A 59,184-nucleotide genomic window follows, 5' to 3' on the forward strand; every position below is an offset into this window, starting at 1 on the left:
GCCCAGCAACATCCGCTCGGCTGGGGCATGATTCACGCCTGCCCGGGGACGTGAGAAACGTGACGCTGACTCAGAGGCCGGGATGCTCTGGGAATACAGGGAGGGGGTCTCGCCGCCGGCCCTTCCCGGGGGGCACCTCGCTGCGCCCCTCCTGGCGGAGCCGCGGCGGCCCCGGGGCTGCCCGGCTGGGGAGGCACCGGGGTGGCCGGGGCCGTCGGCCTCGCGTGTGAGGCCGCCCCGGCCGCTTTGCTGACAGCAGTGAGGAAACCGCAGGCTGTGACCGCATAGCGGATCCGCGGGCGCTTCCTGCCATGCCCGTGGGGGAGGCGGCGAGGGTGCCCAGAGCCCCCCCCCCCCCGCCCCCCTTGCTGGCGCAGCCGCCGCACCGGTGCCCCGTCCCCCAGCACCGCGGCGCGGGCCCCGGCTGCGGCTCGGGGTGCCCCCGTGACCGTCCTGGCGAGGCCGGGGGCCGCGGGGTGCCCGGCGCGGGGAGCGGGGCCGGGGCAGCCCCGGCTGGGGTCCAAGGTGGCGTGGGGCCAGAGCTGAACCGAAACCCGGCGGCCCCGGGAATCGAGAGCGGCGAGGGGAAGCTGCGGCCGGGAGCGCTGCGGTCGCAGGCATGACAGGAAGGGCTCGGTCACTGGGTTTGCCCGCTGTCCCGATAGGCACCAAGAGCGCAGCCTGGATTTGCCATTACCCTGGCCCCGGTGGCCCCCGCGGTGCTAGCCGGGCAGGGCGGTGCCCGCGGCGCCGGGTGGCACCCCGGCCCTGCTCCCTGGCGTGTCACATCCGGGGCACTGGTGCTGGCATCGCCGCGCGGCCCCGGCAGGAAGCACGCCTGGGTTGGGTGGCATGAGACGGGCGGCGCGCCTGGGGGTTTTGGGGTGCTGGCTGAGGCTGGGCCAGCTCTGCACCCTCCCTGCCAGCCCCTCCTGGCCTGGACGGTCCCCCCTGCATTTCCGTGGTCCCCATGGGGCAGGATGGGGATGCCGCGTGTCCCTTCCCAGGGCTGGCAGGTGGTGCTGGGGATGGCTGCTGGAGACGCGAATCGCGGTGCGTTGCCCCGCTGCAAGCCCTCCTGCTCGGCAGTCAGCGCTGGCCGTGCCGGGCGCGGGGGAGCTGGATGCGACCCTGCCCCGCGAGCGCGGGCAGTGGGGTGGGCTTTGTGCCCTGGTCTTGGGCCTTTTTGGCTCGAGGGGCTGGGGGACCCCAGCAATGTGTCCTGCCCCGCTGCGCGGGGGCTGCCGGCAGACCCTGGGCATGGGAATCGTCTGTCCGTGCGTCCGTCCGCTCCCTGGGGCCGCCCCCAGCCTGGTCGGGAGGTTCCTCGTGGCTGGGATTTGGCCCGAGCTCCATGGCCTTGTTTTCTGCGGGGCTGGAATGAGGCTCTGGATTCCAGGAAGTACCGATTCCCGGCCAGCTCCTGCCGGGGAACTGGAGGAAAAGGCGCCTGCCCGGCCGGGCTGGGGAGGGCGAGGGGGCTCTTCACCGCGCGGGGCTCCCCGCCGCCGGCTGTGCGGCCCCATCCCCACCTTCCCGCTGCCCCCCCAGGGCTTGCCTGGAGCGGGGTCCCTCCGGGACTGCTGCCTGGAGCCCTGAGCGTGGGGAGCGGAGCGCGGTGGTCCAGGGGGATCAGCCGGGCTCTTCCCTCGCCTCTGGTGGTGGGCAGCAGCAGCGAGCCGGAGGGCCTGTGCCCCCTCGCTGGCACGGCGTGCCGGTGAGAGGAGACGACGCAGGACCTCGTGGCCAGCCCCGTGCCGCGGCCCCGCGGCCGGCCGGGCACCGGGAGGGTCTGAGCACGCCGCAAAGGAGCTGCGGCTGCTTTTGGGGTGCAGCGTGGCCGGGCTGGGGCCGAGCTGGGGGGCCAGCCCCTGCCCGAAGCTAAGCAGGCTCTGCCTCGGCCAGCGCACGGATGGGGACCCTCTTTGGGGCCGCGGAGCAGGGCTGCGTCGGGTCTCGGGAGCCCTCCTGGCCGCCCGCGGCGGCGCGCAGAGGCCGGGACGGTCCTGCAGCCGCCTGCCCCCGTCCCCTCTGGGTGAGGGGGCTCGCGGCGGTCGGGCCGCCCCTGGCAGGCGGCGCTGGCGCTGTTCTCTCCCAGGCCCGCGGTGCGCTGGGGGGGCGTGAGCAGGGTTGAGTAATTGGGCCCCGCCGGAGCCTGGCGCCGTGCCTGGCAAGCACTTGGCACCGGCGAACATAAACAGTTCTTCCCGCGCCTCGCTCCCCTCCGCTCCCCCCGGCCGGCCCGGCTCCGGGGGGGCCCGCGGGCAGGCCCCGCGCCGGGCGCTGCCGGGGTGCAGGGTGGCGGGGGGGGGGGGTCTCGTGGCTGCTGCGCCGCCCCCGGGGAACCCACGGGTGCTGCCCAGGGGCACGGCCCCGCGCGAAGGCCGTCTCCTCCCGGCGGCGCCAGGCTGGGCTCGCCGGGGGGGGGCTGCACCCAGGGGCCGGCGCAGGCCCGGCGCGGCGGCACCCCAGGGCAGGGGGTGTCCCGTGCCCCGCGGCAGGGTGACCCACGCGGGGCTGCGGACGGGACCCCGGCATCGCCTGCCCTGGGCACCCACGCCGGCGGGCAGCCGGAGCGCGGGCGCCGGGCACCGCCGGGGCCGGGAGGAGCGCGGGGCGCCCTGCCGGCGGGTGCACCCTGCCCGGGGTGGCCGGGAGCACCCCGGCCCGGCCCCGGGGGGCAGGCGAGGAGCGGGCAGGGCCGTGCCCGTCCCGGCCCCTCCCCAGCGCCTCGCCGGGCGGCCCAGCCTTGTTCCTCTGGATCCTTTTCCGCCTCCGCGGGGCCGGGAGCCAGCGCTCTCGGCAAATAAACATCCCCCGCCGGGCCTCGCGCCAGCGCTTAAATAAACAGCCAGCCCGGGATTGTGAAAGCCCCGTGCCCCCCTTCCCACCGGCGGCCCCCCGCCCTCGCCGGCGGCCCGGCTTGGCGCGGGGTCCGTGCCCGGCGCGGGAGCCGCCGCCGGCAGCGCGGCGCGGGGCGAGCGCCGGCCCCTGCGCTGGGCCGGGTGGCTCGAGGCTGGGCAGAGCCGGCGGGGCGGTGGGGAGAGGGGCTGGGTGAGCCCCGGCCCCCGGGGCCGCGGCCAGGCACGAGGCTGAGCCCCCTCGCGCTCGGTGCACGTGTGGCCGGGCAGCGCGTGAGCCGCTGCCCCCGCGTCCTCGGGGAGCTGGGCCGGAGCGAAGCCGCTGTCCTCGGTGGACGCCGGAGCGCGGCGGCTCCCTCGCGGCGCCCCGGGGCCGGGGGCGCGCGGGGACCCTGCCCCGGGGGTGCCCCTCCGCCGCCCCGGCCCGCTAAGCCGGGCATTAGAGACCTGCCGCCCCGGCTCTCGGCGTCGTTAACCCGGCGGGCAGCGCGGGGCCGGCCCCGCACGGCTGCCTCCTCCCGGCGCCTGGGGAAACTGAGGCACGGCCGCGGCGGGCGGGAGCGGGGTCGGGGTGTGGGGGGGGGGAGCCGGGCGCCCCAGCCCCGCCGCCGCCGCTAACGCCTCTCTCTGCTCCCTCCGCAGCCGTCGCCGGAGCCGCTGCCGCCTCCTCGGCCCCCGGACGCGCCGCGGACCGCCGGCGGGCAGCGGTGAGGCCGTGGTGAGCGCGCCGGGCCGGCCGGCGGCCCCATGCCCTGCCGGGCCGCGGCGCCCCGCACGTGAGGCCGCCGCCGCGCCGGAGCCGCCCGCCATGGCCAGCAACAGCAGCTCCTGCCCCACGCCCGCAGGGGGGCACCTCAACGGCTACCCCGTGCCCCACTACGCCTTCTTCTTCCCCCACATGATCGGGGGGCTCTCGCCGCCCAGCACCCTGGCCGGCATCCCGCACCAGCTGCCCGTCAGCGGATACAGCACGCCCTCGCCCGCCAGTGAGTACCGCCGCGCTCCGGGACGCCCGCGGGGACCCGGCCGGCCACCGCTTCCCCCCCGCCCTGCCCCGCGCCGGGGGCCGCCGGGCCGGGGGGCGTCCCCCCCCCCGCCGCTTCGCCCGCCCTGAGCTTTATAAATAGCTGCAATAACAGGAAACAAAAGGGCCGAAAGGATAAGCAAACCCCTCGCGGCACGAAGGGCCCCGGGTCCGCCGCGGTCCTGCCCCGGCGCGGGGGCGAGCGCTGGGGAGCCGCCGGGACCCTTCCCCCCCCCCCCCATCCGTGGGGAAACTGAGGCACGGTGGTGGCCACCGGGGGGGTTGATCGCCGCAGCCTGGCCCCGTTCGTTAAGGGCGGTGTTTGTACCCCGGCTGCTAACGGCGCGGGAAGCGGCCCCGGCTCTTTGTTCGCCCCCCCCCCCCCGGTGCGGCGGCGGCCCCGGCCCCGGCCGCCTGCGGGGGAAGCGATAACCGCAATCATCGCGTCTGCTCCTGATTCAATTTGCCCCTGACAGGCTCGTCCATCACGGGGGCCGGGGACCGGCCGCGGCGCGGGAGCGGCTGGAGCCGGGGAGGGGGCCGCGCCTGGATCCCCCCTCGCAGCCCTCGGCCCGCCGCCTGCCTCAGTTTCCCCGGCGCTGGCTCCGGAGGGGGCGGCCGGCCGGCAGCGCCGCCGGCGGGGAGGGAAGCGGGCTTGGCGGCGGCACTGCCCCGCGCGCCTGTGCCCCCCCACCCCAGGGTGCCGTGGGGTGCCGGGGCGGGGGGCAGCCCCCTTCCCGGGCGCCCCGGGGCGCGCGCCGCCGGGGAGGCCCCCGTGGGTCGGGGTGCGGCGGGGCCCGGCCCCTGCCCGGGGGGGCCGGTGCAGGCCTGGGCAGGGCCGGCCTGGGGCGCTGTCCCCCGCCGGAGCCGCCCCGACGGCACTGGGACCTAGTGGGACCAGTTCAGCCACTGGGTGGCGGTGGGTGGGGCCCCTCCCCCGCGCTTGCTCGGGGGCCATTCCCGTTGCACGGCATTGTGGGAACGGGGGGGGTGCGCTCACCCCCCCCCCCCCGCTCCCCGGCACTGGGGACGGTGTGGGGGGCATCGCCGGGGTGTCGGGCAGGCCTGGAGGTGCCCCAGCGCCCGGACGCCTCGGCTCCCTGCTGGCACGGTGCCTCGTGCCTCAGTTTCCCTTTGGCCTTACTGCGGGCAGGGCGGGGGGTGTCACCTGTGGGGTGCAGCGGGATTTCGGGGAAGGCCGTGTCTGGGGGATGCCGCGTCTGGGGAAATGCAGAGTCCCGGGATGCCGCGTGTCCGGATGGGCCGGGGTCCCGCGGGATGCTGTTCCGGGAGTCCGCAGGGTCCCGGGGGAGCTGCAGGATCTGGGGGGCCGCGCAGAGCCCTCGCGCTCGGCCCCGGCACGCCGGGCAGGGGCCGGCGTCCCCCTCGGTGCGGCGCTGGCCCGGGAGCGACGTCCCCGCGGAAGGGAAGTGCTGCGGGGTCAGCGTCCGAGCTGGGAGGGAGCCCAGGCGTCCGGGGAAGGGCCGCCGACCCCGGGGCCGGGGCTGGGAGAGCGCGGAGGAGCCCCGCGCGGGCGGCCCCCTCCTCGCCGCGCCGCGCACCTCCCGTCCCAGCGCGGCTGCCGGCCCGCCCTCGCCAGATGTGCTGCAGCTGCGCGGCGGCGGCGCCCCGGCCGGGCCGGGCCGGGCCGGCGGCGCATCCGGAGCCGCCGGGAACGTTCCAAGGCGTTTGGGCTGCCGGCGCCGTATCCGGCCCCCTGGGAAGCCGGGGCGGCCGTCTCGCTCCCCGCGGGCCCCGCGCGCCCCCCTCCGCCTGCCCCGCGCTCCTGCTGGGGGGCACCGGGGGGCCGGAGCCCGGCCCGTCCTGGGCACCGCGGGCCGGGGAGCCCCCGCCGGCCCGAGCGCTGCGGTTCCCTGGCGCGGGGTGGGGACGGGCGCCCGGCTGCAGCCCCGCGCCGGGCACGAAGGGGCCCAGGCGTGCTGCACCGGCTGCGGCGGTGGGGGCGGGTGCCCCCTCCGGGCTGGCGGTCCCGCGTGCCTGCGGGCTGCGTTGGCGCTCGCATGCGTGGCGGGGCGCGTCGCAGCCGGTGCGGGGCGCGCGAGCCTGCCCAGCGCCGCTTGTGAGCGCGCGAACCCCGCGTTGTGTGCAGAGCTGGCTGCGCGGGTGCCCGCGTCCATGCGCGCGCAGCCGGCGCTGCCGGTGTCTCCACGCGCCTGTGCGCGTGCCCTGCCTCCGGGGCAGCGCCGGCTGTGCGTTCAGGCGTGTGCACGTGTGCGAGCGTGCTCGGCGCATTCGGTGCGGCACTGGCTGGGTGTGCATGTGTGTGCACGTGTGTGAGCGTGCTCAGTGTGTTCAGTACAGCACTGGCTGCGTGTGCGCGCGTGCACGTGCGTGTGCTCGGTGCCTCGGGTGCCGCGCCGGCTGCGTGTGCGCGCGTGCACGTGCGTGTGCTCGGTGCATTTGGTGACGCGCCGGCTGCGTGTGCGCACGTGCACGTGCGTGTGCTCGGTGCATTTGGTGCCGCGCCGGCTGCATGTGCGCACGTGCATGTGGGTGTGCTCGGTGCCTCGGGTGCAACGCCGGCTGCGTGTGCGCGCGTGCACGTGCGTGTGCTCGGTGCCTCGGGTGCAACGCCGGCTGCGTGTGCGCGCGTGCACGTGCGTGTGCTCGGTGCCTCGGGTGCCGCGCCGGCTGCGTGTGCGTGCGTGCACGTGTGTGTGCTTGGTGCCTCGGGTGCCGCGCCGGCTGCGTGTGCGCGTGTGCACGTGTGTGTGCTCGGTGCATTTGGTGCCGCGCCAGCTGCGTGTGCGTGCCCGTGCGTGTGCTCGGTGCCTCGGGTGCTGCGCCGGCTGCGTGTGCGTGCGTGCACGTGCGTGTGCTCGGTGCCTCGGGTGCCGCGCCGGCTGCGTGTGCGCGCGTGCACGTGCGTGTGCTCGGTGCATTTGGTGCCGCGCCGGCTGCGTGTGCGCGCGTGCACGTGCGTGTGCTCGGTGCATTTGGTGCCGCGCCGGCTGCGTGTGCGCGCGTGCACGTGCGTGTGCTCGGTGCCTCGGGTGCCGCGCCGGCTGCGTGTGCGCGCGTGCACGTGCGTGTGCTCGGTGCATTTGGTGCCGCGCCAGCTGCGTGTGCGCGCGTGCACGTGCGTGTGCTCGGTGCCTCGGGTGCCGCGCCGGCTGCGTGTGCGCGCGTGCACGTGCGTGTGCTCGGTGCCTCGGGTGCCGCGCCGGCTGCGTGTGCGCGCGTGCACATGCGTGTGCTCGGTGCTCGGGTGCCGCGCCGGCTGCCTGCGTGTCTGCGCGTGTGCCTGCGCGCTGCGCCCGCCGCGCAGCTGCTGTTCCCGGCTGCGTGCGTGCATGTGCTGTTGCCCGTGACCGTGCCACGGTCCCCGTCGCCATGGGGCGGGGGTCTCGAGGCCGGGGGCTGGCAGGGCTCGTCCCCGCCTTGGCCGCCTGTCCCGGGCCCCCGCTGCAGCCCCGGCGCGGCCCCCTCCCCTGCTCCGCGCGGCGGCCGCGCCGCGGGGCTGCCGGATACCGCCAGCGGCGCCGGGCCCATCCCGTCACTCTACCCGCTGGCTCCGGTTTCCTCCGCGCCACCGCCGCTCCCCAGCAGCGCCCCGGAATTAATTAATTTTTAAAAATTAACGAGCCCAAGCGCGGCGGCTGCGGGCGTGCAGCGCGGCCCGCCGCGGCGGAGGGCTCCCGCGGGCGTCGCGGCCGGGCCGGGGCAGAGGCGCCCGCGCTGCGCGGGGTGCGCGGGCCCTCGAGGAGGGCGGGCGGCGGGTGCCGGGAGCCCGGGCTCGCTGCCAGCGTGGCTGCGGGTGGCATCGCGCCGGGGGCCCGGGCGGGCGCCCCCCTCGCCCGCTTCCTTTTGCCTCCTGCCTTCAGGTTTTCTTTTTCTTTCTTTTTTTTTTTTTTTAAACTCTTATGTTTCTTCCTGTTGCCGCCGGAGCGCGGCGGCTGCATGCGTGCGTGCATGTGTGCGTGCATGTGTGCGTGCATGCGTGCGCGCCGGGCCCCGCGCCGCCCCGCGTCCCCCTCCGCCGCCGCCGCCGCCGCATTCTTTCCAGCGCTAGTAAATGAGTCAAAGCAGACATTTGTCATGTTCGCTGCAGGAAGTTGGAGGAGCGCTGGGCTTTTGTTCAGAAACCTGCTGGCTAAGCAAAGCCTTTGACTTTCTATTATTATTTAAACAGGCGCTGCTGATCTTTCTCTCTTGCACGGACACACACACATGCCTCCAGGCTTTTTTCTTATTCTCTCTCTTTTTTTTTCCTTCCCCTTTCCCCCTCTTTCTTTTCCGAGGGGCGGGCAGCAGCGTTGAGATAAAAGCCGATCAGCCCTAGCTGTTCACTTTGGGGCCGGGGCAGGGGAGGGCTGCGCGCGGCGGCGTGCGCGCCGCGGACCTGGGCACTGAGCGCGTCGGTGCGCGCGGCCCCCGCGCGCCGCAGCCGACTGCGGGGGGGTGTGTGTGCATGCATGTGTGTGCGTGCGTGTGCACACGCGGTGCAGCCAGAGGTGGGCGCCCAGGCTGTCCTTAGCGTGCACGTGTGTGTGTGCGTGCACATGTGTGTGCATGTGGTGCCGCCAGAGGCAGGTACCTGGGCTGCCCTCAGTGTGTGCACGTGAGTGTGTGTGCATGCACACGTGTGAACACGCAGTGCTTCCAGAGGCGGGCACCCAGGCTGCCCTCAGCATGTGTGCACACGTGTGTGTGTGCATGCACACATGTGCACACGCGATGCAGCTGGAGGTGGGTGCCCAGGCTGCTCTCAGCGTGTGTGTGTGTGTGTGCATGCACACGTGTGCACACGCGATGCAGCTGGAGGTGGGTGCCCAGGCTGCTCTCAGCATGTGTGTGTGTGTGTGCATGCACACGTGTGCACACGTGATGCAGCTGGAGGTGGGTGCCCAGGCTGCTCTCAGCGTGTGTGTGTTTGTGTGCATGCACACGTGTGCACACGCGATGCAGCTGGAGGTGGGTGCCCAGGCTGCTCTCAGCATGTGTGTGTGTGCATGCACACGTGTGCACACGCGATGCAGCTGGAGGTGGGTGCCCAGGCTGCTCTCAGCGTGTGTGTGTGTGTGTGTGCATGCACACGTGTGCACACGCGATGCAGCTGGAGGTGGGTGCCCAGGCTGCTCTCAGCGTGTGTGTGTTTGTGTGCATGCACACGTGTGCACACGCGATGCAGCTGGAGGCAGGTATCTGGGCTGCCCTCAGCGTGTGCATGCACGTGTGTGTGCATGCACACGTGGTGCAGCCGGCCGTGGGCGCCCGGGCTGCTCTCGGCGTGCGCACGCGTGGCGCGACGTGCATGCACACACGCATGCACGCGCACGTTTGCTCCTGCACCGTCCCTGCTCTCGGCGTGCGGCCCGGCGGAGCAGCCGTGTGCGCAGGGGAGCGCGTCTGCTGGGCTGCGGTGGCGTGCACACGCGTGCGCCCCTCCTGCCCCACGTGCGCGGCCCGACCGGGGCCGAGCTTCGAACGGGGCCCCCGTCCCGGAGGAGCCTGGTTTCTCTCACTGGCGTCCCGACAGCCCCCGGCGCTGGCCCCCCTCCCCGCCGGCCTGCCGCGCGCGCGAGGGGCTGCAGCGGGAGCCCGGTGCTCGGGGACAGCTCGGTGGCCGTCTCGCGGGGCCCTCCCCGCGCTGCTGCTCGGGGCGCTCCGTCGTTCCGCAGCCGGGGGGTGCGGGCGCCGTGGGGCACGGGGGCGCCCAGCGCCAGGGCTGGGGGCTGTGAAAGCACCCTTGCAGCCGGCCGCGACGACACGGTGCCGGGGAGCTCGGCAACGGCCGGGCGCTGCGTCTCGCTGCCGGGAGCAGGCGTCGAGCGGGGCCGGGGCCAGCCCGGCCTGCGGGCTGCAGCGCGGGGCTCGGCAGCGCCAGGACTCCTGGGCCCCCGCTGCAGCGGCGCCCGGCTCAGGTGGGGCAAAGAGGGTCAGGGACGGGGAGCGCGGACCCGCCGGGGCGGCTGCAGCGGAGGGACCCGCGCTCCAGCTAGCGAACGGCGGGGGAAAACGCGCTGCAATGAGGTTCCCGGCGCCTCGGGGGAAGCGGCACGTCTCCGGGTGCGTTGGGCGCCACTGGCTCTGCCTTACGTCGCGGTGGCAGCGTCCTGCGCGCCTGCTCGGGCCCGGGGTGCTGCGGGGTCCCGGCCCGCAGGGGGGCTCCAGCCTCGCGGCGCTGGCCGGGCCCGGGGCCGCGGTGGGTCCGTCCCTGCCCCAGGCTCCCGAGCGGACGGTAGGGCTGGGTTGGCGGCGCTGCGCGGGGCGCTGCTGCTCCGTACGGGCTCATCCTGCCCTGCGGCGCTGTCACCGCTTGTGCAGGCCTGGGGAGGGCCGTGGGCCCGCCGGGCCGGGGCCGGTGCAGCAGCAGAGCGGGGTAAACGTGCAGCCCCTGTGCATGTGCACGCATGTGTGCAGCAGGAGCACGTGCTCGTGCACATGCATGCAGCAGGGACAAGTGTGCATACACCTACCCACCGCAGCAGGGGCGTGTGTGCGCACACACATATGTGCAGCACATATATGAGCACATGTGCACACGTGGGCAGTGAGGACATGCGCCCACAGATGCAGCCGCGTGCTGCGGGTGCACATAAACGTGTGCATGCATGCACATGCACAGCGGTCAGTGGTCACACATGCATGCACTTGTGTGCAGCGGGAGCGTGTACACGTGTGTACACGTGCACCCCCCCATGCACCCGAGTGCTGTGGCAACGCACACACAGGCACGTGCAACCACGCACCCGCGTGCAGCGGGGAACACGTGCACGTATGCACGCACGCGCACGTACATACATGTGTGTGCACATATGTGTGTGTGCACACGCATGCCGCCGGGCGCGCAGGCCCCGCCGGGGGGGCGGCCGGGGGTCAGGGCGAGGTGAGCCCTTCCTAGCCGGGTTCACCCGCAGTTCACCCGCATCCCATTAGGCAAATGAGCCGCGGCCCGAGCAGCCCCCCGGCCCCGGCCCCGGCCCCGGCCCGCGCCGCACCGAGCCGGGCAACGCGCCCGCCGCGCAGCGCCGCGCTCCCCCTGCGCCCCCCGGTCTCCCTGTGCCCCCCTGCGCCCCTCAGTCCCCTTGTGCCCCCCGGGTCCCCCTGATTTCCCCTGCGCCCCTCTGGTCCCCCTGCACCCCTCGGTCCCCCTGCACCCCTCGGTCCCCCTGCGCCCCCCGGGTCCCCCTGCACTCCCTGATTTCCCCTGCGCCCCCCGGTTCCCCTGCGCCCCCCCGGTTCCCCCTGCGCCTCCCGGGTCCCCCTGCGCCCCCCGGTTCCCCCTGCGCCCCCCCCGGTTCCCCCTGCGCCTCCCGGTTCCCCCTGCGCCCCCCGGGTCCCCTGCGCCCCCCGGTTCTCCCTGCGCCCCCCTGCGCCCCCCGGTTCCCCTACGCCCCCCGGTTCTCCCTGCGCCCCCCTGCGCCCCCCGGTTCCCCTGCGCCCCCCGGTTCTCCCTGCGCCCCCCTGCGCCCCCCGGTTCCCCTGCGCCCCCCGGTTCTCCCTGCGCCCCCCTGCGCCCCCCGGTTCTCCCTGCGCCCCCCGGGTCCCCCTGCGCCCCCCGGTTCTCCCTGCGCCCCCCTGCGCGCTCCGGGTTCCCCTGCGCCCCCCTGCGCCCCCCGGTTCTCCCTGCGCCCCCCGGGTCCCCCTGCGCCCCCCGGTTCTCCCTGTGCCCCCCTGCGCGCTCCGGGTCCCCCTGCGCGCTGCGCTGCCGCGGCCGGTCGCGGCGGAGCCGGGGAGGAGGAGGAGGAGGAGGAGGAGGCGGCGGCGGCGGGGGGGAGGAAGGGGCGGCCCCGCGGCGCGCAGCGGGTTAAGGTTGCTGGGAGGCGACTCGTGTCAGGAGGGACCGGGGCTGCCGGAGCCGCCGCGCTGCAGAGCCGCCGGGGCTGCGCCTTCCTCGCCCTCCTCCTCCTCCTCCTCCCCCCTCCCTTCCTCCTCCTCCCGCTGCTGCTGCTGCTGCTGCAGGAGCCCCGGAGCCGGCGGGGCCCGCAGCCCCCCCCCCCCCCCCCCGGCGGGGCCATGGCAGCGCGGCGCGGGGGGGGGCGCTGAGGCGGGCGCGGGGCCCCCCCGGGCGGCCGGCAGCATGTTCGAGGCGGTGGAGGTGGCCGGGCCCGGGCTGCCCCCCAGCCCCTTCCTCGCCATGGATTTCTACGGGCCGGGCCGGGGCTGCCTGCTGCCGGCCAAGGGCCCCCCCGCGGCCGCCGGGCCCCCCCGCGCCGCGCACTGGAGCAGCGCCGCCCGCTGTAGGTACCGCGCCCGCCCCCGGCCCCGGCCCCGGCCCCGGCCCCGGCCGGGCAGCGGTTCCGCCCGCTCCTGCCCGGATCCGGCGGCGGGGCCGGGGGCGGGCTGGGGGCTGGGCAGGGCACTGGGGGCACTGGGCAGGGCACTGGGTGCAATGGACTGGGTGCACTGGGCAGGGCACTGGGTGCTGGGCACTGGGGGCACTGGGCAGGGCACTGGGTGCTGTGCAGTGCACTGGGGGCTGTGCACTGGGGGCTGTGCACGGTGCAATGCACTGGGTGCACTGGGCTAGGCACTGGGGGCTGGGCAGGGCACTGGGTGTTGGGCACTGGGTGCTGGGCTGGGCACTGGGTGCTGTGCAATGGACCGGGTGTTGTGCACTGGGTGCTGGGCTGGGCACTGGGTGCAATGCACTGGGTGCACTGGGCTAGGCACTGGGTGCTGGGCAGGGCACTGGGCGCTGGATACTGTGCAGGGCATTGGGTGCAAGGCACTGGGTGTTGTGCACTGGGTGCTGGGCTGGGCACTGGGTGCTAGGCAATGGACTGGGTGCTGGGCAGGGCACTAGGTGCTGGGTACTGTGCAGGGCTCTGGATACAAGGCACTGGGTGCTGGGCTGGGTTTTGGGTGCTGTGCAGTGCGCTAGGTGCTGTGCACTGTGTGCTGGGCTGGGCACTAGGCACTGGGTGCTGTGCAAGTCACTGGGTGCTGGGCAATGAGCGCAGAGCAATGCAGTGGGTGCCGTGCGCTGGGCTGGGCACAGTTGTGAGTGCGGAGCACTGGGTGCTGTGCACTGGGTGCTGGGCTGAGCACTGGTTTGGATGCTGGGCAGTGTGCTGGGTGCTGAGCACTGGGTGCTGGGCTGTGCACTGCCCTGGGTGCTGTATTGGGTGCTGGGCAATGCACTGTGCGCAGCGCACTGGGTGCTGGGCTGAGCACTGGGTGCTGGGCTGTGCACTGGCCTGGGTGCTGTATTGGGTGCTGGGCAATGCACTGTGCGCAGCGCACTGGGTGCTGGGCTGAGCACTGGGTGCTGGGCTGTGCACTGCCCTGGGTGCTGTATTGGGTGCTGGGCAATGCACTGTGCGCAGCGCACTGGGTGCTGGGCTGAGCACTGGGTGCTGGGCTGAGCACTGGCCTGGGTGCTGGGCCGTGCGCCGGGTGCTGAGCGCCGGGTGCTGAGCGCCGGGCTTCGCCTGCCCGCCCCGGCTGCGCCGTGCGCAGATGCCGCCGGCTGGGCTATAAACAACCCTTGGCCTAGTTAAGCGAGCGGCTGGGCCCGGCGAGGCGGGGGCGCCCGGCCGCGCTGCGCCCCCTCTCCGCGCGCGGGGGGGCCGCGGGCAGCCCCGGCCGCCGGGAATTTCGCTCCCTCCTGATAAGCGCCGACAAAATCCAATTAGCCGAGGAGCGCGCGGCGCCTGCCGGGAGCGCGCGGGGCCGCCGACGTCCCCCGTGCAGGGCTGCCCCGGGCCGGCTGCCGCCGGGGCCCCCGCCGCCACCGCCAACACCGGCGCGACCCCCCCCCCGCCACCCGCCGCCACCCCGTCCCGCTCCCTGCGCCGGGGGCGAAAGTCCTGCCGCGGGCGGCCGCCGGCGGGACCTTGGCCCCGGGGTGCAGCTGGGCGCGCGGCCGGCGGCGGCCGCTGCCTTTGTCTGCGGCTGGGGGCCCCGGCGGCGGCTCGCGCCCACCCGCCCGCGGGGGCGCCGCTGCCTTTGCAGCCCCGGGCGCAGCGCGGGGCGACGGCGCTGCCGGGGCACCCGCCGGGCCCCGGAGCTCCCTGCGCTGCGCCCGGGGGCACCGCGCGGCTCCCTGGCTGCACCCCCCCCCCCGCCACCGCCGCTGCCGCGGCCTCGCCGAGAGCGGGGAAAGGTGCCGGGCGCTGCGGGGACCCCCGGCGCCGGCCCGAGCGCTGCTCTGCCTCGGTTTCCCCCAAGGCGGCACCCGGCCTGCTGGCACTGCCTGGGGCACCGGGGCCGGCGGCAGCGCCGCTCCCTGCACGGCCCCGGGCACGTGTCCGCGCCGCCGCCTGGGAAACTGAGGCAGGAGGGAGCGGGCGGGCTGGGGGTGGCGGTGCCCGGGGGGGGGCTCAGGGCTCCGCGGCGCGGCGGACCCCCCCGGGAGCGCGGCCCAGCCTGCCGGCGGTCCCCCGGCGCGGTGCAGCCTCCCGGGGATGCCGCCCCGCCGGAGCATCCCGGGAAGCCCGCGCGCGAGGCGCCCGGACGCCTGGGTCCCCGGCCGGTCTCTGGGCGGGTGGCGGGGCCGGGTCGGTGCCCGGCGGCCCCCGGGCCGTTCCCACGCCGGGGCGGGGGCGCCGGGGCCCCGGGCGCGGGTCGGGGCGGCTCCGGCTGCGTTTCCTGCGGCTGCGGCAGGAAGCGGCGAGCCGCGGCCGGCGGCGGCCGGGAGGGAGGGCTTCGCCGCCGCGGGCCGCGCTCGCCCGGGGCCGCCCGGCCGCCGCGCAGCATCTGGTTTGCAGCTGGCCTCGGCTTCCTCTCTCGCTTGCGCCGGGGTTGGGGGGGAGCCGGACGCCTGGGTCCCCTCCTGGTTCAGGGAGGAGGAAGGGTTTGGGGGAGGGAGTGGGCGCCCGGACGCCTGGGTCCCTGGTCCTTGGTGTCCTCAGCCGGCCCCTCTCGCCCGCCGCGCACCCGGCGGGGCACCGATCCTGCCCCGGCTGCTTGCGTTCCCCTGGCGCTGGCACGGGTCGGGGAGGGGGGGCGCCCAGGCCTGACGCCACCATGAGGGGCACCCTCCGCTCGGGGCCTGCTGGCCCTGCCCCGTGGTCCTGGGCCCGGTCCTCTCGCCCCGCGGCCACCTGCTCTCCATCGGCGCCCCTTCGCCGCGAGCCGAGGGGGCCCGGCCGCCCCGCGCAGGGGATTCCCGCGCGGCGGAGCGGCGCCAGGCGCGGGGACGCCGGCCGGGGCCCCCGCCTCCCCCCTCTCCCCGCGCGGCGCGTCGAAACCGTGTCAGATCTGCGCGTTGCGAGTGCGGCTCTCCACGAGGAAGTTCTTAAATTATATAAAAGAGGCGATAAATTATAGACGACGTTCGCTCAGTCACTTTAATGGATCCGCTCCCTCAAGTGCAAGCGGTGATTTATTCAGTGTGCCGCCCGGGGAAGCGTTCGGCGGCGCGGCGGGGGCGGCCCCGGCCCCCAGCGCCTTGTCCCCGCTGCTCGGGGGCCGCGGTCCGGGGCGGGCAGGGGCCCAGGCGTCCTGCGCGGGGTGCGGCGGCTCCGGCCAGCGGGGCGCCGCGCGGGGCCGGGGCCGCTGCGCCCTGCGCGGCGGGGGGGGGGGGGGGGCGCCCCGTCCCGCTGCCGGGGTGCAACGGTGCCGTGCGCCCTGGGCGTCCGCCCGCGGGGTGCAGCCCCCCCCCCCCCGGGGCCCCCGGCGTGGCCGGTGCCCCCCAAGAGAGGGGCCGCCCCGGCGCGCTCTGACCGCCGAGCCGGCAGCCCGGCGCGGGGGCGCGCGGCCGGCGAACAGATCCGCCTTTGTTGGCGCCGGCGCCTTCCCTTTTGTGCGGGGAGGCCGGGTCGGGCCGGGCGCCCCGGCTCGCCCCCGCGGCCCGGACCCGGCTTTGGGGCGGCTCTTTCTGCGGCGTCCCCCCCCCCCGGTCCGTCCCCGCGCCCGTCCCTTCGGCAGCGCCGTGACCTTCAGCGGGACGGGCCGGGGGCAGGCGGCGGGATGGGGACCCAGGCGTCCGGGCTCCCACCCCCAGCTCGCTCTCGTCCGCGAGGCCCCTCTCCCCCCCCGCCACCCCCCCCGGAGCTGGGGAGCGGGCCCAGGCGTCCTGGCTTCCCCCGCACCCCTGAGCCTTTAACTCCCTCCACCCCGCTGCCTTCCCTAAGCCGGGCGAGGGCCCAGGCGTCCGGGCCGCGGCCCCCTCCCTCCCGCTTGGCTGCAGCCTTAATCCATCACGAGGGGCGGCCGGGCCGCCTGCCCCTCTCGTTAGGCCTCTTCCTGCACCGAGCTTCGCTCGGGCCTCGGCCCCGGCGCGGGTGCAGCCCGCGGGGCCCCTGCGCGGGCCCGGGGCCGGCGGCCTCCGGCGCGGCGCGGCGCGTTCACCCCGCGCGGGGCCAGGCCTTTAATATCCTGTTTGACTGGTTTACTTGGCTCCGACTTAAGAAAAACATTCGGCAAACATCCTGCGGAGCTGGGGCGCGCGCTTAACCCCTGCCTGGCCGCGGGGCCCCGGCCGTGGGGCAGGGGGTGCTTCCCGCGGGGTTTTGGGGTGCGACGGGCGCCTTCCCGCGCCTTGGATCGGGGCGCGCGGCGGGCGAAGCCGGCGGCGTACGTGGGCCGGCACGTGCGAGCGAGTGTGCAGCGCCGGGCCGCGAGGCTGCGCCGCACCGGGCCCGCAGGCACCATCGAAGCCGCGCGGGGGGCTCCGGGGAGGTGCTTTTTCTTTTTTTTTTTTTTTTGGGGCTGACTAAATTCCACGTCTTCTCGCCGTGGCCTGGAAATGTCAAGTTGCATCTTTGCAGCTTGTGTCCTCTCCCCGCCGGCCCCGGGGCGGCCGTTCCCGCGCGGGGCCGGAGACCGGCGCCGGTTGGGGAAGGCCGGGGGGGGGGGGGACAGACGCCTGCAGGCGGGGGTCCCCGCGACCTCAGCCCCCTGTCCGCTGCCTCCCCGCAGCCGTCGAGACGCAGAGCACCAGCTCGGAGGAGATCGTGCCCAGCCCGCCCTCGCCGCCGCCGCTGCCGCGCATCTACAAGCCCTGCTTCGTGTGCCAGGACAAGTCCTCGGGCTACCACTACGGGGTGAGCGCCTGCGAGGGCTGCAAGGTGAGTGCCACCGCCGTCCCGTCCCCTCGCGCCCCGCCGCGGCGCCCCCGCGCCGCCGGCGCTGACGGCCCCCCGCCGCCCCCAGGGCTTCTTCCGCCGCAGCATCCAGAAGAACATGGTCTACACGTGCCACCGGGACAAGAACTGCATCATCAACAAGGTGACGCGCAACCGCTGCCAGTACTGCCGGCTCCAGAAGTGCTTCGAAGTCGGCATGTCCAAGGAGTGTGAGTGCACGGGCGCGGGCACGGGGGCGGCCGAGCCGGGCGGCGGGGAGCACCCGCCGGTTGTGTCACCGCCCGGCCGTCGCCAAGGCGACGCGTGATGGATGATGTCAGAGATAAATGATGCTGACGGAGGCCTCCCGGCGTCTGCGTGCCAGTTGTCATGGTGCCCGGCTGCAACCCCCCCCCTCCGGCGCGCGGCGGGCGGCATCGCTGGGGGCCGGATTAATAATGGGGGGGGGGCACAGCTGTCTCACCCACCCCCCCGCCGCGCTCGCCCCCCCTCCCCCAGCACAGGGGGCCCAGGAGTCCGGCCCCATCTGTTTGCTCCTGCGACGCTGCACCCCCCCCAGGTGGTGGGTTGGGGCCCCGGAGCGGAGCAGCCCGCGGCGGGGGGGCTCCCGCTCGCCCCGGGGGTCCCTTCTCCCGGCGCGGCAGATGGAGCCGGGCGGCGCGGGCTCCGGGGCTGGGACCGGGTGCCGGCGGGGCTCAGGCCGGGATGGGCGACACGTCCCCCGAGCACTGACCCTGCCCTGTCCCCTCCTCCCCTACAGCTGTCCGAAATGACCGGAATAAGAAGAAAAAGGACGCGCCCAAGCCCGAGTGCTCGGAGAGCTACATCATCACGCCCGAGGTGGAGGAGCTCGTCGAGAAGGTGCGCAAGGCCCACCAGGAGACCTTCCCCGCCCTCTGCCAGCTCGGCAAATACACTACGGTGAGTGCCCGCGCCGCGGGGTCGGGCAGGGGGCCGGCGCGTGCCCCGGCTCCCCCTCACCCCCGCCGCGCTCCCGCAGAATAACAGCTCGGAGCAGCGGGTCTCCCTCGACATCGACCTCTGGGACAAGTTCAGCGAGTTGTCCACCAAGTGCATCATCAAGACGGTGGAGTTTGCCAAGCAGCTCCCCGGCTTCACCACGCTCACCATCGCCGACCAGATCACCCTCCTCAAAGCCGCCTGCCTCGACATCCTGGTGAGAGCGGGGCCGGCGCGCGCCAGGGCGGGGGGCCGGGGCCGCCGGGTGCCCTGGCGCTGAGACCCCCCCCCCGGCCTCGCTCCCACCCCCAGATCCTGCGGATCTGCACGCGCTACACCCCGGAGCAGGACACCATGACCTTCTCGGACGGGCTGACGCTGAACCGCACGCAGATGCACAACGCCGGCTTCGGGCCCCTCACCGACCTCGTCTTCGCCTTCGCCAACCAGCTGCTCCCGCTGGAGATGGACGACGCCGAGACGGGGCTGCTCAGTGCCATCTGCCTCATCTGCGGAGGTGGGTGCCCGAACCCCCCTCCTAAAGGCCGCCCTGGAGAGACCCCCCCCCCCCCCACCATAACAAGCCAGCTCCCTCTGAGCTTGTCCGTCTGTCCTGCCCCCACCGGCTTTTATCTGACCCAGAAGGTCCCTCAGCTCCGGGGCAGCCGGCCTGGCCTGCCCCCCTCGGTGCGGGGAGGGGGGGGAGCGTGCGGTGCGTCACCCCCGTAACCGCTGCCCCCCAGACCGCCAGGACCTGGAGCAGCCCGACAAGGTGGACAAGCTGCAGGAGCCGTTGCTGGAGGCGCTGAAGATCTACGTGAGGAAGAGGAGGCCCAACAAGCCCCACATGTTCCCCAAGATGCTCATGAAGATCACGGATCTCCGCAGCATCAGCGCCAAGGGTGAGCTGGGGAGGGGGCTGGCAGGGCATCCCACTGGGGGGGGGGCTGTGGACCATCACGGGGTGGTGGTGGTGGGGGGGGTTGTCCTGGCCCTGCTGACGCCGTCCCTCCCCGCAGGCGCCGAGCGGGTGATTACGCTGAAGATGGAGATCCCCGGCTCGATGCCGCCGCTCATCCAGGAGATGCTGGAGAACTCGGAGGGCATGGACACGCTGGGCGGGCAGCCGGGCGGCTCCCGCGGGGGCAGCCTGGCGCCGCCCCCGGGCAGCTGCAGCCCCAGCCTCTCGCCCAGCTCCAACCGCAGCAGCCCGGCCACCCACTCGCCGTGACCCAGGACGCCTCCGCGGCCCCCCCCCCCCCCCCGCCCCGGCCTCAACCCCCCCCAAAACACCTCACTGCCGGGACCCCCGCGGCCGTGGGCCCCCCCCCCCCAACCGCAGGCGGCTGCGTCGGTGCAGCGGGGACGGCCGGGCGCCGCCAGCCTCCCCGGGGAGGGGGGAGACCCGGCCCCCCCCCCGGCACGGGACGCCGAGCTGGGGCAAGTGGGGGGGGGGTCCGGCCTGCAGCCCCCCCCCCTGCACCTTGCAGCCCCCCCCACCCCGCCCGGGATGGCGGGGGGGGGCCAATGAAGTGCTTTGGTTGAGTTACATTTCAGCGGCGCGCGGGGCGCCCCGGGGCTCGGCTGCGGGTTTTTCTCCCCCCCCCCCCCCCCGGATTCGGGGCCGGCGGCGGGGGCGGCCCCGGCCCCACCAGCACCAGCACAAAAACGGGGCCGCAGAGCCCCCCCCCCCCGCCCCACGTCCTGTCCGTCCGGCCCCGCGGGGAGCGCCCAGCCAGCCCCCCCACGCCGAGCAAGCAGAGTCATTTAAAAGAGAAAGAAAGCAAAGTATATATATATAAATATCTATAAATATCTATAAATACGTTTTAAAACCTTTGTAAAAGTTTGGAGGGGTTTTTAGGCCTGTGCAGGTGGAGGGGGCACGGCGGGCGCTGCCGGGGGCGGGAGGGCCGGGGGGGGGGGGGGCACACGATTTATTATTATTAAATTTTTTTTTTGTTGTTGTTGTTGAGATTTTAGTGGTTTTAGAGTCTCGGGGGCGCCGGGCGGGCTCCTGCCGCGGCCCCCCCGGCCGGCGCGGGGCAGGGGCAGCGGGGCCGGCGGCGGGCGCCCGGCGGGCAGCGGGGGCCGGCCGGCGCGGGGAGGACGCGGGGACGGGACTGGGGAGGGGGGGGGGGAACTGGCTCCAGAATAAAGTTTATTTATTCTAGTGCCCGGCTCGTTCTTGCTGCTGGGGACCCCGGGGGGGGGGGCAGGGGCTGTGGTTGGGGCTGTGGGCACCCCGGCGCCTGGGGGGGGGGGGGCCTGCTGCACCCCGGGACCCCCCCCCCCAACCTGCCCTCCCCTGCTATAGCTGCTCTCCAGCACCAGGCCCCCACCACCACCCCCAAAATTTGGGCTAGGGCAGAGCCCTTTGCCCCCCCCCCCCAGCACCCCCCCCTTCACCCCAACCCTGGACACGTCTCACAGCTCCTATGTGGCCCTGGCCTGCAGAGACCTGATGCGCTCGTGACACCCCAGCCGGGGCGCTGCTCGGCTCCGGGGCGTCCCTGGCGGCGAGGGTCCAGGCCGGGGTGGGGGGCAGCCGAGGGTGAGCGGCGGTGGCGGCGCGGCGCAGGGACGGGACCTGTTTGTTTTCCTTGTGTCTGTTTTTTCCCAGCAGCTGCAGGGTGAGTCCCGTCCGCCGCCCACAACAGGAACCGGGGGCACCAGGGCCCCGAGCGGCCGGGGCTCCCGCTGGCCCTGGCGGTCCCGGGGCCGTGGGCACCTCCCGAAGGGGCCCTGCACCCTGCCAGCACCCGGGATGGGCAGAGCAGGGGCAGGACAGACACCCAAGGGTGACATCAGTTGGGGGGGGGGGGCCGCAATAGCTCCCGGCACTGCACCCCCCCCCCCCCCGGCTGAGAACGGCCACACGTCGTGTCAGCGATGGCAGGCTCCCCCAGCTAGACGGTGAGGTTGGCTCGCGGCGGGGCGCCCGGCTCCTCGGCCTCCCGCCGGCGGCCCTTGCGCAGGAGGTGGGCCAGCTCGGCCAGGCTGAGCAGCGCCGACACCAGCCCCACGGCGAAGTAGAAGAGGATGAAGACGGTCTTCTCGGTGGGCCGGGACACGAAGCAGTCGACGCGGTGCGGGCAGGGCCGCCGGCGGCACACGAAGAGCGGCTGCACCCTGAAGCCGTAGAGCAGCCCCTGGCCGGCCAGGAAGGCCAGCTCGGCGGCCACGCGGGCCACCACGCTGCCCACGTAGCATGCCTGGACGGGGCGGGCGCCGCGGCCCGGCTTGGCCGCCTGGTGCACGGCGTAGATGACGAAGAGGGCGGCGGGGGCCGAGAGCACCACGACGTGGAAGACGAGGAAGCGGTAGTGGGAGATGGGGAAGGCGGCGTCGTAGCAGACGGGCTTGCAGCCGGGCTGCTGCGTGTTGCACACGAACTCCTCCTGCTCGTCCTCGAAGACGTCGCTGCCCACCGTGGCCAGCACCAGGATGCGGAAGAGCAGCATCACCACCAGCCAGAAGCGCCCCACCATGGGCGAGTGCTCCTGCACCGCGTCCAGCAGCGAGCTCAGGAAGCCCCACTCGCCCATGGCCCGCCGCCACCAGCCCAGCCCACTCGTGTCACGAATGTTCCCAGGCCTCTGCCAGGCTCCCGGAGACAGGGGTGCCCCCCGCTCCCCGAGTCCCTTGGGTGGCGGGTCTGCTCCCGGTACCTGGGGCCGGCGTGCTGTCCCACGCCGTGGTGTCCCAGCCCGGCTGGCTCCGGCTGTCCGGTGCCTGGTCCAGCCGGGATGACGGTGGCCGCAGCCCCGCCTGGAGTCCTTTTAAAGAGACAGAGCGGCCCCGAGCCCCGCCGCAGGGGCGCCCGCAGGGAAGGGCTCCGCTCGGTCCTCAAGGACAAACGCCGGGGCTGGTGACGCCTGGGATGTGGCCTGGCCCAGGGACCATCATTCCCCCCACCGCCAGCCCCAAACCAGCAGAAATGCCCCCAGCCCTGCTTTGGGGAGGGGTGCTGCTGCTGCTGGAGTCGGGGCTGTGCACAGAGGGGTGCTCAGCTTGCACTGCCCCCCCCCCCCAAAAAAAAAAAAACCTCCACAGGCCCTTGCCAGGGGTGTCAGGACCACACGAGGGGTCTGGGATGCAGCCGCACACCGGCCTGACTTGTGCCTCAGTTTCCCCTTCTTGTCACAGTGTGGGGTTAGTGGTTGCGGTGTTTCAGCCTTGGGACAGCGCCCCCCCCCCCCCCCCCCCCCCCCGGTTGCCCCAGTGGCCATGCATTTCCCGTGGCTCAGCATGCTGGAGCCCTCAGCATCCCCGACCCCACAGATCCTGGTGAGTTTATGATGGAGAACAAATCCCAGTGCAGCCCCAGTTAACGTGTGTGCACGTGCGTGCACGCACACAGACATTCGCACGCACGCACGCAGGTCTGTATGTACCCAGTCGGGGCGATGCCGGGGTTGCCGGAGCAGCTACCAGGCCAGCCCGGAGCAGCCCGCGCCGCGCGGCCCCGGCCTCGCCATTGACAGATGAGTCTCGGGCGCGTTTGCAGCAAGGAGCGCCGTAAATAGCACAGCCCCTCGGCGGGGCCGCGCCGGAGACGCTCTCCAGAGCCCCGCAGTGGAAAATCTGACAGCGCTTTCCACACTTGACCGGGTGCCAGCAAGCACCTCGGTGGCACCGATAGCGCCCGGTGCCCGCGCGCGGCTGGCTGGCTCCCCGGGAGCGGGGGAGCCCCCGGGGCGGGGGGGTCACCACCTGCTCTTGGGTGCAATAAATCACCCACCCGGGACACTGGGGAAAGGCTGGGGCCGAGCGCCCAAGCCAGCCGGGGTCACGGGCTCCGCGCGGCCCCCGGCATCGCTCCGGGCCCCGCAGCGGGCGCTCGCTTTCGGCGGGGGCACGGGGTGGGGGGGGGGGGCTGGCATTTCCCCGCGCTGTGAGAGCAGCTGCTATCTCCGCCGGCCCCCGCCGCGGCGGGACGCCGGCCGCTGCTCTCCGCCGGCCCGCTATCTCCTGCTCACTTCTGACATGACATTTACAGTAACCACGCGAGGAGCCGGGCTGCATCGCTGCACGCCCGCGGCGGAGCCCGCCGCCTGCTACAGAAGCCCCCCGCTCCGCCCAGCCCCGAGGCGCTTTAGCGCAAATATAGCGCTCGTGAGTAGCACTGTTCAGCCGAGGACCTCTGGGCACACCCGAAGCCTCGCGGCGCTCCCCTACAGCAGCTCCCGTTGCACGTTAGAAGCCGAACTTGCAGCACGCGCTGCTCCGCGGTTACGTGGCCAGACCAACTGCCCCCCACCATCTCCCAGCCCCGCCACACAGGCGTTTGCAAGAAACGTTCACTTGGAAGCCTTTGTCGTGGAGCAAAGGCAGTGGTCAAGCCTGTGGTTTTGCAAAACCACGGCGTCGGCAGCGAGGGATTAGCAGGAAGCAGCCCGGGCAGTGCCTGAGCCCGCTGGAGGTGCAGCCTGCTACGAGCTGCTCTCGCAGAGCCCAGGTCAGAGGCAGCAGCTTAAAAAGCTGGAGGGCAGCGAGGGCCCAACTGCTCTCACCAAGCAGCTGCTGTTGGCATCCGCCAACCTGAGCTGCCGCTTGGGGCCCACTGGTGGCATTTTGCGTGATGTTGCAGGTGAGTGTAAGCAGCTCACTGCCAGCTGAGCACAGGGCCTGCATCAAACCCAGGCTCCCACTGCAGAGCCGAGAAACACCAGCTTCCCAGCTGCTGCCTAGCCCCAGCCGCAGCGCTGCAAGGTGGGAGCGGATGAGACGCTCGAGTGAGCGCATCATGCCAGCAACCCCTGCCTGAGCTGGTCAGGGTCCTGCTGGGGGCAGCAGCGAAAGGCACACGCTACTAGGCCCTTTCCTGAGCACTGCAGACAGATTGTGCCTCCTAACCCCCCCCCCCCTTTTTTTGTTAGTCAGACACGGTTATTAAATACACCTCCTAGGTAGACATGACATGGTATATACTAACCCCATGCTTGCTCTTTGCCGACAGCTAAGCACAGACCACAGCTTGTGTACTAACTCATCATTCACGCTGTGGCCTCAATCATTTCCATGACAATGCCAATGGCAAACTGGATAATTCCAGTGCAGGAAATAAACTAGGAAGTAATTAGTGTGTTTATACAATTGCAACTCCTATGAAAAACACAAAGCAATGACCCACTTAGACCACAGTCTTGGCAGCAGAGGATGGAAGCTGATGGCCTCTTCCTCCTGAGAAAGTCAGTTTCAAGCACTCGCCATTAGCAAAGGCAACTACAGAGCTCTGGAGATTCCACCACAAGTGAAAAATGCAGGGAACAAGCTGATAACGACAAGCCTTTTTAAAGTGCAGCCACCACCATTAATGAACAAAACTTGTGTAAAAAAACATTTTAATATTTCATAATAAAAGGACAGAAGCTCAGGGCAACAGAAGAAAAAACACAAAAAATATTTACATAGAAAGTCAAGAAACAAAACTCAGTGCCATAGAAATGGCTCTATGAAAAGCAAAACACTCAACAGATAAATACTCCAGTGAAGTACTTCTGAAGGGAAGAGGAAGATTTTCTTCTCTGCTTTCTGCTGAGGAACATGAGTGCTGTAACTCTGCCATGCTCTGTGAGACACCTGTGACCACCAGCTTCTAGCTATTACACTGAGCAGTTCAACCACATAACAGCGCTGAGAAGTGACCAACAGGTCTCACAGGAAACAGCACTCTTCATGCAACTCAGCGTGTAGAAGGGGAAGTCACTCTTTGTCCCCAAGAACAAACATGTTCTGAGTTTGAAGTATGAACTGGCACGAGGAGCTGCAAGCTCCAAGCTGCTGAGCAGCCATTCTGTGGAACAGCGTTTTCTAGTGCCAAGTATGGCAGCAGAGGAGCCCAACACAGGAGAACCTGCTGCTTTCCAATACGCGCATTGGAATAATCAACCTGCTTTGTTTAGAGTTCCCACAGATCAAAGTTCCTTTTTGTCTCCTTTGCTAGGACAAGGAATCTGTCCAGCCTGACGCTGGAGTCCTCTCCTCACTGACAGCCAGTTTCACTCAGATGGCACCTCAGGCACTAGATTCAGAAACGTCCATTTAGTTCTTTAATGGTACAAAGTATTTTGTCAGTCACAAGCACCTCTTACCTGAGGATGACCTCTGGGCTGAACTAGCTGAACATGGGGTTTCTTGGCAGTAAGACAGAAGATAAAACTGCCAACACTGAATGCAGCGTGCAGACAAGTCTGCACAAACCTTCTTTACTAGATCCGATTTTAAAAACCAAAGGCTAAAACTCAACATGGCAGAAATTGAGCAACAGGGGCTTGCACAGACATAGAAGTCTGTGAAAGAGTAGAGGAAAAAAAACCACTAGCATGGAGTTTTATATGCCTTGCATCTCACATGTCAAATCTCTGTGGTTGTGCAGTTTTAAAAAGTTTATCTAAAGAGGAGGGGATTGATATGAGAAGGTATTTTATAGGATTTGATATGTATAAAAGTCTGCTTTGATATTAAAACAACCATAAAGAGTCAAAAGGAGTACCAAGACCTCCAGCGAGCTAATGGATAAGAGTGAAGCTCATCAGCACTAGCTGGGCACATTATTGCTCCATTGTTCACAAGAAAGGGGGAAGGGTATTCTTGTTTAAACAAATTTAAATTATTTAAAACCAAAGAAAATTAGAGCTGTATTCACTTGTATCAAATGTTTCTGGACAAGCTTAATTCAGTAAAAAGTTTTTCTGATCTGAGGTGTAATTCTTTGGTGAGAGCCTCCCAAGAGCTCTGCCCAAAGCAAGTTTATAGATCAGTTCGGATCAGCGGTTTAAAATCTTTAAAATTCAAAATATGTCATCCTCATCAGACTCCTCCAAGTAGTGCATAGGTTTTTTGAGACGTCCAGGCCTTGTTCGGGGTGCAGCCACTGTGAGACTGTCCACATTAGTGGTTAAATCAATAGAATAGCTGTCATCATCCAGCTTGGGTTTCTAGAGGGAAAGCACAGTCAAGAAATGAATACTGAATGTGAGCATAAACAGGCAACATTCAACATAAAACTCACCTCTGTATCACTGCTAAGGCTGCTGTTCACACACCTACAACATGGGACAAGTACACGTGCCCCACCTCCCTCTCATCCACCTTTCCTATATCCAACAACAAAGACAGCTGTTATACAGGAGATTCTACCTCTGTCACTTTTTTCCCTACAGAAATAACCCATAACACACACTACAGTCCGTTCCCTCCCCACCCCCCGCCAAAGGTTTTGCGTCCCCCAAAACTAATACGGCAAAACCACGAATGCTTGGCTATAACGTGTGGCAGAGTACAAACCTTAGCTGCAACTGATTTGGAAGGCTTTGAGCCAAAATCTGAATCCGAATCTGAAAAGCTTGGCTGCTGTTTGGTAACTTTCCGCCCCTTGGTCGGGCCAGGCTTCTTGGGAACCCCTGTTTCAGCACTAGAATCTAAGGATCCCTCCTTCGAAGCTGTCTTGCTGGATTTTGGTGCAGCTTTCTTCTTGGCTAGAATATCCATGATGGATGGCTGGTTATCTGAAATAGAACTCTGCATTTAAACCTGTGCTTTGCTACCTCTTCTCATTCACACTTCTTACTTTCAACACAAACATGACTCTGCAGCATACTGTGAAGTCACCACATAGATCATCTCATTTTGAAGCACAAATTTCTAGAGACATAGCTATTTACCAAGATTAATAGAAACGAATTCATCTGCTTAGTTCTGCTACGTGAAGATCAAATTAAAATATACTCTAAGCAATTTACAATTTCAGATTGGAAAGTTCTGAAATCTCAAGGTCATGTAACCAGTCTTATACCTTCAAAACTTCAGCATACAGACTAAATTTACCATCTATACTAAACAATTTAATCTTTGAATTCTCTCTTACCTACATTTTGACATATTTTTAGCAGCTTCTGGGAGCATCTCTCCAAAGTTGAAGTGAACAGACCATTTCTGAACCACGACAGGCTTTCCCAGAATTTTGAGTGGGAAAAGTAACTATTTTACCGTAAAGTAACATACTTTACTGCTGGGATCAATAACACAGTGATGGAACACGTAAAACCAGCTAATCAGTTTTCAAAGTCTGACAAAGACTCTGGGCTGTTAAGGTTAAAAAATCCGGGTCAAACGCCTTAGATTTCCGAGTTCAAGTTAGCATTAAATAGATCAAGCTATCCCAGAGAAGCTTTTCTTCTTTTGGGGAAGAAAGCTACCACTGAGTAGCTTTCTTCTGAAAAAGTCACAAAAGAGGATGTTGACTGCAACACAAATTCCATTCAGATGAGTTTTGCCATGTATTACACAGCACTATAGGAAGTATTCCCTTTTCCTCCTCTCAAATTAAAATTCACTCCCTTGAATATCTCAGATGAAGTAGAATATGGTAGGTGTGGAAACGAGCTTCAATTAAACAGCCTTTTGCCACAAACCTCATTTCTTCTCTGAAATTAAAACTCAAGCTATTCAAGCCTCTAAATGGCTAGCAAAAACACTCAGATTTTGTTTCCCACAGGAATAATAACCGTTATCTAAAACCAGTCTTCAAAATGACTTTAAAACTCAGAAAAACTAGTTTTGCCTTACCCTTTGTGGCACCAGCCTTCTTAGCTGCAGCAGGTTTTTTAGGTGCCACTTTACTGCGAGGCACGGAGACAGAAGGAGCTGTAGGGGCTTGACTCACGTTTTCATCATCAACCTCTTGGACTTGAACTGAGTAAAGAAAGTAGAAAGCAAGTCGGAAATAGTTAAATTATTAACTTTATCTGGCTATAAACATCAGAGCAGAAGGAAGTAATTTTGAGCAACTTTATGAAGGTAGAACAACTATCAAAACTGGATTAACCACAAATTCAATTCAAGACTGAATCAGACAAAAGCCAAGATGAAGTGAAACAAGCTTGCACCCCACTATCAAGTTTCTTTGCAAGATGTCCAGTTGTGATTGTAACATCTGCCTTTGTCACAGTGTTAAGCACTGATCAGAACATCCAGCTCACTCTCTTGGACTTTTAGGAAAACCAAGAAGGTTTAGAAGGTCTTATCCTTACCAGAGACAGCACTTTGCACAGGTTGTGGCTTGGGAGCTTTGGCTGCTTTTTCAGTGGTTTTCCTAGGATACAAAAATCCCAAGTATTTTCTCAGCTTACCATGCACAGTTACAGTTGCAATGAGGAAAAACATTTCTTTACAATACTAAAACAAGGAGCACAATTTATTTCCAATGACTGCATGGAGAAATACTCACTTTGCAGCAACTTTGGCCTTTGGAGCAGGTTTTTCTTTCAAGCTTGTATCGGAGTCAAAGTTGTCTTCACTCTTCCTCTGAAATTCAGACTCTTCATCTGAGCTGGTGAGATCTTCGTCCGAGTCTGAATTGATCATCGGCTTGATTTTGGCTAATGAAATTACACAGATACATGCAGCTCAGTTTCCTTATCAATATTTCAGCTGTAGTCATTAAAAAAACAAACATGCGAATAAAAACAAGCAGATACCGAGAGTGAAAGTGAGAAGAAGTAGCAGGTGTGTTCAGGGCTCACTTACCAACAACACACTTGATTTGGCAAGATAGTTGCGTAATTAAAACCAATAACCTTTTTTCTCTGGTTACCCATTTCTGTTTTTCCTTGGCAGATCATTGTGAAAATCTGCTCACATGGCAGAAAATTCTTAGTTGTTACATATAGCAAAATAGATGAGCCGCTTAACAAGTGAGTTCTGGCTGAGCTCTCAAGAGTATGGGGCTAACTGGTCTGTCTGATTTTCTCCTCCACAGACTGCTCCTCTTTTGCATTTGTGTCATCACTCACCTGCCGCTTGGCGAACTACTCTCTCTCTTCGAGGAGCCACTTCAATATCATCACACTCTGAATCAGACCCTGAGTCAGACCAAGGATTTCGTTTTTTCATTTTCTTTACTGGTTTAAATGGCAAAGTGGCCTGTCTCTTAGTACCTGAAAAATAATGGGAGGCAGGATGTATCAGCAAACTTCCACATGCATTCAAGCTCAGTAGTCCAAGCTCAACTTAGGATACATCACTAAATTCAGAGCGTTCTAGTTTAAACATTGAAGAAAATTAGTAATAATTAGTAACAGTTTGACTGTTATTCAGGATCACTTTGCATATCTCTCACCTAGTTTTTCCAAACATACTGATCTCAGATGTCACTCGCCGCTTCAGGAAGCGGTCAGATAACCAAATTTACAGCACCTCCCTGCACTTTCCATGGATGGAATAATACATAAAAGTATTTACCTCTCTCAGTATTAAGCTTCCGTGCTAATCTTTGTTTAAGGCTTGAAGACTCTTTATCTCCTGACAAGTTTCCTTCTTGATTCTCATCAGATTCATTTTTTTCACTCTAAAGATATAAACAGAGATCAGATAGCTAGCTAGTTAACACAACTGGAAGAAGCAAATAGAGAGCAATATAGAAGTGAGCTGCTTATTTTAGATGTATGAAAGCTGTAGGAATACAGGAAACCTGAATTTATGTAAAATTGCTAACAGTCGAGTAAATCCGACACGATCGGTCTCCAGAGCAAGCAACTTAAAATGCAAAATCCAGCATTAACAAAAACAACTTTTTGTCCCCACACCTAATGAGAGTGCTTTTGTGTGCTGATGGCAGCATTACTCTAGGGTGTTGTGGATGCAGAATTGAACAGGGTGGGTTAAAAACAACAGTGCATGTTATATGGAAAAACCATTTGATGGAACCCTCTGTAGGAAAGGAGCAGTATGTCTGGCTTACAGATAAAGAAAAGGTGAGAGGATATTTTAATTTTCTAGATTGCAAATGGCTGAATGGCATAATTTCAAGTAGCTCTATAAAAGAGTTAAATCTTTATTTCCTTAATATCAAGAACAATAATTTCATTAAGTGACTGAACACATTACCGGAAACACAAAGGCTGTTCTAAAGAAGTGAATTTGCTAGCTGTACTTCCTGCCTGGTAGAGGAGTTATAAAATCCTCAGGACACCTAGAAAAATTTTGCATGTATCTGCTCTTTAATTTCCAAGCTACTAACCCATCTCTATGCCATAGTGATGTACGCTCTTGCCGAAAGACAATTTTACTCTAAGCCGTATCCTGTTACGTTAGCAATTCTGTTCTCCTTTACTCTGAGAAAAATCCATTTCCAAGGTCTCCCATGTCCTATGATTCTCTCCCTCTCCCAGAAGGCAGAATAAACCTGCTTCATTAGGACACCTTCTGCTACCAAGACCTATCAGTTCTTTAGGGCTGTCTGAATTAAAAGGATGCAGTGAAAGATTGTTTGGAGGTTTTGTTTTGTTTTACCTTCATCTTCTTTTTAGTCTTCTTCTCTGCCTCTGCCTTCATCTCTGCAGTTATCCGAGGAACAACTCTTATGCCATGAGGTGATGGCATTACTTCTGACAGTTGCATCTTCTTCACCTTTGGTTTCCCTCCTTTTGCTTTTAAAGGTTTGCCAGTTAACCCTACCATCTCATCCTGAAGTTGTCTGGCTTCCACTACCTGCAGAGGTGAGTGCAAAATAATACAGTCATGAGAATCGCAAAAGAAATGTACTACCAAAAAAAAAATAAATTGCAGCCCTTGCAGTAAATCACTCTAAACTTGCTGATAGATTTCCTAACATCAGATTAAGTGAAACTCCCCAGCCTGCTACAGATTTGCACATTTTCAACGAATGATTAAAATCAGAGGTACAGTTTAGTTACTTGGGGAAGAACAGACAGGAGCAGCAACCAGGCACGATGGCGCACAGACACCTGTGCACAATTTGGGTTCTGTTCAGTAAGGTCCAGCTCCTCCCTCACCTCCTTTAGCGTCCAAAAAACCTTTGAACTACATCTCATACTATACAGCCTTCTCTCAGCCAACCTAAAACTCCTCTTCAGTACTCAGATTCCTAATTGAGCCTCATTCCAAGAGCGACCTTAGTGGTTTGACTCCCTGCCCCAGAGCAATGGTAATCCTATCCAACCTAGGAAGAAGAAAGCTTTCAGTTGTCCTAAGAGAGTGCAATTCATATAAGACATTCAAGTTATCGTTTTCAGTTTCCTCATGATGGCAAAAAAGTCAATAAAGAGTTGGTGGATGAGACTGCAAGCCCAGAGAGTCAGTCATCTGCACTGACTATCCACCTACATCAAGTTCTTCCACGAAGGCAGCAAGATCTTCCTTCCACAGATCAGAGGAACTCTTGCACTTAAGGTTTTCCAGCTCCTTTTCCTAAAGTGAATGATAGTTGAGAATCATCAGTCATGTATTTTAATTCACTATCTTAAATACTTTTATAGGAAACGGAAAAAACATACTTTGCTATCTCTCTGCTTACAGAGCTCATCTTTCTTTTCTTTAGTCAGATACCAGAGGGGCATGTTCAGTAGATAGTTGAAGTCTGGTCCAGTAGTTGGAGCTGATTCTTTGTCACTCTCCTCCTCCTCCTCTTCTTCCTGAATGTGGATTTGAAACAAGCATTGTCAACAAATGCCTCTACATACAACGCTAGGGCGGCTGATCATGTTTGGATTACATCACAGGTACTCCAAACACTTGTGGTGTCCTAGGCTCTTTGAGGACCACTCAAAGATGAAATTATGCTTCTTAAAGCTTCAGATGCCATCACATAGGGGACTCCATCTGCAAAAACAATTTCCCAAGACTCTTGCTCTACTTGCTCTGGCTTCTCAAATAGAATCTGTCAGATCTTAGAACGTGTCTTAATAGCACAGATTCTCCCCAGGCTACTTAAAACAGTCACATTTTCCTTGCAACCCTTCTAACACCTGTGACACAAGAAGAACAAGAGCCTTAAGAAACAGCAGAAAGTGCTGTGGCAGAAGTTTCAGAAGGACTTGATCCCTGACAGGCTCAAAAACAATGACCTGGTCTCAATACCTTCTGAAAAGATACTGAACTTTTACTGGTTTTATGTTTCCTACCACAGACCTACCAGCACGCAAGCTCTTCGATCCTACAAATGGGAAAGCAACTTGAGCTTCTTCCTATAAATCCTGAAACCTTAGAGAGATAGAGGCCACATAAGATCTATTCAGAGAGGATGACTGAAGTTATTACCTTGTTTTGCAATTCCTTCCAAGCCTTCACTGGATCAGATTCATACCCTCTCTGAATAAGGACTTGAATCAGCTCCTTCTTGGGTTTGTTTTCTGTAAACACATGTTTCAGTATTGTCATTTACTGACTAATACAATCATTGTTAGAAAGACAGATGAGCTTTAACTTTTGGATTCCATGTTATTATCAGCTCAGCATCCTATAGGGCTCTGTGAAATACTCTTTCCTCATTAGAGGTGGAGCCTGAAATTGCACGCAAAAGTTCCTACTTAACACGTAACTTGTCAGCTCAGCATTGCTCCTACACCTGTCAAGAACATCTGCCTGAGCGCTTTAAATATTGTTCACCTTCATTTCCATGTACGCATTTCCCCTGCCTTAAGTAGTTTTTGAACTTGAAAAAAAAGAATCAAAAAGGTTTTGTGATAATAGACAGCCAGGTGCAGGCAAAAACCTTCCGATATCACTCATAGAAAGGCTCTGGCATAAGCTTGCACCTTATTAGACATCCCCTCGGAAAAATACACTATAAATGCCCCAACCAATGGAAATGTTTCAGTTGTGAGTTTGCTCCTTTTTAAGCTATCGAAAGCAATCAACCGTGAGGAAAAAAAATACAAATGAAACCAGGTCTATCAGGCTTGGGACAGTTTATTAAAAAATCCCAAGAAAATGCATCGCAAGAGAATTATTTCTCTTCCTGAGTCAAGTCAAACAGATACAGACTGTTAAGGATCATCAGGCTGCCTTCAAACACAAACCACAAAGCATCTTATGACACTTTGTCTAGCTGCATCCTCTGTGAACGCAAGGGAAATATATGCTGCCTTTTAGACTGAAGTGGAAAAGCTGATTGAACAGTTAGAATGCTGGGAACAAAGATCTGTTTCTTAGAAAGCTCATGATTCTCATACGTTGCTAACTTGAGTATCTTCCAAGTTTGAAGGTCCAGTCTGCTGAGAGCATAATTTGGAATATTTTGCAAAGGTTCAAAAATATAACATGGAAGAGATACGGATTCTTCAGAACTATGCGTTTAAACAGAAAACATTTCCCCTTTAAAATCCTATCAATACCTAACTTTTATTTCTATTGCATCAGAAAGATAGGAATTTATGCTAAACTATTTAAAAAATACTTCTATTCTCAAAATAGTGTCAAACACAGTAGGAAGGCTGTGTGAGTATCCTATTTTACTCAACGTGTGCATAACGCTCCATAGACCAAGGACACTTGGTGAAGGATTTTCCTCTCATACATCATTAGAACAGAAGGGTAAGCTCTGGTGTGGCCTGTTAAGAGCCAGCTTGGGGCTGAGGGGTTGCTGACAGAACTGAAAGGAGCACCTGGTCATTCTCCCAGTTTTATAAGCCAAGTAACTGAAAACGAAACATACCAATCACAATTTTGCCATCTATTTTCTCAAGGATGAAACGAGCCTGGTTGCTCAGCTTTGCACAGTCAGCACCTAACATTCCAATGAGCCATTCTTTCCTCAAACTGTAATATCGGAGTCTGAGTTCAAAGAACTCTTTTAGAATATCCTGGGGAGACTCATACTTCTTGAGAAAGCCGACATGGTCAAAAAGAACCTGCACAAAAGAGCACAGGTGTTATGATCACAAGAGTGATTTTCAAAACGACTGAAAATCAGGTAGAAAACACACAGATGGGATAGTGCAGTTGACTTAACTAACAAAGTATATAACCTCAGTGTCACTTCAGAAATGACTTCAGTTTGCAAGGACAGCAGCAGAGATGATTTTAGAATTTCAAAGTTCTTGGAAACACTAGGGCTAAGGTTACTTGAATCTCAAAATTACGTTTGATAAACACCTGGCATCAAACTTTACAATGTCAAAATCCAGATGTTCAATGTCAATATCATTGTCATGAAGGACTACACGGACTGCGTGACTTCAGATTGCTTCTACTCATTCAGGCAAAACCATACTGTTTTGTGGCCATACTCAAACCTGTCTTTCAACCTTTTAAAGGCATCCTTGGAAAGCTGATTTGAAATCAGTAACAGTAGAAAATAAAAGTGAACATGTTACTCCACACGAGCATTTTTGTTACATCCAGCAATTGCAGCCGTCCATGCAGTCTTTGGCGCCTTATGAAAAATAACTGAGACGAACATCAGACTTTCAGTTAAAATAAGAACGTTCTGCAGCAAAATCTGTTACGTACCATGGAGTTGCATGTTAAATTTGTTTGGAGTTTGAAGACCTTATGCAGCCCCACCGCTTCAGCTTCAGCTAGTTTCTCTTCACTCATCTTCACTATAAACTTCACTGTGGTGTCTGTGTGATATTCCTTATAGTCTGTGATTAGCGGGGGTGTCTTCTCAGTACCATTTAACATTGGCTCCAGAACTTGCTCTTTGTAAGTCTGAGAAAACAAAGTCAGACCCATGTTTTCCACGGAGATGGAAGCTCCAAAACACTAACCATCACTTTTCGCTTTATAGGACAAACTATACATTCATAGTGTAAATTCAGCATTTGTTACCTGTGTCCATGTTCTGACAGGCAGCTCAGAGATCTCAATGGTTGTAGAATCAAGGATAGACACTTCACCACTTATCACATACTGATTAGGTCCCAGCTCATCTATTGTGCCTTTGAAATTCTTGTAGCTAGGAAGCTAAGCAGAAAAGCACACCGGATTCAGCTTTGCGTTCATGCAAGGAGCATCAAATGCTCCAGGATATGCGGAATAGACTAGTGAATGAGACTTTTTAAAATACATTATTTACCATTGGCAAAGGTTCTTCTCCATCCATCAGCCGACGAATATTATTCACAACTTCCCTGATATCAAAGTTGGGGATCTTACAGGACCAGCCAGTGCCAATCCCTTCTGCCCCATTTATCAGCACCATTGGGATGATGGGGATATACCATTCTGGCTCCACACGTTGATTGTCATCGTACAGAAACCTCAGGATATTGTCATCCATTGGTGGGAACAGCAACCGTGCCAGCGGGCTAGAATCAAAGAGAGAACGTAAGCCCAAATTCTTGCTAGAGAACAGTGACCACTATGCAAAAAGAACCTTCAAACCCAGACAAAACAAAGAAATCTGGAATACTCCTATCAATCAATACAGCCTGGGTGTCTACACTAGGAATCCATGCTTCTGGAGTAACAGTCAAAACAGAGGTGCGTCTTAAGGAGTCTAACCAACCTTTACAGGTTCTATTGACCAAATGGAACCCTAAGCTCCTACTTTAATTGTGTAAAGCAGATGCTTAATATCTGGGAAGATTACAATCCTCTGTATTCCTTGCTTTAGTACAAAAACCACATATGTGCTCAAGGAACAGATTTGATCAAGTACAATCTGTGCGACTACCAGACCACAGAGACTAAGCGCTGTATTTTAACATCCTAAAACTTAACTCTCCTACTCTAGCTCATTTTTTCTTATCCTACCCAAATTTCCCCCTTTGTTTTTGCTCCCAGTTACGTTTGCTCTGCTATTGCTTTCTGTTCTGTGGGAAGGCAACAGCAAAGTTCACACATCTGAACCGAGACTCCAAGTCTCACTTGAATATTCACAGTAGCAGTGATTTAAGTTGTCCACATTTTTAGAACTTTAAAGGAAAAAAATTAAATTTTTCATTTCAAATGCTGTCAAATCAAGTCTTGTAACATGCTAAGAATATTTAAAGAGGGTAAGTAATATTTAACACTGACCTGAGCATTGTGAAGATGTATCGAGGGCTGGCAGAGTCTTTCCCACCGTGCAGCCTTGTGCCAAACTGTCCAATAGGCTGCAGCAAGTTGAGGTTATTGCTGCCCACAAAGTTCTGAGCTAAGTTAATGATGGTCATCATCAGTGATGCCTGCAATAAAGGAAGGTTCAAAGTTAAGAAAGCAGAACTCCTTGGCGAGAGGACAAAGTTAAACATAGAATTCACATCAACAGATGAAACATATTACAACAGCCCATGGAATATTGCTATCTAACCTATTCTTAAATAGGTTAGAGGTTATACTATAACTATAGGTTATATTTAACTCCAATAAAATATATTCTACCAGCCTCTCAAGATAAGTTTTTAGTGCTTAACTTCTCCGTATTGTAGTAGGAAGACTTTGTAACACCTAGCCTAAATCCATCTCAAACAAAGCAGGTTTTTCTTGTTCTTCTTTCTCGAATGAAATACACTCCCATAAGGTCTAGGTAAGACAGGCAGACTGACCAATCTTCGATTAAATTAATTTCAAAAAATTAGAAGTAGACCAACTGATTTACAACCACTTTGCTTTGGAGTTTATATGCAAACATCTAACCTCAAGTTGGAAGCATCTTAACAGTTGAGTCAACAGAATTTTTCTTTTTTTTAAAAAAGCATTTTGCACAACCAGATTGAAGTCTTACTTCACCATGATGGTATGAGGACATCTCAGCTACAGAACCAGCCAGCTGAGCAACCTTCACCTCCCGCTTATCATTTCTTTTGAAACATGTGAACAGAACTTTTCTTTGACCTGGCTTCAAACCTGTATGAAAAAAAGAAAAAAGTGACTTTGCAATTATAACATAAAACATGTTTCATTTAGCTTCTGCTTGCTGGAGGCTCTGAGAACTACACAGACACCTAGAGTAAGCACCATAAGATTTGGATACTTGCAACTACATGCTACAAAACAGGCAAGACATTTAGTCCAAAGATTAAAAAAATAACTTGGGAGAACAGAAAATGGACTTTAGAACACTGACCCTGAAAACTCAGCAGGTTACCCTGATTCTGATGGCAAAACATGCAAACATCCATTTACAGAGTTACTAACGTGAAACTGCTTACCATCAACCAGAGATGGGATTGATCTTTCATTATCAGCATTTGAGAACAGGACTAACTCCTTGTTGATGAAGTCATTGTACGTCAGCCAGTTACTATTTTTCCCATATAGGTAGTCCTAAGAAAAACAAGTTTAAGATTAATTTTAACAAGGTCTAATGTGGGTCTTAGCTCATACTGGTCTAGTTTTGCTAAAATAGAAGTTCATTGTAAGACTAGCTAAATACAGCTCAAACACTGGTATTCTCAGCACGGAAAAAGGAAACTCGCTTCCCATGATAAAGGACTGTTTTATAGTGAAATTACATTTCACTTCATGCAGTCCTGTTTAAGTTATCATTTCCGTCTTGATAAAGTCATTCGAAAGATAAGAGCTAAAAATCAAATTAATCACTGAACAACTGACTCTGAGGCTGCACTAATGAGATGACAGAAGAGACTGCTCCTGCAAAATCTTGAAACATTATAACTGTCCCATAATCCGGTGACTGACTCACTGACCCTAAGCCGTGTGCAGCTCTACCATGCCAAAATGAAACTGAGAACAGCCCCTGGGAGCAAAAGGAAACCAAATTCCTTCATATATTTAAACTTTTTACCTCTGGCAGGCCATGCAGCTTCCGTTGTCTTCTATCTTCCATGAAATTAGTCAGCCATTCCTTTCGCTCTTCTACCTTCTTCTTGCTGAAGGCCTGTGCATTACAAAAATGAAAGTAACTCAATTCTAGGACATTCTGTAGCGTCAAGAGCATAATTCCCACCAGTCTTCAGGAGACATGGTAGGTTAGGCTTGACTTTAGGAATAAACTTTTACAGAAAACCAAAGCAAATTTCCCTGTTAATGCAATTAACACTTTGGGAAAAACCTTGGTTTTGGGCATTGGCTAATAACTCAGAAGAATACTTCAACATCTGCTTAAGGTGAAGAAGTTCACTGGAACAAGCGTTGTTTTAAACCACTAGTGGATCATTTTACGAGAAAAAAAGAAAATCTGGGGGAGAAAAGGGGTGAGGGGTTCTGGCTTAGAGAAAATTGCATCATAACATGCAGAAAAACATTAAAGGAGTATTTACCATTGTGTCTGAAAACGTCAATAGGTTTGTAGTGATTAGTTTGTTCTGAGCTATATTTAAAAGGCATCATTAAAAGGGTGCTCTTGGCCTGAGGTCTGTGGACAGATTTGCCTCTACCAGTTAGACTAAAGCTGTAGCCTTGGTAACAAAGAGATTGTCTCAAGCCCAAAGGCCTCTAAGAGCATGTTTAAGAGAAAATACACAACACTAAGCAGTAGAATACCAAAGGTAATAAGTCAGCAATTAAATCAAGTATTCTTAGTTACCAGGGTGATAGCAGCATCATCCTCAGGACCAGAATATTTGAAGCCAATTCGATGCTTTGCCATATCTGCAAAGTATTCTTTAGCCTCCTTCGATGTGCTGGTACCCAAACCTGCAGACACAATGCAGGTTAATCCTAATCACTCCTTGCTCAAATTAAGTTGCAGTTTAAACAAATGTTTTGTTACATCTATTTTTTTTGTGGCACATTATGTGAAATGTTAAAACAGTATGATTTTACTGAAAACCCTAAGTTAAAGTGAGATGTATGGTATGACAAAAAGCACAAGAATTAAAGGTAAGCAAGCAGTTGCATGCTGTACTTGCGGATTTTGTCTGCGACTTCCATAGATGTCTGAAACTATTAACTGCAAATTGGAAATGACTCCTCATCATCCAGCTGTTATTCTGCAGTTGGCAACTTGCTTATCAGGATTAAGCAATTCTGGAATATTTACTTAGCTTGCAGTGCTATCAGTACACGTGGACTGCATTTTGGACAACAGAAAAAATTGTCATAAAGCTAAGGATATTGGATTAAGAGGGCTGAAAGAATGGATACCTACAACATTGTAGTTCCATTTTGAGAGATTTTTACTGAAGCTAGACAGCGACCCTCCAGTTAGAGGTTATGGTTTCCTTACTTTGCAACGTGCTCAGCGTTGATAAATAAAGCTTTAAACTTTGTCACATGCATTTGTTAATCAGAATAAGTTAAGCTGGAAGAGACTTTCAGAGGTCATCTGGTTCAAAGCCTTTCTGCAAGCAGGGCTACCTCTCAGTTTAGACCATGAATGAAACAGCTCTTACTTGGGTCATTTAACTCCACCCTATTAGGTTTTCTACAGACCTTTATAGTACTTGATTTTCCATGAATTGTGATTCTGTGTATTGTTTTTCCATTCTTCAAATTCAGGAATGCTGTAGAATGGTATTTCTTCTTTGTTTTTGGAGACCTGTGATGAATGAGCATTGTACTTGTGAAATGAGAGGCAGATTTGGATCAACTGATCCTTACTCATTCACCTTACCACCCGCACAGCCCTTACCTTTATGATGGGAGTAATAAATTCCTCCAAGAAGTTATGTCTTAGAAGAGATGGCCAGTTATGATGGATGAAGTTAATCAGCAAGCCTTTGATATGGGAACCATCTTGATCCTGAAATTTTTTTTTAAAAGGCATATTTTAATTAGGGACACGATGGAAAATGACAATTGTTCCCTTAACAGCAAACGATCTTATAACTCCAGGTAATCAGCCCTACTAACTTTCTCTTCCAAAGATATGATCATACAAGCCCACCTTTTAACTAGGGAAAGGTAAGAGAAACGAAAAAGGCACATTTTTGATCAAAAACTACCAAGGTCTAGTCGAGGACATTGTACCAGATCTACTAGAAGACTGAAAAGACAATAATTAGCTGTTTAGTGATGCTACTCCCCCTCTACCTTATCTGTTATGTTTTGTGACTGAACAAATAGAATGATAAAAACAGAGAATTAGGTACAACAGTGCCAGTGGGAGAAAGGTAGTATCTTCTTTCCTCTGTAGTGCTTTTTCTTCCTCTCCCAATTTTGAATTGTAGCGAGCCTAACCTGATCTGTCATAATCATAATCTTTCCATAGCGAAGACTCTTTAAAGATTCGTGATCCTCATAGTTCTTTTTATATTGTAAACCCACAATCTTGATGAGGTTGTTGATTTCAGCATTTTCCATGATCTAGAAAAGATCACAAAGAATAAAAACTTATCTGCCAGACTTAAACTGTAGCTCGAAAAGATCTAAAATGATCCGCCATAAGTATCTCCTTTACTGTTGTGCTTAGTCTTGTCAACATTCTTTTCCTGTTGAGAAACTTACTATTTCTAAACTGAAGTCTAATGCTTATATTGTTCTGTGTCATTCCAAACATTTTGTAGTCCACAACACAAATGCTATCTCCTCAGGCAAAGCAGTGAATAGGACTTAGTCAATATTCCCACTTAATCAGCAAGGCATACTGAAAGCAAGACTAACTTCACATATTTGAGATACTATTACTACAAGTTACAGTATTCCAGGCATCCAGGTTGCTGACTCAGTTAAAACATATGGCATGACACAAAGAATAACACATCTTCTAATATGTAGACTATAAAGATGTTCCAACTAACCTGTTTATGAGAAGCTTCTCTGACATTGAGTATTTTCCCACGAAGGGGAAATACTCCATACTTGTCTCTACCAACCACTCCTAGACCAGAAACAGCCAGTGTTTTGGCTGAGTCTCCTTCGGTCAGGATAAGTGTACAGTCTATAGAACTCTTGCTGCCTAAAAAAAAGCAAGTCGATTTTCTAATTAAGAAGTGCAATCAGAATTGGTATGCTCAGAAAATGAATGAGAATAAATTTCTTCTAACACACACAGGTTTTGTTGGACTGCACATAGGACTGACTACAAAATGAGGATAAGCTATAATTGCAGAATTTTCTCACTTTCCTTAGGAGACAATTCTTTCATTTGTCTAACAAACACTTTTTAACTGTGTTTGAATGAACTGGTTAGAAAGGACATAAAGCACTTACCGGCATCATTGGCATCATCCAGCTTAGGAATGCCCTTAATTTTAGTGTGTTTCACAGCTGAACATTTCTTATTCAGCTGGGTCTGAGCTTTAAATTTTACCCAGTTCAGGATACTCTCAACAATACCACAGCCGACAGCCTGCAATACAAGAGATTCAATTGTGAGAAAAGCCTCAACTGTGACATAATTTTAAGGCATATATTCATTTTGTTTAAACTGACATTAGTTCATGAGTAGTATATCTGCCACATTAAATATAAGATGCGGCTTTATAGACATCTATAACTGAAACCAGTGTATTCCAGTACTTACACCCTTGATAAATTTTTCACTCAGTTTACACGTTGAGCCAAAGTTCTTTGCCTGCAGAGTCATATTCTCTTTAGTCTGAGAGTCAAAGGTTGGATTTTCGATCAAAGCATTCACAAAAATCCACATGTGGTTCTTCACCTGCAGTTAAATACAACTACCATTACAAATTTTACCAGCTCATCTCACAGGGCCTTCTAACATTTGCCTATCAGAATCACGCTGAAAGAAGAACTAGTTCAATCATCACCATTTTTTTTTCTAATTTTTCTACACGTCTAATTAAACAGAACTGATAGAATTTAGGACAGCTCACAAACATTCATGAACAACATTATATGATTTTGGATGTTAAGAAATCAGCAGCTTTCCTCCAAAATAGGTATCATCTGATATTTTTAGTGCATCTGCAATGATTTATGGTGCTCTGATTACAAAATACAACAGCTAAAGGAAGAGAAGATTGTTAGTTGGTTTAAAATGGAAAATATAAGGCTTCTATAATTAGCACATTTTTTATATCTATCTATCTATCTATCTAAAAAATCTTTACAATGGAAATATTTATTTTAAATTAGACTATTGTAATAATTCATCAGGTTGTAGCTACAATTTGCAAAAATGCTAGAGCTACATTTCCTACTAGGGAGATTCTGAGTCTGTACCTGAAAAGGCTTTACTCCAACTCCATTTTTGTTCTTCTTCTTCACAACTTCAATGAGTTTGGTCACAATCTGGTCAGCTACATAATCAACATGCCTGCCGCCCTAAGGGAAAAAAGGGATCAAAGATCTTGAGGTGATTCCATTGGGGAAAAAAAAAATACGTACTGCTATTCAAAGCTAAGTATGGTCTTTGCACAAATTAACTATTTTTCACTAACATACATTCGGAAATACCTAGGAATACTAATAATGAAGAATATGTCATTAACATGACTAAATAAGGTAAAGAAGAGTTACCTTGGTGGTAGCAATGCTATTGACAAAGCTAACTTGCTGGAAGCCTTTTTCACTTAAAGTCAAACACACTTCCCATCGAGAATTTGGTTCCTCATGGATAACCTTAAGCATATTACCAGTTTCATCCACTTTGTCCTTTACATAGAGGTCCACATAGCTACGGAATCCTTTCACCTACATGCAGATAAAAGCAGAGAATTTGTTAATAACAGTGCCTATAAATACTATAAATCACTTATGTGAATTTTCACTTCGCCACATGTAATGATGTAAATTGCTTGAACCAAATCTCATTGTTCAAACGTCATGAGAAGTATAGATATTATTTCCTTTAAATGCTCACTCACAGGCAGTTTCTTTCCATTTAGGAAAACTTTGACATCCTTCGTGGACCCAGCAATATCATACGCTCTTCGAGACATTAGTGCTACAATATCTTTATCCAGAATTGTCATTTTAAACTTTGATAGATCAGGTTGGAAAGTGATACATGTGTAATCTTCTCCATCAAAATATTTCAGCTTCATTTCACCAGCCTTTCCCATGTTGTCTGTCCAGGTCTGAGATAAAAATGGAAATATGAGTAACTAGCTTAATTTTTAAAATCAGAGAGCTGATTTACAAGTTTTAAATACTTGGAGATTAAAAAAAAACCCCACTGGTTAAAAATTAGATCCTGATTGTCTGCTCTTTTCATTACTTATTTGAATCAAAATTAGCAGTACAGTAGCTGTGGGCCAAAGTTATTCTAGTCATGGTACAAATACAAATTTGCACCAGGCAAACAACATCTAAATTGGAATAAGAACGTAGGCTCTTATTTGAGAATCTCAAGTACAACCTTACTGAAATGAGAAAACAGAATTAAAGAAAGTGTCCATACCTGCTTAAATAATTTTTTGTATTCACGACATGCAGTTTCTACAGTAAATTTTGTGCTAAATATGTTGCACAGTTTGGCTCCATAACCATTTCGACCACCTGGAATTGTAACGCAAACAGATCTATGTTGTTACATTTGTTCAAAACCATCTAAAAGAATTCCAGACTAACAAGAATTCAGTCCCTTCAGCACTGTCAAAGTACGACTCACCATGAATGACAATATCCTACAAACTTAGCACATGACTATATACCCATATTTAATGGGAATTAGTTTTCAAAGGGAATTCCTCCTGTTCTCCATGACTGTACCATTTTTATTATAAAATACAGCATGGAAACGTCCCTCTGATACACTCAGGGATTCCATTTTTATGCTGCATCAACATCACTTCTTTTTCTTAACAAGGAGAACAGCAAGGGACCAGTTAGTGTCACCTTTATTCAGAACAAGCAGTCTTGATGAAACCTGCTAGCTACTGCTCACTCACACTGGGTAATTCAGTTCACACATTTAAGCTGATCAGGCAGCACAAAAATATTAGCACTTAATTTAGAGACTTCCCTACCTGTGACTTTCTTTTCATCATCATCATAGTTGCTTGAGGTTAATAGCTGTCCAAAAATAAGAGCAGGCACATAGACCTTCTCCACTTTGTGTTCAACAACTGGAATACCTTTCCCATTGTTCCATACACTGATCGTGTTATTCTCTCTGGGGGAGAAGAGAGTGTGTCTTTAAGGCTGGAAATGACTGAGCTATGAAATAAATGCTATACAAAATCAATGGTAGAAGGCCACCGTTTCATCAAAAGTAAATTTATGTTCGGCAAGTGTAAAAACAGCCAGCAGAGGGAGGACAAGTCCAAAAAAAAAAAACCTTCAGCCTCAGATCTGCAGATACCATCTATAATATGAATAGTTACATACAAAAATAATCTGTGCTCAAGAACAGAATAAAAAATTTGAGAAGAAGGAAAGGAGAAAACGACCACAAGGCGGGGGGGGGGGGGGGGGGGGGGAAGTAAAAGCAATGATTTCACAAGCCAACGCTCTAAGAGAGCAAGAGACCTAAAGAAGATAAAGGCTTTTGTAATTGGTCAATAATGCTACACAAGTTGGCAGCTGTGGAGCTCCAGGAGTTACATTTGGTTCAACTTGAATGTGCCTCTGCAAAGAGCTCTCTATTGCCTAACACCAGCCTAACAGAACAGTATCTGAAGAAGAAAATCTAACATACGTGAACTGGGAAGACACTGAAAAAATGAAATAAAACTTACGGATCAATTGTAATTTTAATGCATGACATGTTTTTATCCCTCTGCTTGTTGTCTGCAGCATTGACTAGAATAGAAAGATTGTTATTTTTAGCATATTACACTTTCAATCAAGACAGAAAATATTAACTATAAAGTGCTTTCAGTAGAACGAATACAAAAATTGAAGACAAGATGCTACTAGTAATCATCTTGATAGGCAAAGATTTTGCAAGTTATAGAGATGAGCACTACAGGATAACATAAAAGGGAGAATCTGGGGCTGAATGGAATTGGCTTTATAATATATAGTGCCATCATCCCAAGAATGGCTTACACTTTAGTGGCACTAATGGAAATTAAGACCAGGCAGAACATTAGTATCCAACATTTTGAAGCACAGTCAACAAACGATATACTCTGTGAACACCATCCATCGGATTATGCAAAGGACATTACTTGGTCAACTGGAAAAAAGTACATTTGCCAAGTTCTTAATTTTAGTTCAAGGGTCTCTTACACCTTCAGCACCCAGAAATAACTTAAAAAAACAAACAAACTTGCTAATCACTAGTCCAATAGATATCCCACAGCTCACCTAGAATCTCATCAAAGATTTTGTACAAGCCAGGCACATAGGTCACATCTCTGCAGTTAAGGCCCACATCCTCATCAAAAACCCACATTTGCTGAAAAGAAAGTAAAAAAAACACATACATCCCCAAGTGTTTTTCAGGTTTCCCTCATGTTCCCTGCCATCAGGGTGTAAGGCAGAGGCACCCAGCACTGATTCCCACTTAGCTGGAGGGCCATGTTAACGCCCCCCCCCCCCCCCCCCCGGTGCTGGGTGCTGCTTAGCCCCGGGGTGCTCCCAGCCCCGGCGCACCTGGGTCACCAGCTCCACGGAGCCGATGTAGGTGTCGGGCCGGAGCAGGATGTGCTCCAGCTGCGTCTTCTTCTGGTAGATCCGCTCTACCGAGAGCCGCTTCTTGGCGCCGTCGCCCTTGGGCACCCGCGGGTTCTCGTCCAGGGGCTGCTCGGGGAGGGAGACAAGGGCCGTGAGGGGAGCGGGGACCGGCCACGGCGGCGGGAGGGGGCCGTGGAAGGGGAGAGGGGCGGCGGGGGACCCCGAGACGAGCCTGGCGGAGGATCCTGAGGGGCGACATGAGGAGATGGGGGGGGATCTGAGGGGAATTGGGGGGCCCCGGGGGGGGATCTGAGGGGAACTGGGGGGCAACCTGAGGGGAATTGGGGGTCACCGGGGGGGGAGATCTGACGGGGTCCGAGGGGCCCCGGGGGGGGGATCTGAGGGGAATTGGGGGGCCCCGGGGGGGGGATCTGAGGGGCCCCGGGGGCGGATCTGAAGGGAACTAGGGGGAGATCTGACGGGATCCGAGGGGCCCCGGGGGGGGGATCTGAGGGGAATTGGGGGGCCCCGGGGGGGGATCTGAGGGGCCCCGGGGGCGGATCTGAAGAGAACTAGGGGGAGATCTGACGGGATCCGAGGGGCCCCGGGGGGGGATCTGAGGGGAATTGGGGGGATCTGATGGGGTTTGAGGGGCCCCGGGGGGGAATCTGAGGGGATGGGAGATCCCGCAGCCCTGAGAGGACGGCGGCCGCACGCACTCGGAGGGGCGACGGGGACTCCTCGAGTTCCATGGCGGCGGCAGCGCTGAGAGGCGGCGATGGCGGCCCGCTAACCGCTCCGGGCGCGTTTCAAACCTCCGCTCAGCCCGCCGAAACCGGCCCGCCAATCGCAGGGCGAAGGCGGGGACACAGGCCCCGCCCGCCCACCTCCCCTAGCCAGTCACAACGCTCCCCGCTCTTTCAAACCAGCCACTCCGGCCGGGGGGAAGGCGGGAGCCGTTCAAATCTCGCCACTCACAAGGGACATCTGGATGACGGGCACTAATCTCGGCCAATAGAGAAGCAAGGGAGGGAGGTGGCGGCGAGGCTGCGTCCCTAGGGCACGCCGGCGGGGTCGCGGTTGCCTGGGTGACGGGGCCCAGCTACGGGGCTTCCCCGGCCAGCCCTGCTGGGGTGGTGCCTGGGGGCACTGGGCAGGCTCTGGGGACACACTGGGACACAGTGGGACACACTGGGACACAGGGGGCAGGCCCTGGGGACACACAGGGACACACTGGGTAGGTCATAGGGACACAGTGGGACACAGTGAGACCCAGTGGGCAGGTCGTGGGGACACTGGGACACTCTGGGACCCAGTGGGCAGGTCAAGGAGGCACACTGGGCACACTGGGACACACTGGGACACAGTGGGCAGGCCCTTGGGGACAGCTGGGCAGGTCATGGGGACACAGTGACACATTGGGCAGGTCAGGGGGACATAGTGACATATTGGGCAGGCCTTGGAGACCCACCGGGAGAGGTCCTGGGGACACAGTGGGGACATAGTGACACACTGGGCAGACCCTAGGGACACACTGGGACATACTGGGCAGGCCTTGGGGACATGCTGGGACACAGACCCTTGGAGGAGGTCCCTCTATATGTGTGTGTATATATATATTGGGGGGGACCCAAATATATATATATACATATATATTTTTTTAACATATGTGTATATATATGTGTGTGTGTGTACAAACACGCCCCCGACATGTCTCGCAAACAAGCCCAGAGCCCAGCTGCTTTCCAGGCTGTGACGCTCCGCTTCGGCCGAACGGGAAAGCACGTCCCGCTCCGTGCCCGGGGTGGGGTAGGGGGGCACCATCCCAAACACCGACCCTCCCATTCATTTATTTAAAGTTTATTTCCGGGGGGAGGGTGGGATGGCAGCATCGGCTGCGCCGTGGGGTCCGGGATGCAGATGGACACGCGGGGCAGGGCGGGGGGACCAGCGGGGATGCGCAGGGGACGAGGAGCGAGGGTTCGGGGAGGGTGGGAAGGGGGGATGGCCGAGCACCCCGCGGCGGCCATCCCGGCGGCAGCGCGGAGCCTCCGGCGGGGCCTCGGCCGGCTCCTCGCTCACCACATGTGCCGGTAGGGGAAGGCCACCTCCACGCACAGCACGGCCAGGACTTCGGAGCAGTTGTAGCGCTGCCCAGCCAGCAGCTCGCCCCGACCCAGGGGGGCCGCCAGCCCCTGGGCCGAGCCGGAGCGCCGCCAACCGTAGCAGTGCCGGCCGCGAGCCGAGCCGCCGCGAGGGTCGGAGCCATGCCAGGCCAGCCGATGGGGCCTGCGGACACAGCACCGTCTCCTCACGGCCGGCCCCGGCACGCGCCGGCCTGGCGGAGGATGGTGGTGGGGGTGGGGGTGGAGGAGGACACCTTTGAGGGGACCCGCTGTGCCGGCCCCGTGGAGGGTGGTGGGGGTGGTGGTGGTGGTGATGGTGGTGGGGATGGAGGAGGACACCTTTGGGGGACCTGCTGTGCTGGCCCCGTGGAGGATGGTGGTGGTGGTGGTGGTGGTGGTGGTGATGGTGGTGGGGATGGAGGAGGACACCTTTGGGGGACCTGCTGCACCAGACCCGTGGAGGGTGGTGGTGGTGGTGGTGGGGATGGAGGAGGACACCTTTGGGGGACCTGCTGCACCAGACCCATGGAGGGTGGTGGTGGTGGTGGTGATGGTGGTGGGGATGGAGGAGGACACCTTTGGGGGACCTGCTGCACCAGACCCGTGGAGGGTGGTGGTAGTGGTGGTGGTGGTGGTGGTGGTGGAGGTGAAGGAGGACACCTTTGGGGGACCCGCCGTGCCAGCCCCGCTCACCACAGGGGATGGCTGAGGACGTCACGTCCGTCGAAGGTGTAGATGGGGACGCGCCGAGTGGCGCCGGCCTGGCCCTCAAAGAGGGAGCTCCAGCTCTTGGCCAGCAGCTGCCCCTGCAAGCGCGAGCGGCGGTGGTGGCGGGGTGGCGTTTCGGACAAGGACGGTGCCCAGTGCCCGGCGGATGCCGCCTCAGCCCGTCGCCCCCGGCCGGGGCGGCAGCTGGGGCGCGGGGCTACCTGCCTTGAGGTTGACGACGGGCAGCGTCCTGTCCGTCCGCTTGACGATGGAGACCAGGTCCTGGGTGGGGGCCGAGAGGAACGCCCGGAAGGTGCCGTAGAGCCGGGCCTCCTGGGACTGCCGGTAGCACTGCAGGTCGGCGCCCCGGATGCCGCTCATGTCCCCGGAGAGGGGCGCGTTCAAGGCTGCCAGACGGAGCTGGGGAGGCCGGGCACCGCCTGAGCCGGCGGCCCCCGGCGCCCGTCCTGCTCCCTCGCCCGGCTGCCGGGTCTCTGCTCCTCCGCCCCGAGCGCTTGACCCTCCGGCTGCCCCGGCGGTGGGATTCCCCCCCGCCCCGGCACCAAGCCCTGCCTTTCCCGGCAGGACACGGAGGGCATTTCCCAGCAGGACGCAGAGGGTTTTCCCTGGACAGAAAGCGTTGCCTTTCCCGGCAGGACACGGAGGGACCCCGGGGCACCTCTCCCACCTCTCCTGCAGCTGGGCGACCCGGCGCCAGCTCCCGGGGGGCCGGGAAGGGGCCGGGAAGCGGGACAGCTCTTACCGAAGGGACCCTGGGGGCCACGGCGGTCGGCAGCATCCCGGGCGTCCCCGGTCCCTCCTCCTTGTGGGCCTGGGGGAAGGTGGGTCACGTCGGTCTCCGGCTCAGCCATGCCGGGCACAGAGCCACGCTGCCCTGCCGGAGTCCCCCCGCCTGCTGCGGCGCCCCGGCTGCCGGCTCGGCGGGCGCCCGGCCAGCGCTCCGGGGAGGGACGCTTGTCCCTGCGGCGCGGCGCTCACCTGCGAGGCCGCCGGCGCCACGGCGGGCGGCTCCGTGTCGGGACCTTTCGCCTGCAGCTGCTTCGCCTCCCGGGCGGAGAGGAGCGAGCGCGGGGCTGGCGCGTCCGCGGAGGACGCCGTGCCCCCGACCCGCTCGCCGCCCGCAGCCCTCACCTGGGGGCCGGGGGGAGACGCAGAGGGGTCGTCGCCGGCGAAGAGCGCCTCCGAATCCTCCAGCTGCTCAAAGCGAGAAGCCGAGGGGCTGGTCAGAGGGGAAGCCGCTGCCTTCGCCGGGCTGCTCCGGGGCCAAATCCAGAGGCGGCTGCTGGGGCTGGAGCCCGGCGCCCTTCGGGTACCCGCTCAGTACCAGGAGTCTGCTCCAGCCCCGCGGCGTCCGCAGGAAGGCGCTGCTCCCTTGGCGCACGTAGACCAGGCTGCCCTCGGGCACGGCCGAGCCCGCCTTCAGCATCAGCTCCTTGGACCCGAACACCCACGTCTGGCGCTGAGCGAGGGCGGGGGGGGTGCAGAGGTGCATGAGCCGGCGCCTGGGCGCGGGGCGGCCCCGTCCCTCGCCCCCGCCTCGAGGGCACTGGGACGCACCCGGAGGTCCGCGCCGCGGGGGTCCGGCGGCTCCGTCCGAGAGGCGTCAGCGTCTGGAGGGGCCGGAGAGGGGCCGGGGTCAGCGCGCAGCCCGGCACGCCGGCGGGGGGGGGGTCCGGCGCTGCCCGCCCCACGGCCCTGCTTCCGAGGAGGCCGGAGCCCACCCAAAACGCCCGGGAAATGCCCTTACCCGCTGGCCAGGCTGCGGCGGCGGCTGCCTGCAAAAGCCGACGGGGTTTGTTACTGCAGCGCCGGGCATGCGGCCCCCCCTTCCCCGCGCAGCGCCCGGCCCGGCGGTCCCGGTGCACGGAGGGGGATGCACGAGCGGCAGTCCCGGTGCACGGAGGGGGATGCACAAGCAGTGATCCCGGTGCACGGAGGGGGATGCACGAGCAGTGATCCCGGTGCACGGAGGGGGATGCACGAGCGGCAGTCCCAGTGCACGGAGGGGGATGCACGAGCAGTGATCCCGGTGCACGGAGGGGGATGCATGAGCAGTGATCCCGGTGCACGGAGGGGGATGCACGAGCAGTGATCCCGGTGCACGGAGGGGGATGCATGAGCCGGCGGTCCCGGTGCACGGAGGGGGATGCACGAGCGGCAGTCCCGGTGCACGGAGGGGGATGCACGAGCAGTGATCCCGGTGCACGGAGGGGGATGCACGAGCCTCGTGGGGCCGGGGCCGAGACGGGTGGCGGGGCCGGGCCGGGGCCCCTTGGCCCAGCAGAGGGGCGCCAGGCCCAGGGGCGGGCGGCGGGCAGGGACGCAAGGCCCACGCTCACCGGCTGCTTGCAGGGCGGCTGGGCGCGCGCCGGGTACACCCTCTGGAAGCAAAGACAGGCGGCTTTGCACGGGGCGCGTTCGCACGGGGCGCGTTCGCACGCGCGTGCACAGCCTTACGTTGAGGTAGAGCAGAGCTGGTGCTCCGGGCGGGCCGGGGGGGCCGGGGGGGCCGGGATCGCCGGGGGGACCTCGGGGACCCTGCGGTAGAGAGCGGTGCAGAGATCGGATCGGGGTCTTTCAGTGCTGGGGGCACTGAAAGTGCTGGGCCCCCCCCGGGGCGGGGGGCCGCAGCGCCAGGCAGTCTCACGTGGGGGATGATCGCGCCGTACAGCTCTGGCTCCTCTTTGCCGTTCTGCAGAGAAAAAGGGAGAGGATCGAGGCCGCCTCCAGCAGAGGCTCTGCCGTCGTCCGCCTGTCCCTCCACCCTCCTCCCGTCCGTCTGTCCCTCCATCGCCCGCGCAGCCCGCACGCCCCGCTTGCTGGGGCCCGGCCCCGGGGGTCTCCCTGGGCTCCGCCAGCTCGGCGGGACTCACCGGCGGGTACTGGATGGGCACCCAGGAGCCGGGCTGGCCGCCGGCGCCGGGGAAGGGGAGGTGGTGGCCGGGTTTGCAGCCGGGTTCCCCGTAGCAGCATCCCTGGGCGAGCCGCAGAGAGAGGCGCCATGAGAGCCCGCGCCGGGCAGCAGGGAGGGGTGCGCGCGCTGCGGGCATGCACACGCGTGTGTGCACGTGTGCACACGTGTGCATGCGGGACTCGCTCCCCCCGGCGCCCCAGCCTGCTTTCGGGAATCTGCCCAAGCTCACAAGTGAGATGAGTTGGGCCAAACTCAGGCAGATCCCCCGCCCCGGGCTTTGGCTGTGCCAATGCAGCGAGGCAACTGCTGGCCGTGCCCTGGCGCGGCGGGGAAGTGGGGACGCGGGAGCTGCACCCGGGGCCGGGCACGAGGCTGCTGGCACGCCGGGCTCGGAGGGAGGGGGCACCCCAGCCTGCTCGCCCGCGGCTACAAACCCGCTCTCCGGGGTCGCCCTTGTCACCCTGGAAGGAAAGCAGAGGGGGCCCATGAGCACCCTGGCTCCGGGCGGCATCCGGGCGATGCACGTGGCGTCGCTTTGTGCGGCTCCGCCAGGACCGGCGGGCGCAGCGGGAGCGGGGCAGAGGCTGCACCCGCCGCCCCCTCTCCCCGCTCACCTTGGGTCCCGGCGGCCCCGCTGATCCGTGGTGCCCGGCGAGGCGCGGGTCGCACTGGGAGGAGAGGAGGGCACGGCTGGATGAGCGTCGGGGGGCGGCTGCCCCGTCCTCCCCCCCGGCCACCTCCGAGCACCCGCATCCCGCGGGGCCACTCACCCTGTAGTCGCCCGGTGGTCCCGGCGGTCCCATGGGACCGGGCATGCCGGGCGAGCCCGTGTCGCCGGTCCGCCCGGGGCTGCCCGGCATGCCCGGCAGCCCGTGTTCGCCCTTCTCGCCCTGCCGGGACACGGCGCGGGGCTCAGCGCCGCGGACACGGCGGGTGGGAGCACAGCACCCCACGTCCCCCCCAGGTGCCGCAGCCGCCGCGGGGCTGGGGGGGACCCGGCAGCCCGGTGCCGGGTCCCTTGCTCCGGGGTGCGGATCGCCCTGTCGAGGGGCAGAGCGGGGGGCCGCCGGCTCCGTCCCCCCCCCACCCCGGGCTCCCCGTACCTTCAGTCCGGGGAAGCCGGGCTCCCCTCGAAGCCCTGGGCTGCCGGGCAGCGACGCAGCTCCTGGGGGCCCGGGGGGCCCTTCGTGCCCCGGGACCCCGGGGGGTCCTTGGGGGCCTGGCAGTCCCGGGGCCCCCGGGGGTCCATCTGGCCCAGCCGAGCCTAGAGATCCCGGAGGCCCTTCGGCCCCCGGGAAACCGGGTGGCCCCACAGCCCCCGGCGGGCCGGGGGGCCCCTGCGGGCCCTCCCGCCCGGGCAGCCCAGGGGGGCCTTCGTGTCCTGGGTAGCCTGGGGGGCCGGGCTGGCCAGGCAGCCCAGGGGCACCTGGGGGTCCTGGGATCCCCCCGGGGCTGGATGCTCCAGGCTGCTTGTCCGGCTGGAGGAAAAAAGGAAAGAGAAGCAGAGACGGTGAACGGTGGCGTGGCGGATCCCACCCGCGGGCTCCCCTTGCCCCGGGGGCCGGACATCGCCCCCCCAGCCCTCACCTCGTTCTCCGAGCCCTTGGCCAGGGCGGCTGGTGCCGGGGGGCTCCTGGCTCCCGAAGCGCCCGCCGGTCCCGGCGGCCCCGGGGGGCCTGGGGGACCGGGGGGGCCCCGGGGACCCTGGTGACCTGGCGGGCCCGGGTTGCCCGTCTTCCCTCTCTCTCCAGAAAATCCCGGCTGGCCTCTTTCTCCCGGGGCTCCTCGGTCGCCTTTCTCTCCCTGGTGGGAGAAAGAAAGAGGCCGGCTGCCGGGGCGCTCTGTGCCCGAGCGGCACAGGTGTCGCGCGGCCGGAGGAGCTGGGGAGTTTCTCCCGGCAGGCGGCAGAGCCCCCGGGGGAGGCGGCGAAGCGGCGGGTACCTTGGGGCCGGCAGGGCCGGGGCGCGCCGGGCAGACGCACTGGGAGCCGTTCTGCACCTGGGAGAGGAAGGGAGCCGGGAGGGACGGGGCCGGCCGGGGATGCCACGGCGGATGCCGCGCAGCCGGGGACCGGGCAGCCACCCCGCGCCCCGCTCTCACCTGGGGAGCGGCGTCCGTGGCCGGGGCCGGGGGAGCCCGCCGGGGCAGCCCCTTGGCCGTCGCCTGCGCGGAGGAGCGGGACTGAGCGCGGGACCGTCCTGCCTGCGCCCGGGGCCCTGCCCGCGTCCCCGCCGCCGAGCCCCGCGTCCCGCTGCGGCCCCCGCCTGCAGCGCGGCCCCCCAGCCCGGCCCCGGCGGCACCCGCTCCCCTCCGCCACCTGGATCTGCAGGAACTCCTCTTCCTCCCCGCTGCCCTCGAAGATCTCCGGGGCGGCCGTGGGGCGCTGGGGCTAGGGGGGACGCAGCACGCGGTCAGGCGGGAGCTGCCGCCGGGAGAGGCGGCCTCGGGCCGAGCCCGGCGCGCTGCCGCCTGCCCGCGGGTCCTGGCCCCCTGCAAACCCTCCCGCGGCTCCTTTCCAAAGGGGGCAGAGGAGAAACAGCCGCCGGCTGGCGAGCGGCCGAGCTGTTGTGGCTGCGCACCCGGGCGGGCGCCGATAAGGGGAAGGACGCGGAGAGGAGCCCGACGCGCCGGCGCCCGGGAGGCCGGGGAGTTTGCAGAGGGGGTGGGAGAGCCGAGAAGCATCGGAGCAGCCCGGCTCCGGGGACGGGGAGCAGCCCCCGGCCGGGGGCAGGCGAAGCCCCGGCCGCCCCGGCGCGAAGGCGCGGGCGCCCGCGCGCGCTTCCCGGCCCCGGGGAAGGCACCTGGGCTGGGGCGCCCGGCGAGGCCCGGCCCGGCCCCCTGGCAGCCCCCTTGGCCGGCGGCTCCCGTCTCCTGGCGGCCGTGGCCAGCGGGGGTTTGCTCAGCAGCACCTTCCGCGTGGGCTCCGCGCCGCCAGCCTCTCCGCCTGCAAGAGCAAAGGGGCGGCGGGGCGGGAGGCGGCGGGGCTGCACGGGGAGCCCGGCGGTGCCGCCGGCAGCCCCTCGGCCCCGCCGCGCCGGACACGCGCCTACCTTCCTGCCGAGCCAGGGCGGGCGGCGTGGGGGCCGCGGGGCTGGCGCTGGCCTCCAGCTCCGGCGTGGTGTCCTCGCCGCCCAGGCCGTAAAACCACTGGGCCGTGCCGGGGGGCAGGCGGCCGGCCAGCGCCCAGAGGAGGCAGAGGGCGCGGAGGAGGCGCTGGGGGCCGCCGGGGCCCATTGCTGCCGCCCGGGCTCAGGCTGCCGAGCGCGGGGGCGCCTGGCTCGTCCCCGCCGGCCGGCCCCGGCTGTTATCACGGCGGCCCCCGACACGCCTCCGCGCCCGCCCCGCGCCCCGCCGGCCGCATCCGGCGGGGGCTGAGCGCCCGCGCAGCCCGGTGGCCGCGTGCCGCGGCGGGCGGCCGCGAGTCCCGGCAGCGAGGGGAGCCCAGCGGAGGAGACGCCGCCTGGGAACGGGGAATAAGAGCAGCGAGGAGGGGAGCCCGGGCGCGGGCTGGCGGGCATCGGCCGCGGGCGAGGGGGAGCTGGGTGCCCCCCGCGGCTCTGGGCGGCTCTGGGTCCCGACGCGGGCACGGGGCAGGGAGCGCCGCGCTTGCCGGGCGGCACAGGGCTGCGAGAGCCCGGCGAGCACGTGCGTGCGAGAGAGGCATCGGCATCCTGCACCGGGCGCGATACCCGCGCCGTGCCGCGGGTGCAACGCCTGCGCCCTGGGGGACACCTGTGCACGACACCTGCACCATGCTGCGCCCCGCCGCGCGTGCAGCCACCGTGTCCTGCCGCGGGTGCAACGCCTGCGCCCTGGGGGACACCTGTGCACGACACCTGCACCATGCTGCGCCCCGCCGCGCGTGCAGCCACCGTGTCCTGCCGCGGGTGCAACGCCTGCGCCCTGGGGGACACCTGTGCACGACACCTGCGCCCCAGAGCCGGCGCGATCGCTGCGCCCCGCCGCACGTGCAGCCACCGTGTCCTGCCGCGGGTGCAACGCCTGCGCCCTACGGCGTGTGCAGTCGCTGCATCCCACAGTGGGCACCAGCGGCCCCGCGTCTCCCCTGCTGCAGCAGGGACAGCCTGGCCTCGCAGGGCCACCCTCGGTGGGGGGTCTCCAGCCCTTCTCCGAGCCCCCGAATCCCCTGCACGGCCTGACCTGCAGCCTCTTCCCGGGCTGGGGTGGCTCCAGACCCTGCTAGGATGGGCCACGGGAACCCAGCAGCCAGCCTGGGGAGCCCACAGACCCCAGGAGAGCCGAGCCAGGAGCCCAAAGAGCCCCCAGGCCTGGGAGCGCAGGGGCTTCCTGGGCCCGGGCGGGAGAGCGGGGCTGCACCGTGCACCCAGCACCCTCCTCGGCTGCAGGGCTGCGATTTCGGGGCGGGGGGCCGCCGGGCCGCCCACATCCGCACCCCGGGGTCTCGGTGCCCACCAGCTCCCTCTCCACGCGGCAGGGTGGTGCGGGGACAGGGGACCCGGGGGTCCCGTGCCCGGCCGGAGCGGGGGGACAGTCGCCGGGGGCCAAGCAGCGAGCGCGGCCCCGTCCCCGCTGCGCGGCCCCGCTGCCTCGGCCCCGCAGACACAACAGTCTCCCCAGCGGGCGCTCAGCGCTGCCAAGGCCTGATAAGGTGCCGCGGCCTGAGCGGGGCTGGGCACCTGTTTGGGTTTGGCCCTGGGCTTGGACACCGTGTCAAGGCTGGCGCCTGTGCCCCGTGTCACGGCCACCGCGGGCCCCGGCAGCGCCAGGCAGGGCAGGGGCTTCGGGCAGCCCTTCGCCGTCCCTGTCTGCGTGGTGCCCCTGGGAGGAAGAAGACGGTGCTGGGGGCTCCCAGCACCACAGGGGCTGTCAGTGGCAAATGCTGCCACTCACGCCCCAAAATGCAGGTTCGAGTGCTAGACGTGATCACCTGTGAGATGAGTTTGGGGGGCTCAGCCTGGGCCGCTGCCTTACAGGCCGACTGTGCTGCTCTCGGGGGGCGGTGGTGGGCTGAGCCCTCTGCCCGGGGCGCCCGGCCGCCAGCACGGCGGAAAGGCGGCTGCTCCCTCCTTCCTCCCCCTCGTCCGGTTGCTCAGCGCAGACGAAACAAGTGGCACCCAGCGTCGCAGCCGGCAGGGCCAGGCCTGCTCCCGTGCCAGGATGCGGCCCCCGGCATTGCCCTCCCTCGGGCCCCTGGCGCGGAGCGTCCTGCCGAGCTTCGCAGCCGCGCTGGCCGGGCTGGCCGGGCTTCAGCCCCTGCAGCGCACCCGCCTCCCGGCCGGAGCATCCTGCCTCTTCCTCGGCCGCTCGCCCGCCGCGGCGCGAAGCTGTCCCTGCTCATCGGCGACAGCCCGGCACCTCCCCGCAGGGGCTCCGCCAGCCCTGGCGCTGCTCTCCCGCCCCGGCCCGGGGGGTCGGTCCGCGGCCGTCCCGCCGCCCGGGCTGGGTGCTGGAGGCGAGCGGCCGAGCGGGGAGCTGGAGCGACGACCCGCGAGCCGCCAGCGCCTCGGAGCTGCTGCCGCCCCGGGGAGGGCAGGCTCCCACCAGGCTCCCACCCGGGGGCGTCACATCCCCGCGGGGGTGGTGGCTGGGGCAGGCGCCCGCCTCCCAGCACCCCCTTTTGGGGTCCCCGGAAGGGGCTCGCAGAGGGCTCGGCTCCGGGCCCGCCGGTCTGCGCTGTCCCCGGGTGCCACAGCGGGCTGCTCCCTGCGCCAGCGCGTCCCTGGGACCAAAGGCGCCCTGCAGCGCGCAGCCGTTCCTCAGCGGCCCATGGCACGAGTTCTGCCGGTCTCTGCCTCGAGCCTGAGCACAGTTCGTCCCCGCTGCCAGGGACCCTCCGGGAGAGGGGCTCCCCCCAGCCGACCTGCCCCTCAGGGCGCAGCTCCGCCATGTGCTGCTCGGCCCCCTGCTCCTCCGGGGACACCAGGCCGCCCGGGCCCTGCGGCAGCCCGGGCCCTGCGGGACTGGCCCCGCGCTGGCGGCCGCGGCCGCTTCCCCGGGGATGCTCCGGGCTCCTCTCCCTGCTTCCTCCCGGTTTTCTTGCATAGCCACTAGGTGCCGGCAGCTTTCAACTTTTCCTCCCCGCGCGGTGCTGGTGTCCGGCGGAGCAGGGCTGCGGTGCGGCTTCCCCAGGGACAGCAAATGTCACAGCAGGGAAGATGCGACTTGGAGAGGGACAACAAACCCCCCAAGTGGCCCAGAGCCTTTGCCTCCGGGGGAGAGTGTGGATGGGTCGGGGGCAGAGGCAGGCTGGACCCGGGGCTGGACCCGAGGCTGGACCCGGGGTTGGACCTGGGGCTGGACCCGAGGCTGGACCCAGGGCTGGACCCAAGGCTGGACCCGAGGCTGGACCCGGGGCTGGACCCGAGGCTGGATCCAGGGCTGGACCCAAGGCTGGACCCGAGGCTGGACCCGGGGCTGGACCCGGGGCTGGACCCGAGGCTGGACCCAAGGCTGGACCCAGGGCTGAACCCGAGGCTGGACCTGGGGCTGGACCCAGGGCTGGACCCAAGGCTTCCCCGGGGCATCGCTGCAGTTGTGGGCTCAGCTGCGCTTTTACGCTGTCTTGCTGGTAACACCCTTGCACGCAGCGCCGGCCCTGCTCCCGCTGCCCCACGGCCCCTCCGCTCTCCGCCGGGCTGGGAGCTGCCCCACGGCTGGGGCTCAGAGCCCACCCGGTGCCAGGTGGGACCCTGGGTGGGGGCAGTGTGGGGCAGGGCTTGCTTGCCCCCAGGGTGGATCTTGGGTCTGACCACAGCCCCCGAGTTTCAGGCATTCCCCCAAGTGCCTCCCAGTTCATCCCAGTTGCTCTCAGGACTGGACAGGCAGCAGTAGGCAGGGTGTCGGGGGCTGCAAGGGGGGTACAGAGTGATGGGATGCGCAGGGGGATGTGGGCTGGGAGGCTCTGACAAGTTGTGGGGGGCTATAGGGATGGGGGTCTCCAGGTAGGGCTGTGGGGGGCTGCAGGGCAGGGATGGGTGTTGGAGAGATGGGGGCTGCAGGGATGGGGCAGCAGCTGGGGCAGGGATGTGGCTGTGGGGCAGCAGGGCAGGGGCAGGGGGCTCCAGGGCAGGGACAGGGGGCTCCAGGGCTGGCGCAGTGGGGCAGGGACAGGGGGCAGCAGGGCAGGGGCAGGGGGCTGCAGGGCTGGGGCAGCGGGGCAGGGACAGGGGGCAGCAGGGCTGGGGCAGGGGGCTGCAGGGCTGGGACAGGGGTCTGCAGGGCTGGGGCAGCGGGGCAGGGACAGGGGTCTGCAGGGCTGGGGCAGCAGGGCAGGGACAGGGGGCTGCAGGGCTGGGGCAGGGGGCTGCAGGGCTGGGGCAGAGCTGGCCGAGGGCCGGGGGCTCCGGACACCCCTCCGCGGGGCCGGGGCGCCGCTCGCTCGGGGCGCGGGGCCGGAGCGGCGCGGGGCGGCTCCGCCGGCGGCCCCGGTGCTGAACAGCTCCGAGCGCCGGCGGCCGCCCCGGTACCCGGTAGCGGAGCAGCGAGGCCCGGTGCCGGAGCGGGACGGCCCCGCCGGGGGCCCCGGTGCCGGAGCAGCGTCCCCGGTGCCGGAGCTGCTCTCCCCGGGGCCGGAGCTGCTCTCCCCGGGGCCGGAGCTGCCCTTCCCGGTGCCGGAGCTGCTCTCCCCGGTACCGGAGCTGCTCTCCCCGGGGCCGGAGCTGCTCTCCCCGGGGCCGGAGCTGCCCTTCCCGGTGCCGGAGCTGCCCTTCCCGGTGGCAGAGCTGCTCTCCCCGGGGCCGGAGCTGCTCTCCCCGGTGCCGGAGCTGCTCTTCCCGGTACCGGAGCTGCTCTTCCCGGTGGCAGAGCTGCTCTCCCCGGGGCCGGAGCTGCTCTCCCCGGTACCGGAGCTGCCCTCCCCGGGGCCGGAGCTGCTCTCCCCGGTACCGGAGCTGCTCTCCCCGGTGGCAGAGCTGCTCTCCCCGGGGCCGGAGCTGCTCTCCCCGGTACCGGAGCTGCCCTCCCCGGGGCCGGAGCTGCCCTCCCCGGGGCCGGAGCTGCTCCCCCCGGTGGCAGAGCTGCTCTCCCCGGGGCCGGAGCTGCTCTCCCCGGTGCCAGAGCTGCTCTCCCCGGGGCCGGAGCTGCCCTCCCCGGGGCCGGAGCTGCTCCCCCCGGTGCCGGAGCTGCTCTCCCCGGGGCCGGAGCTGCTCTCCCCGGTACCGGAGCTGCCCTCCCCGGGGCCGGAGCTGCCCTCCCCGGGGCCGGAGCTGCTCCCCCCGGTGCCAGAGCTGCTCTCCCCGGGGCCGGAGCTGCCCTCCCCGGGGCCGGAGCTGCTCCCCCCGGTGCCGGAGCTGCCCTCCCCGGGGCCGGAGCTGCTCTCCCCGGTGCCAGAGCTGCTCTCCCCGGGGCCGGAGCTGCCCTCCCCGGGGCCGGAGCTGCTCCCCCCGGTGCCGGAGCTGCTCTCCCCGGGGCCGGAGCTGCCCTCCCCGGTACCGGAGCTGCTCTCCCCGGTGCCGGAGCTGCTCCCCGCGGCCGCCGGCCCCGGTGG

General features: G+C 61.6%; 4 protein-coding genes across 5 annotated transcripts; 1 reads left to right on the top strand and 3 right to left on the bottom strand.

The window, feature by feature from the left end:
* Positions 1 to 3,614: 3,614 nt before the first annotated feature.
* RARA (retinoic acid receptor alpha) lies at positions 3,615 to 19,636 on the top strand. Of its 2 annotated transcripts, none has more exons than XM_068919195.1 (8): positions 3,615 to 3,847; positions 16,717 to 16,865; positions 16,951 to 17,092; positions 17,644 to 17,804; positions 17,884 to 18,060; positions 18,156 to 18,360; positions 18,587 to 18,745; positions 18,863 to 19,636. In XM_068919195.1, exons 1-8 carry the CDS (start codon positions 3,670 to 3,672, stop codon positions 19,072 to 19,074), a joined length of 1,383 nt encoding a protein of 460 aa, XP_068775296.1. In that variant the 5' UTR covers positions 3,615 to 3,669; the 3' UTR covers positions 19,075 to 19,636. The 2 variants fall into 2 exon arrangements, with proteins under 2 accessions (XP_068775296.1, XP_068775297.1); XM_068919196.1 differs by lacking the exon at positions 3,615 to 3,847 and adding an exon at positions 11,915 to 12,089.
* A 1,116-nt stretch (positions 19,637 to 20,752) lies between these two features.
* On the bottom strand, positions 20,753 to 21,514 carry GJD3 (gap junction protein delta 3). Its single transcript, XM_068918766.1, has one exon. The coding sequence runs from the start codon at positions 21,389 to 21,391 to the stop codon at positions 20,753 to 20,755; it is 639 nt and encodes a 212-aa protein (XP_068774867.1). The 5' UTR covers positions 21,392 to 21,514.
* A 2,659-nt stretch (positions 21,515 to 24,173) lies between these two features.
* On the bottom strand, positions 24,174 to 45,801 carry TOP2A (DNA topoisomerase II alpha). Its single transcript, XM_068918837.1, has 35 exons — positions 45,668 to 45,801; positions 44,928 to 45,074; positions 44,640 to 44,730; positions 44,066 to 44,129; positions 43,355 to 43,500; positions 42,787 to 42,884; positions 42,251 to 42,463; positions 41,904 to 42,077; positions 41,607 to 41,708; positions 40,945 to 41,082; positions 40,632 to 40,770; positions 40,220 to 40,377; positions 39,660 to 39,785; positions 39,112 to 39,222; positions 38,913 to 39,018; positions 38,065 to 38,174; positions 37,324 to 37,416; positions 36,728 to 36,842; positions 36,301 to 36,422; positions 35,613 to 35,761; positions 34,669 to 34,900; positions 34,422 to 34,556; positions 34,101 to 34,301; positions 33,304 to 33,499; positions 31,908 to 31,999; positions 31,145 to 31,282; positions 30,971 to 31,058; positions 30,141 to 30,334; positions 29,091 to 29,196; positions 28,643 to 28,786; positions 28,078 to 28,228; positions 27,881 to 27,942; positions 27,417 to 27,542; positions 26,136 to 26,356; positions 24,174 to 25,786 (listed from the first exon to the last, which is right to left on the bottom strand). Exons 1-35 carry the CDS (start codon positions 45,698 to 45,700, stop codon positions 25,640 to 25,642), a joined length of 4,668 nt encoding a protein of 1,555 aa, XP_068774938.1. The 5' UTR covers positions 45,701 to 45,801; the 3' UTR covers positions 24,174 to 25,639.
* Positions 45,802 to 46,782: 981 nt separating this feature from the next.
* LOC138062167 (collagen alpha-1(XVIII) chain-like) lies at positions 46,783 to 53,951 on the bottom strand. Its single transcript, XM_068918769.1, has 23 exons — positions 53,768 to 53,951; positions 53,519 to 53,661; positions 53,035 to 53,106; positions 52,818 to 52,880; positions 52,659 to 52,715; positions 52,305 to 52,520; positions 51,821 to 52,195; positions 51,488 to 51,607; positions 51,332 to 51,385; positions 51,152 to 51,178; positions 50,677 to 50,778; positions 50,451 to 50,495; positions 50,261 to 50,341; positions 50,143 to 50,184; positions 49,551 to 49,578; positions 49,361 to 49,413; positions 49,128 to 49,262; positions 48,935 to 48,997; positions 48,782 to 48,847; positions 48,546 to 48,614; positions 48,008 to 48,202; positions 47,768 to 47,880; positions 46,783 to 47,237 (listed from the first exon to the last, which is right to left on the bottom strand). The coding sequence occupies exons 1-23, from the start codon at positions 53,949 to 53,951 to the stop codon at positions 47,027 to 47,029; spliced, it is 2,514 nt and encodes an 837-aa protein (XP_068774870.1). The 3' UTR covers positions 46,783 to 47,026.
* Positions 53,952 to 59,184: the final 5,233 nt, after the last annotated feature.

This window comes from Struthio camelus, chromosome 25 (genome assembly GCF_040807025.1).
Source record: "Struthio camelus isolate bStrCam1 chromosome 25, bStrCam1.hap1, whole genome shotgun sequence".
NCBI classification, from domain to species: domain Eukaryota; kingdom Metazoa; phylum Chordata; class Aves; order Struthioniformes; family Struthionidae; genus Struthio; species Struthio camelus.

Bases quoted from the DNA above. Each gene is read 5' to 3' on its own strand.
- RARA (XM_068919195.1), top strand. From the start codon at position 3,670: ATGGCCAGCAACAGCAGCTCCTGCCCCACGCCCGCAGGGGGGCACCTC. The intron at 3,848-16,716 runs GTGAGTACCGCC...GCCTCCCCGCAG, and splicing joins CAGCACGCCCTCGCCCGCCA to CCGTCGAGACGCAGAGCACC. The intron at 16,866-16,950 runs GTGAGTGCCACC...CGCCGCCCCCAG, and splicing joins GCGCCTGCGAGGGCTGCAAG to GGCTTCTTCCGCCGCAGCAT.
- GJD3 (XM_068918766.1), bottom strand. From the start codon at position 21,391: ATGGGCGAGTGGGGCTTCCTGAGCTCGCTGCTGGACGCGGTGCAGGAG.
- TOP2A (XM_068918837.1), bottom strand. From the start codon at position 45,700: ATGGAACTCGAGGAGTCCCCGTCGCCCCTCCGA. The intron at 42,885-43,354 runs GTAGGGAAGTCT...TTACAATTCCAG, and splicing joins TGATGAAAAGAAAGTCACAG to GTGGTCGAAATGGTTATGGA. The intron at 31,059-31,144 runs GTATGTTTTTTC...CATTCACTTTAG, and splicing joins GTAAGCAGAGAGATAGCAAA to GAAAAGGAGCTGGAAAACCT.
- LOC138062167 (XM_068918769.1), bottom strand. From the start codon at position 53,951: ATGGGCCCCGGCGGCCCCCAGCGCCTCCTCCGCGCCCTCTGCCTCCTC. The intron at 52,881-53,034 runs GTGGCGGAGGGG...TCCTCCGCGCAG, and splicing joins AGGAGTTCCTGCAGATCCAG to GCGACGGCCAAGGGGCTGCC. The intron at 47,238-47,767 runs GTGAGCGGGGCT...CTGTGTCCGCAG, and splicing joins GTCCTCAGCCATCCCCTGTG to GCCCCATCGGCTGGCCTGGC.